Source organism: Marmota monax, unplaced genomic scaffold, assembly GCF_021218885.2.
Source record: "Marmota monax isolate L192 unplaced genomic scaffold, Marmota_monax_Labrador192_F-V1.1 WCK01_AAM20220418_F8-fsc00235, whole genome shotgun sequence".
Classification (NCBI taxonomy): Eukaryota; Metazoa; Chordata; class Mammalia; order Rodentia; family Sciuridae; genus Marmota; species Marmota monax.
This window is the reverse complement of record NW_026693185.1, coordinates 2,308,130-2,378,527: the sequence shown is the minus strand read 5'-3', so window position 1 is coordinate 2,378,527 and position 70,398 is coordinate 2,308,130. Positions and strand designations below refer to the sequence as shown.

Below are 70,398 nucleotides of genomic sequence, written 5' to 3'. Positions count from 1 at the left end.
TTACCAGAATGTGGCGGAAAGAATGCAGACCCGTGGAAAAGGTAACTGTGCTAGCCAGCCATTGAGGGTTGCTGGTGTTAGCACAGGCTGCTGCCCACCTCCTAACAGTGCCCTCCTCCTCTACCAGCCTGGCTGGTTGGCCACAGCCTCCAGTGAACCACTGCATGACGTCGTGGCCACTGGCTCATGCTTGGCAGTGCCTTCCAAGACAACCAAAGCAGTGGAGCGTTGTCTGAATAGGTGTTGCCATCTCTGTTGTGGGTGAAGGGGAAGTGGATTGAAGCCCTTTGTCCATTGGAAAGCTTTTCTAAACGAATCCCCATTTAGAGTCACCATTTTGGTGAGTCATTGTTCATGATGATGATATGTCCTTAAGGGAATTCGGGCAACCAAAAAAAACATGAGAATCATGGACTTGGGATTTTAAAGATTCTTCTGAAATTTGACCTGCTTTGCTGTTGTACCTTAGGATGTACTCAGCACACACGCCTATCCGAGAACCTGCCCCACATGTACCTCGGGGATCTCAGTGGTGTTATAGTAACCCTCCGAGAGATGAAAGGAAGCTGGCCAGTGTCCCTGGGTCTTGGGAATTCAAGTGCTTGGCTGATGACCGTGCTGAGGTTATGTAGCAGATAGTGTGAAGACGTTCTCTTAATTTAAAATGTCCGCCCTTCTCTTGAGCTTTTTGTATCCACCGTGTGTTTCAGTCCCTCCAGAAAGAGTTGAGAAGATAATGGATCAGATTGAAAAGTACATCATGACGCGCCTCTATAAACACGTGTTCTGCCCAGAAACCACAGACGATGAGAAGAAGGACCTCGCCATTCAGAAGAGGATCAGGTACTCATCTTGCTTTCTTCTGTTTGGAAGAACACGTTGTCCCAAAGTAAGGCACCTGCGCTTCAGCCCTTAGGAGACTGGGAAAGCCACACTGCCTGCCTGTGCCTGAGCACAGGACAGCTGTGGCCCCAGAGGAAGGGCCTGGGGTAGTCTTGCTCGTATGTCAGACTCCAGCAGTTTCAGATTTGTGTTTGAAATTGATTCACATCACCAAGATTTCCAGGGAACAGGACTGGTTTTGTGTTTCTGTGCATTCTTGTCTGGCAGGGGCCGTGAATACCCCCTCAGGGTGGCGGTGTCACCTTCCTTCGCACCTCTGTGCCCACTGTTCAGCCGTTCCTGCAGTCACTCCTTTCCCAATCTCAGGACCAGTGGAGTGAGCCACAGTGCTCTGCAGTCCACTGGCGGTGGCACGCTTGGGGACAGGCCTCCTAGGTGTGGGAATGGTTCCAGGGCTGGGCCCTAATGTGTATGGAGGAGAGGGCCCTGGGAATCCCAAACAAGGGCCACATAAGGGACTGGTAGCTCTTTACCCAGAGGTAAGCAGTCGGTGCTGGGCCAGGGGAAGGTGGAGTCCATGGTGGGAGCCAGATGTAGCGAGTGGCTGCTAGACTGAGGTGCGGGCGAGCATTAGCCACACAAGTAGAGAGGTCCACAGCAGTCTTGGTAGGGACTTGGGGAGTGTAAAGGACATTGAGGATGCAGAGCAGCAGTTGTTCTCAGATCTACATGTAGAGTGCTTTCCAGTCTCAGTAGTAAACACTCCTTTCACCCAGTGTAATGGTCTCGTGCTCTTCCTGTGACAGGCGTGGAAGAGACACCTCGTTTTAGCATTCTCTTTACTCGGTTAGGTCAATTGAGCTCCTGATGCATGCAGAGGTGTTGCTCTTGGGCCCAGGATGGCCTGATTGCTCAGCCATGCCCCTTTCCTGTAGCTGAAGGGAGGGCAAGACAAAAGACCATCTCCCATTCTTGGAACTCTCTTGACTGTCTCTCTCTTTGTAGAGCCCTGCACTGGGTTACACCTCAGATGCTTTGTGTCCCTGTCAATGAAGAAATTCCAGAAGTGTCTGACATGGTGGTGAAAGCGATCACAGGTCAGTGAAACAGGCTGTTGGTGGGTGCTCCCTGGTGGCTTGACATTGCTGTCAGTCCAGTTTTCAGTGAGCAAAAGTCAGGAAAGTGTTTGCAAGAGTGTTTTCTGAATTTTATGCATTCAGAATAGCAGATAAACTCCTCTTCCCCTTCATTTTTAGAAATCAGAGTCTTATTGTTTGAGCATTGAACTAGGGGCAAATAGAGCTAAAATGAATTTCTTAAGACTGAGTTGCATTTGTGTATTCAAAATAATTTTGAATGCAAGCAGGGAATTGGTGAGGCACAGTAATCCTTGAGCTGGAGAACATTAAGAAGGTGCCTCTGATTGGTCATTAACCTGAGGGAGAGGTATGCTTGGAATGATTCCCTGGTTTGATCAGGAAGAAAAACAAAGTGCCCCAGATGGATGTGGCCCTATCATTCTGTGCAGGTGCAGGCATCTGATGCCGTGTCTGTCCATTATTCAGAGGAGTAACCACTCCTGCTAGGAGGTGGTGCAGGATGGCACAAGTTCAGCATAGTCGTTAAGAGGCCTTGGCCAGCCTCCCCTCCACCAGGGAGGGAGTCAGAAGGCTCCTCCCCTGGCTGCTGCTGCTGCTGCTGCTGCTGCTGAAGTCCTGCTGGGGAGCAGAGGGGGTCCCTAGGTGCTGCAGTGCCAGAGGCAGGCCACCAGCAGGCTGCTCCAGGAGAGCCACCGGGAGAGATGGTGGTTTCACGAGGGCTGTGAAGAGGGAGTTCCCACATACTAGGTTCCCATGGGAACCTGCTTGTCTCCGTGCCTCTGTGCATGGGTCTCTCCAGATGTTCTCTGCCTCCTCAGGCTCTGCACCCTTCAGCTCCTGTAGCTAGGTCGGCTACTCTCATTTTTGTGCAGGTTCTGAGGACTAAGTGTATCTGGTCTAGCTAAATACTGTTGTCTTCATTGTGCCAGGCTTCCTCACTAGGCTTTCACAGGTCCCAGTACTGAAAGCTTGGTCCTTGTCCCCGATGCCCATCAACAATAAGGTCAAGGTTTTGAAAGGGATAAGTTCCATTGCTCTGCCAGCAAAGGAGAAAGGCACTGGACTTAGGTCTCAGAGGCTGCCATTCTAGCTCTGGGGACAGATACTGTCAGAGGATGTGGCCAATGTTTACTTCATCCTTAAGAGGGCTGTTGTCCCACCTCCAGGTCTGCAGTCTCTTTGTTAAAATGGGCAGTAACTTGAAAGGCTGAGAGCTCGGCTGGGCATAGGAGGAGTGCTATTCCCTGGTGTTGTGGAGGGAGGGGGAAGGGGAGGGGGAGTGGAGTGGACCTCTGCTACTGCGCAGTCATCCAGCCCTACCCTCTGCTCAGGGACCCCGTAGGAGATCAGAGGTGGGCTTGGACTTGGTGTTTGGTTTTTCCAGAGACTAAAAACCACAGGGCAGACCTTGTGAAACCAAAAATCACAAGTGGAAAACTGTTGTTTGCTTAAAAATAGAACTAAAAAAGAGTATTGCAGGATGTCCAGAGTTGAACAGCCTTTGTAAGGCCATACTTTCTCAAGGCAGCTGAGATAGGGTTCAAGAGATCTTTTGATAGTAGGAATTCAAAAACAAACCTTCAAAAAGCCTTCTTGGTCTTTCTCTCCCATCTTGGTCCCCATGTCTTGTCACTTTCTAATCTAAAATTGTCTGCCTGAGTACAAGAGTCACCAGAGTGGACACTAGCTGTAAACAGTAAAATTAGGAGTATTGGCTGGATTTCCCAGGTCACCCCGTGTGCTCAGAGTTGGCCCTGTGAGTCTTGTTTGTTAACACACTAGTTGATGTCTGTCTCTAGAGGAAGGTAGATGGGGAAGGGTTCTCCTGGTCCCAGCCTTGGCACTGGGGCTCCTGGAAAGGGCTTCTCTTGGCACTGTGGGCTCCTGAAAAGGGCTTCCCTACTGTGATGAAAGGCTTTGAGACCCTTCAGAGGACAGTATGCTAGAGGAGCTGGTCATAGGGCCAGAAGCAGCTCACATGTGCAGATGTGCAGCAAAGTCAAGCATTCAGAAACAGCCTCGGGAGGATGGGCCCTGAAGCTGCAGGGAGAGATGGCCAGTGTACCCCTGTGTTTTTTCTCTGATAGCTAGAGGAAAGAAAGTTTAAAACCACTAATGTGAAAAACCAAAAACCAAAAAAGTTTTGAAATCTTAATTCTACAAATTTGATCTTAAAACTCCTTGAGAGATGCTCCAACAATAGTTTTATCTTTTAATCAAATTCAAGGAGAAAAATCTTATTCATTGAAAAACTTTTCCCAAGGGAACCACTGGATCTTGAAGCCTGGCCACGGCTGACCAGGTCTGAACCACCCGTTTCCCGGTGCAGTGGTCCTGAGGCCCGACTTGGCAGCTGTGGTGTCCTGGGCCGTGGACTTGCACCTAAGTAGGGAATGTCCACGGGGGCCTTGGCTGGTGCCCAGGGTTCATGTGAGGCTTCCAGTGTAAGGAGGCAGGGGCAATGAATGCAGCTGTCCAGGGGATGGTGGGGCAGGCAGGAGATGCAGCCAGTCCCTCCGCACGGTGTGGTTCGTACACTTCTGGGCAGGGGACCCATTTTCAGGGCAGAGAGGTAACAGCTGTGAGGTCTGCTGCAGAGCTGCAGAAATGGGGAGAATCATCCAGGCCAGTCAAACACTCTTCAGGAGTCCCTTTTCTTTCTCTCACTCTTCTCCCTCCCTCGCTCCCACCCTTTCTTCCTTACCTCCTGCAGTGGGGTCTCGCTGGGTTGCCCAGGATGGTCTGGAATTCTGGGCTCAAGTGAACATTCTGCCTCAGTCTCCCGAGTAGCTGGACTACAGGCGTACCACCTTTCCCAGCTTCAGGATTTCTTAAAAGAAGAATGTGTCCCCCCAGGGAGGAGAGGGAGGATCCCATCATCAGCTTCTCTTAGCTCCAAGAGTTTGGGTACAAGGAGATGTCAGTGCCTTTGGTCAGTGTCTAAAGTCCCTGTTCTAATTAAGCGGCTGCTCTTACGACCTCTGCCTGACCTGGAGCCATCTGCCTAGAACACTAGTTCTCAGCTGGGCACCTCTGCCTGACCTGGAGCTGTCTGCCTAGAGCACTGGTTCTCAGCTGGGTACCACTGCCCCCAGGGAACATTTGGCATCATCTGGGAGAGAAAAAAAAGTCATTTTTTTCCTGGTGCTGTGGATCAAGCCCAGGGCCTCAAGCATGCTAAGCAGGCACTCTACCCCGTCCCCATCTGGAGACTATTTGAATGCCTGCCACATCTACAGAGGAGCTGGTGGCTCTGGAGGATGAGGTCAGGGGTGCTCTGAACATCCTTGGGACAGTCCCCTACAGCTAGGTAGGTGCTAGAGTGAGAAAACATGACCCAGAGGTCTCTCCTGTGCTGCTGTCAGAACTCCACGAAAGATCAACCTGGATGTTGGGGTGGGCTAAGGTAGGCATACTCAGCCCTACTGGTTGCCAGTAAAAGCCCTGGACAGAGACCCAGTGCAGTCATTCAACAGCTTGAGTGTCAGTCACAGTAAGCAGTAAGGGTGGGAAATCATGACTCCAGGTAAAACAAAGGCAGCTGTGAGTTTCTTGCTTTTCGCTTTTTCCTCCCATTTCATCCAGTGAAGGGCCGTGTGAATCAGGGGGCTGCAAGCTGGAGTTGGGTTCCAGAAGGACTCAATTGGGGGCAGAGGAGCAGCACCTGGGAATCGTCCTTGTCCCATCCCCCTCCTGCTTCCCTCCTGCTTCCCTCCTGCTTCCCTTCCGCTTCCCTCCCCTTCCCTCCCCTCCCCTCCCCTCCCTCTGCCTGCCAGTTCTGCCCAACAGTGGCAGCCAGACACTTCACTTGTTACTCACTTTGGAAAGGAAAGACTAATGAGCAAGAGGTTGAAAGTTTGATAAAGACAAGACTGGGATGGAGCTCAGGGGAAGGGTGTGCAAGGCCCTGGGTTTGATCTCTTTGAAAAGGTTTAAAATAGAGTCTCAAAATCAACAGTAAAAGGTAGAAGGCTAAATAAGATAAATGAAAACAGTAACGATGGAGCTGGGCACAGGGTGTTCCCTGCAGTTTCAGCAGCTCTGGAGGCCGAGCAGGGGTTGCAGGTTTGAGGCCAGCCTGTAGGATTAGTAGGACCCTGTCTCAAAAAATTTTAGGAGAAAAAAGTAGTAAAACTGGTAAAGAAAAAAGGAGGTGCAGCGACTTACTCCAAAGTAGGGGTTGGGGGAGATTGGGACATAGCAGTGATAATTATAAGCCAGAATTGAAAAAGCCTGACCACACACGTGCGTTATGTAATTCACACATCCCAAAATGTGAGTGTGGCCAGTAAACACATTAGGCAGTTAAAACAAGGCCCCTACACTGTCTGGCACATCTGACCCCACACCTTGTCTTCCCAGCTGGGGTCCTGGGAGGCCCCCAGAGAGCAGGGCCCAGCGCACACCGCCGTCTGTCACTGCAAGTATGTGTGGTCAGGTTGAGCTACCTCCCCGCCTTTCCTTCCCCGAGGCCCAGCTGAATCAGATGTGTGCACATTGACGTACATTCTCTTCCTTGTGTTATTTGGGCCATATTGACAGTTATACTTAGACCATCCTTCAGCCGGGCGCATGGCCCATGCCTGTGATTCCAGTGACTTGGGAGGCTGAGTCAGGAGGATCACAAGTTTGAGGCCAGCTTTGGTAATTTAGCAAGACCCTGTCTTAAAATAAAGAGGGCTGGGGATGTGGCTCAGTGGTAGAGCACCCACTCCTGGGTTCATTCCCTGGTAACAAAAAAATGTAAAGATAAAGAAAAAAAACATCCTTTATAATCTCTTCTCCTGCATGTGTGTGAGAGTCAGACCGACACTGAGGATCAAACCCAGGGGCTCTCTTCCACTGAGCCACATCCCCACCCTTTGGTTTTCTGATTTGTTTTTTTATTAGACCATTACAGTTACGTATGATATTTGGGCTCCTTTTGACAACATTGTACATGCACAGAATTTGGTTTCAATCCCGCTCCCCTCCCTTTTCTTCCTCTCCTCTCTCCCCCTGTTTTTGATCTTCCTTTCACACCTTCATTTACCCATTTTTTATTGGTACTTTACATGTACACATAAAAGTGGTATTTCCTTTGGAGCTTTTATGTGTGTATATAACACAATTCTGTTAGATTCTGTTAGAGACAGGGTGTCACTACGTTGCTCAGGTTCTTAATAGGTTGCCAAGGCTGGCCTGAACCTTGGGACCCTCCTGCCTCCTGAGTCCCTGGATTGCAGGCGTGAGCCGCCCTGCCCAGCTGTCCTGCTCTTGTGCACTTCTAAGAGCCCATTAGTGTGGGGCATGTGGCTCACCCCAGTGATCATTGAAATTCAGGAGGCTGAGGTGGGAGGATTGCAAGTTCAAGGCCAGCCTAAGCAATTTAGGGAGATGCTTGTCCCAAAACAACAACAACAAAAAAAAAGAATTGGGGGATATGGCTCAGTGGGGTCAGTCCCTAGAACTGCAAAAAGAACCCCCTCGTTGGATTTGGTGGTAGTCACAGGCAGTGAAGTAGTTTTCTGAGAGAAATGAAGAATTATTTTGAGGTAAATTTATACCCCTGCTTTATCCCTTCTGCCCGCAAGTGGGTTGTCAGTGTCCTGCAGCTTCTGTGGACACCTTAGCTGATGGAGATCCCAGCCACGGGGACTAGCTTCTATGGGCCTAAGCGGGCTGCATTCTGAGAGCCACATGAGGGGCTTGGTGTGGTAGCCATGTTGCTTGCTTGATTAATTGATTGATTGATTTTGAGGATGGACACAATATCTTTGTTTTATTTATTTATTTATTTTTATATGTGGTGCTGAGGATGGAACCCAGTGGCTCACGAAGCATGTGAGGCGAGCACCAGCCATTGAGCCCCAGCTCCAGCCCCATGCCATGTTGCTTTTTACTTTATTTTTAACATGTTAACTGTACACGTTGGTGGGGTTTGATGTATGGCCACACATGCAATGATCCCATCAGGGTCATTTCCTAAGTGCTTGTGAGCTGTGGCTGCCCCTCTGCTGTGGAACCCTGGGTGGAGTCCCCACTGTCCAGCTGTGTTGTCCCTGTGACCAGCTTCCTCCTTCCCCCTAGGAGTCACTACTGTGCTTTCAGGTCAGCTTTAGCACAAAGTGGGCACCTTGAGACCTTGAGATGGAGTCTGAGATGCACAGAGAAACAGGCAGTGGGGAGGCTTCTTTAAACCATCTTCCTCTCAGTCTCCCACTGTGACTAGAAGCCAGCGGTGGACGAGGGCACGTTGTGTAGCTTCTCTCTCTTTTTTATTTGTGTATGTATCATATGTGTATTTTAGTTGTAGGTGGACACAGTGCCTTTATTTATCTTTATGTGGTGCTGAGGATGGAACCCAGTGCCTCTCCTGTGCCAGGCAAGCGCTCCGCCCTGAGCCCCAGCCCCAGCTCCCGTGTGCAGTCTCTCAGACCTCTGTTCCTCGCCCTGGGTGCTCTGAGCTCCAGGCGAAGCCTGTGGAAGCACTTGTGCTGCCTGGTGGGGCGCCTGCTCTGTGGGCGAACCCCAGTCACATTCATGTGCTGAGGGTGCAACCCAGTGCCTTACATGTGCCAGACAAGCGCTCCACCACTGAGCCCCACCCAGCCCTATCCGGTTGCGCTCTTGGGCTCTGGGTTTTTCATGCTAGGTGACCACTGGGGTGGGAGTCAGTGAGAACACCTGTGTAACCTGACAGATAAGGACAGTTACCCTCTTGCTTCTTGGGTGTGACTATTTTCCCACGCATAGCACTGTCTCTCTGCCCTGTAGACATCATTGAAATGGATTCGAAGCGTGTGCCTCGGGATAAGTTGGCCTGCATCACCAGGTGCAGCAAGCACATCTTCAACGCCATCAAGGTCACCAAGAGGGAGCCCGCTTCTGCAGATGACTTCTTGCCCACGCTCATCTACATCGTGCTGAAGGGCAACCCCCCACGCCTGCAGTCCAACATCCAGTACATCACCCGCTTCTGCAACCCCAGTCGGCTGATGACCGGGGAGGATGGCTACTATTTCACCAACCTGGTGAGGGCTGCGCTCAGTGTTGTGCAGGAGACCAGGAAGGGGGTGCTCCAAGGCCATGCGGGTCACTCACAGGCCTACGGCTGGTCCTTGCTCACAAGGGAGGAGTAGGCATGGCTAGGGTGCTCACTTTGTGCCACAGAGCCCTTGTGACCCAGAGTGAGTGACTCTACTGCAAACAGAGGGCACAGCCCCACCTCTATAGGCATCACCAGGGTCCTGCGTGGGCTGGGAGTCACTGCACTGGGCTGTTTCCACCCTGAGAGAGTCCAGTCTTCAACAGTAATCCGATTGATTGATTGATTGATTTTGAAGGAAAGGGGAGAAAGGAAAGAGACTTTGTGTGTGTGTGAGAGTGTGTGTGGTGCTGAAGATTGAACCCAGGGCCTTGTGCATGCAAGGCAGGCAGGCCACCAATTGAGCTGAATCCCCAGCCCTGTATCCCCCCCCCCTTTTTTTTTTTTTTTTTGGTACCATGAATTGAATTCAGGGTCACACCACCACTGAACCACATGCCCAACCCTATTTTTAGAGACAGGGTCTCACTGAGTTGTTTAGCGCCTTGGCATTGCTGAGACTGGCTTTGAACTCATGATCCTCCTGCCTCAGCCTCCCAAGCCACTGGAATTACAGGTGCGTACCACTGCACCTGGCTCCTATAATCCATTTTTAAAACGCTTGAAACAGTAGAATGAAATTCACCAAATTATACTGTGTACATACATGAATTCTACCCTTATGTGTATCTATAAAGTACTAATTTTAAACAAAAACTGTAAATATTAAACAGAAGGAAAACCAGTAGAGAGGAGGAACAGGGAGGGAAAGGGGAAGCACCGGGGACTGAGTGGAGCGAATTCTGTCCCATGCATGTGTGACTGTGTCGGGTGACCCTGTTCCTGTGTGTGCCTGTAGCACACCAGAGCAAGCCCCAGGAAGCGATGGGGGTCACTTGGCCTGCTCTGCTTCCCCCGGCATCCTGATGCCGCCTTTATCTGGAGTTGGTTTTGTCCCTTGGCTCCTGCCACCCACTTCCCCTTGTCCCTGTGTGGCCTTGGTGTTTCCCCCTTGAGTTCCTCCCTGGCATCTGTCCTCCACTGTCCGCTGTGCTGTCTTGCCTGGTCACAGAGTTCTGCCCGTCTTGGGCTCACACGATTTGCTGAGAGCTGAGACTCTCTCTCTTCAGTGGCCTTTTCTTTCCTGCCCTGTGTCCATTCACACTCCAGGAGTGTCAGGATCTCCTTGGGTTCCCTCCCCGGGCAGTAGGGGAGTGGCCACACAGAAGACAGTTGTGAGGGTGGCACATACTCCTTAGAGGGGTGACTTGCTCTACTTGTTCTGAGCAGTAGTGTAGGTGGGTGGGTTTCTCAGAAGATGTTCTGAGAGTCATCTGTTTCTCTCTGTTTTGTCGTACATACCTTTCTTGTGAAAATAGCTTTTTCCCTACTTCTTTTTATTGGCGCATTATAATTGTATTGAAAATAGCTTTTTAAAAAATATGCATCTAGTATATGTCCCTTGTAGAAAATTTTAGTCAGTATGAGAAAGCGGCAGGCCTCTCCTAACTGGGCCTTCTGTGCTGGCCGTGGCTGCCCAGTTGCTCCCCCCTGCAGAGCCAGGAATGTTAGAGCGCCAGCAACTCCCCCAGGGTCACACACCACTGCTCTTCAGGGACAGAGGTGACAGCTGACCACTGATGTTAATACCTCTCCAAGGACCAGAGGTCTATGTGTATCAGGACTTCCAGGATCCATAGGCACCCGCTGGCCCTGCCTGGCCAGAGCTCTGCAGGGAGTGGCTGGTGGGTCCCTGCGAGCTGCACACAGGCCTGGACCTCCTGGGAGAATGAAGGAAATATGGTTGGTGGTTTTTGAAGCTGACGTATATGGAGGTTCACTAGTCTGTGTGTTTACTTTTGCTTCCATTTTAACTTCTCTGTGACAAGGTTTTAAAAATCTGAATACTTACAGCTTGTCTAATCTGACTGTAATACCGTCCTCCTCTTCCTGCAGTGCTGTGCTGTGGCTTTCATTGAGAAATTAGATGCCCAGTCTTTGAATCTGAGTCAGGAGGATTTTGATCGCTACATGTCCGGCCAGACCTCTCCCAGGAAGCAAGAGCCCGAGGGCTGGTCTCCTGATGCCTGCTTAGGTGTGAAGCAGATGTATAAGAACTTGGATCTCCTGTCTCAGTTGAATGAAAGACAGGAAAGAATCATGAATGAAGCCAAGAAACTTGAAAAAGACTTAATAGATTGGACAGATGGAATTGCAAAAGAAGTTCAAGACATTGTGGAGAAATATCCACTGGAAATTAAGCCCCAAAGTCAACCATTAGCAGCTATTGACTCTGAAAATGTTGAAAATGACAAACTCCCCCCACCATTGCAGCCTCAGGTTTATGCCGGATGAGGACCTGACGTGGGAGTGTTGCTCTAGGCCTGCAGCCTTCAAGCGGGGGTCTGGAGTTCGACTCCATTGCTTATAGATGCCAGAGTATTTTTAAGGTACAGTTCGTGGGGGTGGTTTGTTTGTTTTGTTTTGTTTTTCCAGGTAGGAGAAGCTTAGTTAATAATAAAGTACTATTTATTTGAGTTATTGAAACAGATTCATTTAAGGTTTATGTGGAAACTTTGCCTACACCTTCTTTTCCTCCATGATTTTCTGTGGGCCTCCTCCTCAGTTCGCTGTGGTCTGGTTTTGGGGAGTAATTGCCTTCTAAAGGGTGAAACAAGCAAATGCTGTCAAGTTGTGTTTAAGAGAGTCCTCTGTTACCACTGTCCCACGGTTTGAAGGAGTTTGTAATTGTAAAGACAGAAGAAATGTTGATAAGTAAATATGTAAAATTGTAAATATGTATAAAAAAAAGAACGGGTGTCTGCTGCATGTGGCATTTCGTGTGTTTTTTTAATTTAGTTTAAAATGAGCTCTGTGGGATATTTGTCTTTAGCACCATCTTATTTGGTTTGCCCACCCAGAGGAACCCCGGAGCCTTTCTGTGTGCCCCTTGTACTGTGGACTTCATCTTGGACAGTGAGGTCAGTGTAGCCGAGGCTGTGACACCAGTGAGGTGACACCAGTTGTCCTAAGTCACGGCCACTTGCTGGTTGTCTAGGTTGTTGGACATGAGCTGGCCCTGCTGGCACCTGCCCCTGTTCAGCCAGCAAGTCTGGCTGGCCCTGGTCGGGGTGTGCCGGGGGAGGTGGGTGTGACGAGAGCTGGGGGGAGCCCTCAGCAGGGCTGCGCGTGGTGATGGTGCCCCTCTGCCTCCTTTGGAAGGGGCTCTCTGCAGTGCTGACAGGCCCTGGCCGGAGAATGTGGCCTAGGGCTGCCTGTGCTTTGGGGGTGTTCAGCAGCGCTCCAGCCCTCCGTGCCACTAGCAGCAGCAGTCCCTCAGGGCTGTGGAAAACTGCCCACTGATCCCATTGAGAACCACAGGCCTCTCGTGAGCAGGGGAAGCCACCTGGTGGTCCTCGCCGTGGGGCGCTGGCTGCCTGCAGTGTGCAGCCTTCATCCCTGACCAGTGATGTCTGTAGGTGTCAGGGTGCTTGTGAGATGGTGAATGGCCCTAGGGCACCATCCTGAACAGCGTCCCCCACAAGCAGTCAGGTAAGGCCCCTGCTCTCCCAGTACCTCTGAGAGCTCACTGCAGGTCTGCAGGCTGGTGATTCAGGAATAAAACAGGGTGAATGTGAACTCTTCACCCTTTAACTGTACACATAGAACCTGTCCCACTCGACACAGCTCCTGTCCTCAAGTGTACCGAAGACATGAAGCAATCGAGCCTCCCAGTCACCAGCTCTCAGGCACGGTAACAAGTCCATCTGTGCTGGTGAGAATCTCCCTGAGTAACGTGGCCCACAGGTTTTGGTGGAACGCTTTCCCATTTTTCCTTTTTGTTTCGTATGTACTTTCTAGGTGCTAATAGAGGTATACAGAGTCTTAATTCTCCAGGAAATACAGTTGACGGGGTTGTACATGATGATCTTTAAATAAAATATGCAAATCAGCCTCCCACACAAGCTGATCTACTTGGGTTTCTCACAGCTCATTAAAGTAGCGTGGAGAGTCCCCATGGTCCAGCTCTGCAGGTGGGACTCTGCCGCGGGCAGGAGGCGTGGGTTGTCTGGAGTGGCACCACAGCGCCAGGGTTTCCGCTCTCCACAGGGAAATGTGGTGTGTCATGTCCTGTAGCTGTCGTGACTGGAAGAGCCTTCTATAAAGAAGTTCTTCTCCATGGGTGTTCACGGTCCGTCCCTCTTCCATATAGGTCGACTTTGGCTCGGTATTAGGAAGACATACATTATTACTGACGTTTTCAGGTGATGAAGATGTCCTTTTTGAGCTATAGTCAACCTTTATCATCCTTAAAAATGGTACATTAGAGAAGTTTTCCAGCTAAAACTCAGAATGAGACAGGAATATCTGCTATTTCAGTTGACATTGTGGAAGTTCTGAGGCAGGATAAAAGAAATGCAAAAGAAAGGAGACAAAGGGCAGAGAGACACGTGAACCCGAAAGCCTCGAGCCAATGCACCCCCTTCCTCCAGGCCTCTCACTCCCACACTTCTGGGAAATCTGTAAATGTGGAGTCCCTGGAAGTTCACCCACTTGTGAAAGTCACCTTGTGCACCGTTGGTCAGCCTGTGCCGTGAACAGATGAAGCAATGGCGGGACACTGGCTTAAGAACCCTGTTGTCCAGGGACTTTGAAGCGTTGCCTGCTGATCAGGTCTCAAAGACCACGTGAGCCCGAAGAACCTGAGGACACATCAGGCCCCAGGACCCTGGGCGATTACCAGACCAGGGCACCGCACTCTGCCGCCAGGCCCCTTGTCCCTCAGCGCACATCGCCTGCCCTCCTCAGGTGGTCTCTGCCTCTGCTGAGTGTCCGTAAGCCCACTTCTGTGCACTTTGACCAGGACCTCACTTGCCCCAAGCTGAGTTCCCTCTCCAGCCCTCCTCGGACCCCTGCTGCTGACAGCTCTACCCAAGGTCAAGTCTTCAAACAGAAATGAAGGGAAGGTGGTGGAGGGATGAGAAGTCGGCAGGTGGGGAGGACCTGTGCTGCAGAGCTGAGAGGCTTGCCTTTGGTTTTGGGATTTTTGTACCATTTTACAACCTCCCATGAATTGATTGGCATGAAGGTGGCCAAGGAATTCCAAGTTGTTGCAGAAAACGATATTCTTCCTGCATCAAAGTGTTCTCTACATGATAAATTTAAAGGGAAAAACTATTAGAACTCTTTAGATAGAGGGCTCTCCAAATTAAAAGGATTTAGTCAGCCATTACGTAACAAGAACTTTGAGGCTGCTTTTGCTGAAAACACGGGACTCTTCCCTTGGGTCTGCAAAATGTGGAAAGAAATTTACATTTCTCCCTCTGTTCGCTTCTGTCTCCTCTGTGCTGAGCCAGTCAGCTTGGATTCCAGGAGCAGCCGGTCTGGCCAGAAACATCTTGTAATGAGTAGAAACTGCCCGGCTCCTCCCACCTGCCACAGCCACCTTCTCATCCCCAGACAGTGGTCAGCCAGACTGCAGTAGTCTGGCTCCTGTCAGTACCCCAAGGACAAGACTGAGGACGTGGTTCTTCCTAATGTGGCCATAATGACCGAAGTTTCTTTTCTGCTTTCACTGTTATTTTTCCCATTTGGTAAAGGACAAGTTCCAGATGTGACTAGGACCCTGGCATTGGGGCTCCAACCTAGGACGAGTACAATTAGATACTAGCTAGAAAGGACCAGGTCTACTGACACATTCTTGCAATTAGCAGCTACAAGCTAGGTAGCATCTAAGTGTCTGCCAAACCTACAGTCAGGAGCTGTTGGTGATGACAGTTTGGAAGGGAAAGCATGAGCTGTTTACTCTGAACTTGTGCTGGCCACTGATGAGGGTCCCAGGGCAGCTAGAAGCAGGAAGGGCCATGGGTTCGTACAGTCACTGAAGAGAAGTGCTTGTTTCTGGATTGGGGAAGTAAACAGGAAGGTTTTTGAGTCGAGATGTGCAGTCACAATGTGGATAGCTTCTCTCCTCCCTCAATTCTCTAGCCTCTAGTTGAATTCAGGATAGCTCAGACTCCTTCTGTGTCACTTTCTGATGGAGAGACGCAGGGTCAGGAGCAGTGGCACCACCTGTGATGCATTCTTGTCAAGAACAATCAATTGCCATCTAACCAAGTTCTCCTCCCTGACGTCCAGTCCATGATGTCAACCGGAAATACAGCAGGTCCTTGTTTCCAACAAGACACCTGCGTCAGGCCCTGGTAGACCAGGCTACGGATCATGGAGTCATTTATACTCAGGTTCCCCATCATCAGCCTGGAACTGAGTTCTCATCTGCCTCCTGAGGAATCAGGATGCAGGGGCCCATGGCTCACAGCCAGTGTCCTTCCTGCCCTTAATCATCACCGCTCTTGACCTTTAGGAAGACTGCCCTGAAATAACCCTGAAATAAATTTTCTATTACTCTGTCTCCCTAGACCTGCAGCTTACAAGAAAGTAAATTCAAAACGACTAATCTTTTTTTTTTTATATCAGAATTCTCTTTTTTTAATACCTCTATTTTATTTACTTTGTGTGGTGCTGAGAATGGAACCCAGTGCCTCACACGTGCAAGGCAAGTGCTCTACCGATGAGCCCCAGCCCTGACTCATCTTGTTAGTGGTTATTTTGCTTTTTACAGCCCTTCTCTGTCTGTAGAACCCACCTCTTCTGCTCAGCAGCCTGTCGGAACTCTGATTCTATCTCGTGGAGTATTGCATACGATTCTAAGGTCACAAAGCCACTGAAATGTTGGGGGCTTTTTTTTTTTTAACCAGGGATTGAACTCAGGGGCACTTGACCACTAAGCCACATCCCCAGCCCTGTTTTGTATTTATCTAGAGACAGGGTCGTACTGAGTTACTTAGCACCTTGCCTTTGCTGAGGCTGATTTCAAACTCATGATCCTCTAAAGCCACTGGGATTACAAATGTGGACCACCATGCCCAGCTTAAAATCTTAAAGTTTGTTGCAATTTTGACAACATATAGGGAAGAGAAAAAAAAAGAAACAGAAAAGAATAAAAAATATGGGACATTTTCTGTGATAATTGAGACAGGAGAATTGCAAGTTCAAAGCCAGCCTCAAAATGAGACCCTGTCTCAAAAAAAGAAAGAAAGAAAAAAAAAAGGACTGGGGATGTGGCTCAGTGGCTAAGGACTGCAGGGTTCAATCCCTGGAACAACAACAACAACAACAAAAAAAAAACTTTTAGCCAGCCTAGATGTCCATCAGTGGATTAATGTATTTAAAAAAAAATGGGGCTGGGGCTGGGGCTTAGTGGTAGAGCGCCTCCCTAGTATGTGTGAGGCACTGGGTTGGATTCTCAGCACCACATATAAATAAATAAAAATAAAGTTCTATCAATAACTAAAAAAAATAAAATTTAAAAAAAATGTGGTATAGGGCTGGGGTTGTGGCTCAGTGGCAGAGTGCTTGCCTGGCATGTGTGTGGTCCTGGGTTCCGTCCCCAGCACCAAAGTTTTTTTAAAATGTATTCAATTTTGCGATAGGAGATGGTTCTCATTCAGCAGTGGTTCCACTTAGGATTTTCAACTTTACAATGGTGGGAAAGTGATATATGTTCTGTAGAAATGTCAAGTTTTGAACTTTGATCTTTCCCTGGGCTCTCTCCATGCTGGGCAGTGGCCCCCAGAACTGTTCCCAGCTGGCCACCCATCCCAGGGCACAGAGTCAGGCGGGTGCTGTGCTGCCAGGCTGGGGTGCTCAGGAGGTCGGGTGTCTTCTGTGCGTCCTTGACCTACGATGTTTTCCTCTTACAGTGGGTTGGCTCATCAGGAGGTTACCCAGCATAAGTCAAGAAGAGTCTCTATCAGCACAAACAGGTGGAAACAAAATGTAAAACACAATGCCACTGGGGCAGGGGCTTGGCTCAGGCAGAGCGCTTCTCAGCCCGCGTGGGGCACTGATCCCCAGCAGCACATAAAGACAAATAAGTAAAATAAAGGTACTGTGTCCATCTACAACTAAGAATTGAAAAAATACAATCCATTTACAAATGCTAGACATTAAATATTAGGGTATAAATACTACTGGACATTTATGCTGACAGCTGCACCAGCTGCCAATGATGAAGCCAAGGAAGAGCTGGACAAGCGGAGGGGCCACTGGGTTCATGTATTGGATGATTCTCCCTGAACTGACCTTTAGATTTAATAAAATTCCAGCAAGATTTCCTTTGGTAGTTCTTGATGAGCATATTCTAAAATTCATGGGGGAAGGCAGAGGAACCAGAGAAACTAGAATTGCCTAAGCAATTTGGAAAAAAAAGGGGGGGGGCAGGGGACATAGATCAGTGCTGAGCATGTGTGTGGCCTTGGGTTCAACCCCTGGCACTGCAGAAATACCAAATGGAAGGAGGAAGGGGTGGGGGAGAAAGGGAGGAGGACTCCTCAACTTGAGGTCCTTCACTTGGGGGGCGGCTGGGGCTCAGTGGTAGAGCACTCGCCTGGCAGGGGTGAGGCTCAGGTCTCACTCTCCAACCCTGCAGGGAAAACAAAAGCAGGATTCAGTTAAAGCAATTGAGAGGGCCCTGCAGTAGCATAGGGGATGGATGGACACACCTTAGGACCGGTACAAAAGCAGCACAATGGAAGGGTAGACGCTCAGCAAACGGTGCTGCAGAAATTAGACATCAGTAGGCCCAAGAAAGAGACTCCTCCTAGGAGCACTTTGACTTCTATGATTCCTGCAGAGAGACAGTCTTGGGACTCTAGGACCAGGTCAAAGGGTCTTAGACTTGACGCCAGAAGCATGATACATAAAGGGGAAGAAAACAATGAAAAATCACTTAATCAAAATCAAAGACGTTGTTCTTTGAAAGACCCTGTTGATGGAGTGAATGACGGGAGAGAGAGAGAGAGAGAATATCCGCAAAGCACATATCCAACCAAGGGCTAATATCCACGCTGTATGAAGAGCTCTGTCAACTCCCCCGTTAGAAAGAATCAAAATGCTACTGTCATGTATAACAAAAAATAGAAATAGTTTTTAAAAATAAGTAAATAAATGTGTTGAATTTATATTTTAAAAAATTAGAAAATGAGCAAAAGATTTGAACATGGAAGAGCATACGTGAGAGCACTAGTGGGGAAAGTACAGTCTTCTCACAAATGGTGCTGGGAAGACTGGACAGCCTATGGTGTTGGACCCTCATCTCACACTGTGTGACACTAACTCAAAATGGGTCAAAGATCTGAAACAAAACTGTGAGACCCAGAAGAAAACATGGAAAAGTGTGCTTGATGTTGGGTGTGACTGCTGTTTTTTGGGATATGACACCAAAAACACAGGCAAAAAAATAGAAGTCAAAATTTAAAACTTTTGCAGGACATGGTGGTGCATGCCTGTCATTCCAGCAACTTGGGAGTCTAAGGCAGAGGCTGGCAAGTCAGAGGCCAGCCTCAGCAACTTAGTGAGGCCCTATCTCAAATCAATTAGTAAAAAGGGGACTGGGGCTGTAGCTCAGTAACAGAGCGCTTGTCTCTGTGGGGCACTGGGTTCGATCCTTAGCATCATATAAAAAATACACAGGCATTCTGTCCATCCACAACTACAAGAAAATTTTCTAAATTCAAGGGGCTGGAGGTGTGTGGCTCAGTGGTAGAGCACTTTCCTAGCATGTGGGAGGCCCTGGTTTGATTCCCAGCAAAACACACACACACACACACACACACACACACACACGGTAAATGGATTTCTCTGTGGGAGGTTCCCATGGCTCAGCCACGGCTTCCTGGCTGGGCCCAGGCTGAAGCCTCCCCTGGTTGCCTGCTGCTACCTACAGGTCATAGGCTGGGGCACCTGTGGGGATGTGATACTCATGTGGCACCCTTGGGATGGCAGGCAGGTGGCACAAAGCACTGCAGAGAATAAACCAGTGAGACCCCACCTCTGAGGAGGAGGCCCAGTGCCTGTCTTCACCTGCAGGCGTCCTGGGAGGGGGAGGCCATCTGCTCTGCCCAGTCCTGGGCTTCTCTGCAGAGGGCACCTGTAGCTGGAGGAGCAGAAGGAGACACTTCTCCCTGAGAGTCAGGGGCCATGTCTCTGCTGTGCTTAATTGAAAAACCAGACCTTCACCCAGATCCAAAAACTCAAAATGGCAAAAGACCTCAAAAATATTAGAAATGGTGACTCCAAATCCAAGTCTTGCTGCAGTGGTTTCCAGGAGACTAGATGAAGCCACAAAGTGATCCCCTTCCAACCACTCTCCTCCGAGGCCCCAAGATGTCTAGTGGGCAAAGCTGAAAGCCTGGGCATTGGTCCCCTGAAGACCCCTGCCAGACTTAACGGCCACAGAGCAACCCAGACCTGGCAACACTGCAGAGTCACCAGCCACGGTCAGTAGGAACAGTGTCAACGTCCTACCTGTGGGAAAGGGACTCAACCCAGGAGGATCAGCCAGAACCCTCAGGGACTTCTAACGGACCAAAGGGAAACGCAGTGAAGGGAAGACCACAAGCTCAAGCCAAGACAGTGCTCAACTGCAAGCCCTGTTCTCACAGGAAAGGGGTGGCCAGTGTAGCCTCTGCAGCCCATAAGCCAGGACCAAAGGCTGTGATCTAGCTGCTGGTGAATGGACGACAGAAAAGCAAGACAGGGCTGGGAGTGTGGCTGGGTGGTAGGGCACAGGAGAGGCCTGTCCCACCCCAGCACTGCAAAAGAAAACCAGGATGAGGCCCAGCAGGACAAGGCCCAGCAGGTCGAGGCTCAGCAGGACAAAGCCCACCGAGACGAGGCCCACCGGGATGAGGCCCATGGGAACAGAGCCCACCAGGTGAACAGCCACACGCTGCGCTGCGTCTGAAGCTCCCCAGCTCCTTGGCTAAGGCAGAGGAGAGAGCAGGTTGGTCACCATGGGGAAGAGTCCCAGGGATCTTCCCAGGGGTCTTCCTCTCCTCTCGCCTTCTCTACTCTCTGTTGGACACAGGTATCTGTCTCATCAACATGACGGTGCAGAGAGCCCAAGCCAAGTGCCAGAGGGTCTGTGGCGGTTCACAGGGTACTTGGATGTCCTCATCAAGGACCCACCTTTACCAGCAATAGTGTCACAGGAAGAAACATCCCCCTGGGCCCTCACCTAGGAAGTTTCTCAGAGTAGCCACAGGAGGAGGCCAGACCATCCCTGGACGCCTCTCTTCTGACGGCAGTGTTGCTCTGGAAAGGAAGCACGTCCTTTGTCCCCAGAGGAGTTAAGTTCTTCCTCAAGTTCACCAGTCACAGGGGGCCTCAGGGGAGGGAGGGATGGGGAAATGCATGGAAGGAGGGGCCCAGCGGGCAGGAGCCTGTGGAGAGCTGCTTTCAGCCATGCTGCCCGCTGCCTGGCTCTGAAGTGGCCAGAACAGCCCTAAGCGCGGGTACAGTCCAGGGCAGGCGCAGGAGCTTCGGGAGACAGGGCGAGCTGGAGGGAGGTGTTCTGCCTACACAGTGGAAACATGGCGGACCGTGAGAACGCTCAGGGGTCGAAAATTTCTGAAGACAATGTGAATTTCTGAAACTATATCCTGTCTGCCTACTGCCAGAACTAAATTCCTGTCTTCAAAGATATTTGGCTTAAAAGACAAAACCCTTAACAGAGTTTAGGAGATTGCTGCAGTTTTCTAAATGAAAAAAAAAATGGACAAAACTGTGTAATATGAAGCAAACTCACAAGATAAAGACGAGTAAAAACCTCTGGCTCTCATAGTCCTTTTGAGGAAAAGATGTCATGAGATTTCATTTGGTCTCTGTTTATGGAGCCTCAGATTACCAACTTTAGGTCTAGAACTTTATTTTTTAAGGTTCTAATTGAACTATCTTAGGAATTTTTAGCATATTTTATGTTTTCAGTAGTCATAAAGTATTAGATCAAAAGTGTTTGTTGCACTATGCAATGAAAGTAATGAAGGGAAAGTCACACTCTGTTCAGTGATGGCATTGCTACTGTGCCGCAGTCTGGCTGGGCACAAATCACGAGCCACTGAAGCAGGAACAAACTTTATTTCTGAACTCCACCAGCACACTCCACACACGCTCCCCGGGAATTCTCTCGAACCCCATGTGGCTCGTCCAGGAACCAGCAACTGGAAATATCCCTCCTCCGGCACTTCCCCAACCAATTGGAACTCTCCGGGAATCCCCGCAAGAGCTCAACTGGAACTCAAGGGGAACTCCGGGAGAACTCGCTGGCATCACCTCTCAACCACTACTTCTGGCAAAAATGCCGTGCGTCATCCCGACTCGGCTGTGGCCCTCAACACTACTGTAAATGGCCTTGGGCGGGGCTGGGGTTGTGGCTTAGTGGTCAGGCCCATGCACAAGGCCTTCAGTGTGATCTCTAGCACTCTGGAGTAGTAATGATAGTGATCATCTTAGGTGATGGATTGTAAATTATAAAAGATGAATACAAAGTTGTGTCTAGTGCTTGAGCAATTAAATTCCATTTTTTACACACTAATGGACATTTAACATCTTATTTTCATTTAATGCGAACCTTGTTTGGGTTATGTACTGAAATTAACATATTTTGGTTCTGAAAAACACTGTTTTTACATCCTGATTTTCTTGGATTTATTTTTCCATCAGCAAAAACATTTCTCTTTTAAAAATTTTTTAATGTTATTATATTTTTCTACCTTTATTTTATTTATTTATTTATTTATATGCAATGCTGGGGATTGAACCCAGTGCCTCACAGATGCTAGGCAAGTGCTCTACCACTGAGCCACAGCCACAGCCCCCCATCAGCAAAATTTTTTTTAAACATTGACACCTTTTCCAGTTAAGCAACGTTTAAGTAAAGTCCAGATCCTTTTATTTAGGATGGATCTATTTAATCCTTGTCCCAGGAAGATTGTCGGCATGCACTTAAGATGTTAGTTGTCTTCTTGTGTGATCGTATATCACATGTACATATACTAGATGCTTAATCAGGGCTAATGCCATCTAAGAAATGTTCTCATAAAATAAACAAAAAGACAAATGACAAACTACATTTGTCAGATAAAGGATTTCTAACCTTTACATAGAAAAAACTTTCAAATAAATAACAACAAAAAAAAATCACATGTGAGGCACTGAGTTCCATCCTCAGCACCACATAAAAATAAATAAATAAAATAAAGGTATTGTGTCCAACTACAACTGAAAAGCATTTTAGGGCTGAGTGCAGTGGCGCACACCTTTAATCCCAGCAGCTCAGGAGGCTGAGGCAGGAGGATCAGGAGTTCAAAGCCAGCTTCAACAATAGCCAGGCGCTCGCTAAACAACTCAGTGAGGCCCTGTCTCTAAATAAAATAGGGCTGAGGGTATGGCTCAGTGTCGGGTATCCCTGAGTTCAATCCCTGGTACCCACCCCCCAAAATTTTAGGGCTGGGGTTGTGGCTCAGTGGTAGAGCCTTGCCTCATATGTGTGAGGCACTGGGTTCAATTCTTAGCACCACATATAAATAAATGAATAAAATAAATGTCCATCAACAACTCAAAACAAATTTTTTTTAAATATTTATTTTTTAGTTGTAACTGGACATGATATCTTTATTTTATTTATTTATTTATTTATTTATATGTGGTGCTGAGGATCAAACCCAGCGGCTCGCATGTGTAAGGCAAACGCTCTACTATTGAGCCACAACCCCAGCCCTAAAAGAATTTTTTAAAGTTCACCAAGGACATGGAAAACAATTCAGTCTTTAGACAACAATAGGAAAAATACTCAGTCTCATTAATACTCAAAGAAATGTAAAATAACTGAATAGCAAAGTACAGTTTTCCTCTTTGGCAAGGATGAGAGTATAGGTTCACACTGTTGTGACTGTGAGCGTACAGAGCAGTGCCCTTCATTGAAGGGAGCATGGACCGTGACAGTCACAGGGGTAGGTAGCATGTCAAGGGCCTGAGACCACTTTCCTCACGCTGGGGCGTGGCTCAGTGGCAGAGCCTTGTCGGCACACACGAGGCCCTGGGTTCAACCCCACCCTCACACAAATAATAACAATGGAGGAAACTGCCCTATAAAGGTTCAGCATGGTCCCAGGACTGTTTTAAAGTCCCTCAGCACCCACGGGAACAAAGAAAGGGAAGAAGCAGGGCAAAAGCCTGTAGCAGGAGTTACCATTGGGTTTGGGGGACTACAGGTGGCTTTAATTTTCCTTTTAAATATCTTCTAAAATTTCCTAAATTTATATAATATCATGGTTGTCTTATAATCAGAATATGGAAAAGAAATATTCTAAAGGTATGAAGACAAATTTACCCAAACCATGGCACAACACAGACTTTCAAAAGGGCATATTAGGGCCGGGTGCAGTGGCCCATGCCTGGGATCCAGCGGCTCAGGAGGCTGAGGCAGGAGGATCCAGAGTTCAAAGCAACCTCAGCAAAACCGAGGTGCTAAGCAGCAGCTCAGTGAGACCCTGTCTCTAAATAAAATACAAAATAGGGCTGGGGACGAGGCTCAGTGCTCAAGGGCCCCTGAGTTCAGTCCCTGGTGCCCCCCCCCCCACCAAAAAAAAGCACATATTAGAAGTTTAAGGGCTCTGCTGCCTCTGCATGGGTTTCCCGGGCAACCACCCAAACAGAATGCTCCGTACAGGGTAGAATCGTCCTCTGGGAAGGTTCTGAAGCCTGCCCTCTTTAAAGGAATGATGAGTTCTCTGCAGGGAAGGCTCTGGTGTGGACTTCCTCTGCGGAGTGCCCACTGGGTGGTGTCACCAGAGGAGTTGATCCCTCACTTAATGAAAAGTCGAGGAAGCTGAAAGGACAGCCTTTGGATCCTGGTGCCCGCCCGAGGCTGGTAAGCTTCTTACATAGAGGACACTCGCCCGAGAGGGCCAGTGGTCAGGCTGAGCCTGAACTTCTGACAGCACCTGCTATTGGGGGGGGGCAAGGGCCATGGGCAGGGGTTCTGGTCATCATCTCCAGATTTGAAAAGTCAGAGGACTGAGTGGATATGACAGCTATCGTAAGTGGGAAATTCTCTTATCAGTATGTAAATAATAGCACCTCATCCTGAAATCCCAGTCCTTGGGTGTCCAGTGAGCTGGTGGAGGGGACTGGACGAGGTGGTCTGCTCAAGGTTCCTCTGAAACCACACTGACTGTGGACGTTAGAGTGGAGCTCAGGATTGGCGTGAAGGCAATGTGGAGAGACAGGACACACAGACGACGCTGGACTCCCCTGTGGCGTGCTCACAACCCAGCAGCAGTGGAGGCTGTAAAGACAGGGAGAGGTGTAGCTTGAGATTCAGGTGACCCCAGAGACAAAGGAAGGGAGGCAGGAAGGGCGCTGGCACCTGCTGGGCGTGACCATTACGGAGCCCTTCAACGTGAGGCTAAGGAAGCATCTGAGCTCATCCCACTTCCGCACTCACTGATATAGAGATGGGGCCTCACTAAGTTGCTGAGGCTGGCCTTGAATTTATGGTCCTCCTGCCTCTGCCTCCTGAGCCACTAGGATTACAGGCATTCGCCACCAGGTCTGGCTTCCCCCTTTGTAGCAAACCTTGTCTAACAGGGATGATAGTAGGTGGCCTTCATGGAGTGCTTGATTCACACCAGGGACTGTGCTAAGACCTTCACAGGGTACAGACCCTGCCAGGTCCCTAGCTCTGTTTTACATGAATGCTCCTCATGGTCCCAGAGATCTGAGGCAGGAGAGAACGGCAGGTCCCAGGAGTGCAGCCCAGTGGTGACCCGCCTGCATGAGGCCCTGGGTCCAACTCCAGCACCCAAAGCCAAAGCAAAGCAAAGCAAAGCAAAAGTTGGCTGACGTTGGCCTAGTGTGTCAGAGGGGTGGTTGTTTCTCCTAAAGTTTCATTTTGAAAAGTGACAAGAGCACTGAAGGCAGCACCCACATGCCATCAGCATACACCCTAAGAACAGGGACATCCTCCTACGTAACTATGGAAATCCAACCTTCCTGCAATGAGCAGACCGTTCTGAGTTTTTCAGGATTTCCCAATATTGCCTTTCATTGCTTGTTGCCTCAGTGGTCTGGTCTCCACACTCACCTTGGATGTGGAGCTGCCTGTCTGTTTCCCACGATGCTGCTGCTTCTGGGTTGGTAGTACTGATGCATCGGCCTCGCAGAGCATCCTGCATCCCTGGTTCGTTGGACCACTTCCTTGTGATTAGGCTCAGGTTGCCAGTGGCCGGGGCAGGCACACCAGAGTGATGTGTCCTCAGCCTGACCCATCAGCCGTTTTATCATCACTACTTTAACTTTTGGTGCTGGGGTTGGAACCCCGAGCCTCCCTGTAGCCCTGAGCTGTACTCCACCCCAGTGGCCATTTCTGACACGCAAACCGCCCAGAGGGAGGGAGACAGGTGTCACTTGCTAGATTCCAAAGACAGGTCTCAGAACAGCCACACTGAGCCACCTATGGCTGTTTCAGGACACGGGCGGCAGTGGCCATGATGTTAAGTAAGGCCAGCAAGGCTGTCCCAGGCCTGCAGAAGCCCAGTGCCTTCACCTCCTTCTCTCTCAGTCAAAACCCGTGGATCTGATGACCAGGGGGTGGCTTTCCTCACGTAAAGGCCCGGTCCAGCTCTTGCCTCCCCTAAAGCTCTCCTGCTCTGGGTGCCAGCGTCTGTCCGGCACAGGGATACCACTGCGTGAGCTCGCTCAGGAGAGGAGTTTCAAACCCCGCGGCGTCGGATCCCCCAAGTGGAGGCTCTCTGAGCTGCAGCCCCTCTGAACAAAGCATGTGGGCATCGCCACGGCGCTTCTCATGACCACACACGCTGAGGGCCTGGCCTGGCCTGGCCTGGCCTTGCCCTCTCGGGAGTGTGGACCCGGTTCCTCGCCTTGCTCAGCGAGCCAGGTATCCCTTGTTCATCCACCACCTTAGGCTTCCAACCCACAATGAGGGGAAGAGCTATCTTTATACCTTCTGTTTCACACCTTCTGTTCACAGTGACCACGTGATCAGGTTGTTCTAACCGGAGCTCTGCCTTGCCCAGGTAGTGCTCCTGCAGCTTGCTGCCCTGCTGAGCCTCCATGGAGGCAGGCCCCATGAAGGGCAGACCTCAGCAGAGCCACGCTGGTCCTGCTCCCGGGGCGTAGTCAGACCTCCCGCTGGCTCATCCACAGTGCAGCTCAGCCCCGCCCCAGCCAGCGTGGACGCGGGCAGTTTAGTGGTCAAACACGCACAAGATAAAATCTACCAAAGGGTACGATTTGGCACCTCCAGGTCACTGTACAGCCAGCTCTGCTATCTATTTCCAGAACTTGGTCCTCACCCCAAACTGCCACTCATCTCCGGTGACTGCTGCTCCCCTTTCCTTTGGTGTGGGTGCCTCGTCTAGGCACCTTGGGAAGGGGGACCTGTACGGTATTTGGTGTCTTTTCAATTCAGCGTGTTCCCAGGATTCACCCATGGTGTGACATACACAGCCCCGTGTTCCCATGACGGAGACCTGTCCTAGCAAAGTGTCCTCACGAGATTCCATCCTTGTGCAGACGTCAGAGTTGGCCTGGGCTGCAGTGGCTGTGAGGGCTGCAGGCGACGAGGTTTTAGGGCCCTGGATGCAGTCCCTCCCGCCATGCAGATGGTGGCTGAAGGACATTCCATCGAGCACACATGCTGTGTCTCCCACTCTCCTGCTGGCAGCCAGTGGGTGGTTCTACCTGTTGGCACCATGAACAGCGCTGCTGTGAACGCTGGTGTAGACGTGAATGGACAAGTCTCTGCTTTAATTCTATTTTTTTGGGGGGGGCACCAGGGATTGCACTCAGGGGCACTCGACCACTGAGCCACACTCCCAGCCTATTTGTATTTTATTTAAAGACAGGGTCTCACAGAGTTGCTTAGCACCTCTCTGTTGCTGAGGCTGGCTTTGAGGTTGCGATCCTCCTGCCTCAGCCTCCCGAGCTGCTGGGATTACAGGGTTACAGCCACTGAGATCTGCCTTTTAAGTTTCCACATTTCCTAAGAGCAGTAGTCCATAAAGGGGTCCCCTCAATTACCAAGTTATCTAAGAACCCACTTAAACTAAATTGCACGTCTGTTGGCCAGAGCACACAGTGAGCGAGCGGGGCTTCCTCCAGGAGCGCAGCTGGCAGGCTCCTCCTGTGGCCTGAAGGCCACCCACAGGACAGCTGGAAACTGCGTTCTGTGCTGAACATGGCCTTCCATGCTGGTGTGTTCTCTGGAGCCCTCAGGGGATGGGCTGAAAGGCCCGGCTGCTGGTTTTGAGTGTGGTGGTCCCCACTCAAGTCCCCACGCTAAGACTGGTGCCACAGTGCTGCGTGGTCAGGACTGGGCCTAGGGTCAGGGGTGCTGCCTGCAGCGTTCCCCTCTGCTCCACATTACACCACTGTCCGGTTGCCTTTCACGGTGCAGGGTGGACCCAGGCCCCCGGGTGTGCTTGACCAGTGCTCAGCCAGTGCTCTACTGCAGGCCGCACCCAGCCCCACCTCCCTGTGGTCAGCAGGGCGCAAGCCCTCTCAACCCTGTCCTTCAAGGTTGTAAGGGGATTTCGTTGCACAGGAAGATGGTGATAGGTGGGGTGGGCAGCGGCTTCTCTGCTGCACTCCTTCTGTTCAGGTAGTGGGAAAGGCCTCTCCCGGAGAAGGCGGGTCTCCTGACTTACTATGGGACAAGGTGGGTCAGCCCCAAGACAGAAGGTGGGGAGTCAGCTTGTCTGTGACTGCCATGGGGAGAGAAATTCTGGGCTTCACGTCCTGCCTAGGGGACAGAGTCAGGAACTGTGGCGGGAAACCAAGACCACGCGTGGCAATGAAGTGGGAGGCGCTGGTGGGAGCAGCACCCTCTTAATGAAGCTGCGCATTCCCTGGGGGGTCCGCGCCTTGGGGGTGGGGTGGGGTGGTCCGCACCTTCTCGGACTGGTTTTGCTGCTGCAGGAGCAGGTTCCACACAGCGAGGCCAGGTCTGCTGTGTACCACGGGGGAGCCGCGCGAGGCCCTGGCCGGAAGCCCAGCGGGTGCTGTCGCTATTCTGGGACCTTTCAGCTTCCAGAGCCTCGAACCAAAACAAGCCTCTCTCCTGTGAGAATCATGGTCTGGGATGTTCTGCCAGGGCAACTCGTAAGCACCACCATTGAGGACAAGCAACCCGGACGGAGGCAGCCTCCGCGGACCAGCTCTGCCTTCTATTCAGCAGCCGAGTCAGTCAGAGGGTCACTTTCTGGGTAGAAAATGGCCCCAATTACAGGAGGAATCTGTGCTTATGTAGGTCACACAGGGGGACCACTGGACCATGCAAGACCTGGACACAACACATCAGCGAGGATGGTGGGTCTAGCGCTCAGCATTCAGTGCTTATCTCTTTCCCTCCAGGGCCCGCTGCACTGTCCCTGGGAAAGGATTTATTTGGGGCATCGATGTTTCAGGTCCTTCCCAGAGACTGCCATTCTAGGCTGGATGGATATCTCCTTCCCAGGGACTGTCCTGCCCTGGGGAGGGACGTGCTGGGAAAGGACCAGTGTTACCAGTGTGTTGCCCCCTCCGTCCCCACCCCCTCCTCCCAGGCCGCCCTGTTTCCAAATCCCTCAAACAGAAAATGGGAGAAGGTGGGATCCATTCAGCAGCAGCAGCCGGCAGGTCCCTGAGCAGCTCAGCTGCAGGTCCCAGGAGGGAGGAGGCCACTCTTCAGGAGCATGGGACCATGTGCTCTCCTGGCTGCTGTTCCCTTGGGCACTTCTCTCACGATCTCGGGACACTTCCTGACATCACCCTTAATGAGAGAGTATTTCAGATCTTATTTATTTATTTATTTTGGTGAGAAAAGTTGCCTTTAATTTACAATGTAGTAAATGTTGGAGGTAAAAAGCTACAGACAGAGCTTAGAAAGGCCTATTACACAACTGTACAAATCTCTGTACAAAGCTCACCTCACTTCCCACCTTGGCTTCCTCCTTTGACCAGCCGGGTCTAATCTTGAAGCTCTGAACCACCAGATCTCTCAGATGGGAGGGCAAGTGCTGTGCTCGGGTGACAAGAAAAGTACCTGCCACACTGCAAGTTGAAGCTGTGGACCTGTGCCTCTGGCTCCACCACAGACAAAGGGGATTCAGCATGACCTCATCCCAACAGGAAGGACCAAACTGCAAAGCCCAACCCTGGACCTCAGACCATCCTGGGATTCATGGCATCCCTCTGCCACTTGCGACTTGCACAGACAGTAAACGTAATTCAGGCCACGGGGACCCCTGGGGCTGGTGAGGCTATGGGAGCTCTGGGTCCCACCTGGGGTATGTGACCTCACACAAGAAGGATCCTAAGAGGAAGGAAGAGGCGGTCAAAGGCCTGGGCAGAGCCAGGGCAGTCCGCCTTCTGTCCAGGGAAGGTTTTCCGAGTGCAGGCGGGTAGGGGTCTGTTAGCCCACCCTGTCTCAGTGCTACCTGGAAGGACTCCGAGGCATTCCCAAAGAGGACCCTGCACACCTGGAACGTTTTTCCCCCTAGTTCATTAGTGCCCGTCACCTGCCACCCCACTCCTACTGGATGCCACCCTCCACCGTGACCAGCACCTCGGCTCAGTGGGAGGGTGTGGGCTTCTCGCCAGCCACACCTCTGACACATCTTCTTGGGCTCACTTATAGCCCAAGGCCATAGACTGCCACTTGGTGTGGGGTTATGTTCGCTGTGATGGCACAGTGGGAGTCCAGTCCACCTCAGAGGCGGGCAAGGGCCCGGTATATCGTGGCAAGCCACCGTGAGTGCTATCCTGTGAATGCCCCCGGCTAGGAGCCTGTGTCACCAAGTGTGGGGGCAGTGTAGAATCCTCCACTGAAGCAGAGCTCTGCATGCGCCTGCTCCCCGACTCCTCCAGGTCCAGGGAGCCAGGGCCCTCTACCCAGTGCGCTTCCCCAAAACGGCTGTTCTGGAAATGGCCAACTGAGGGACCTGCCCCTGCGGGTGGGTGACCTCATCATCCTCACTGAAAGCCGCCTATGAGTTCTTCCTTTTCCTCTTTGGTCTCTGAATGTCCAGATTCCCTCCTTGACGGTGAAGGTGGAAGTCTGCTTGCTGTGGACAGGGTTGTACTCTGTCGGGTTATCAAATTTGGCTTCTCCCTCTGGACACCCAACAGGCCCAGGAGTCCATCATCCTCTCCAGTCCTCTTCATCTCCTTCACAGCTGATGGCAATGTCTGAGGCCTCACGCACAGTGTGTGCCCTCATGGAAGCCCCAGATGACACTGTGGAATTGGTGGGATTTTGTTGTGGCCTGTGAGGCTCCGCCAAATGTGACCTAAGAAAGCGCCAGGTGTAGTGTTACGATCTCTCAGGAAAACTAACTCCGGGTGTTTGTGATGGGCAGGGGTTTCTCCCAAATAAGGAATTCTTCTCAGTGTGAGTTTCTCAGCTAGTTCATCTGCTCTGAACACATCCAGAGGTAAACCAGAGGGGTTACCACCAGGTCAGGCAGTCGACTAGGGGAGGCTGGAGCTGGAGCTGGTGGCTGTGCCATCTTGCGTCTCTCCCCTCCCATCTGGAGGCCCTAACTCAGGTCTTAATATAATTCTGTGTCCTTCAGGTACCGGGGCAGGTAAGTGCCCAGTAACAGGACAGTGACTGTTTATCAATAAGAGCACAGCAGAGAGCAGAGTGCAGTGATCTTGTAGTCCAGGAGCTCGGAGGTCGTCACTGAAGAGCCACTAAGGCTTTTGCTGGAAACGCCAGGTGGGAGGAAGAGGCAGCCATGTGATGAGATTTCAGCGGTAGGATTGTAGGGTGCTGATGGAGCAGGCTGGGCTGAGCCGAAGGTGTGCTGCTGTTGTGTCAATCAAAGACTCCACGTGCACGCTAGCTGTGGTGGCCTGCGCCTGTGGTCCCAGCTGCACGGGAGGCTGAGTCGGGAGGTTCACTTCAGCCCAGGAGTTCAAGCCCAGCGTGAGCAAGAGGGAGTGAGAGTAGGAGAGGTCTCGTGTGTCGAGGCCAATGATAGGACCCAACCGTGGGACCCCGCTTGGTTTGCTAGGCACGGAGCCTCCTGTTCGGCCGGGTGTGGAAAAGCCCTAACAACTGACTCCTTGTCCCAGGGCTCTGAGTGTGGTGTCTTCTAGGTCACTCCAAACCCCAAACTGTGATGAATTTCTCCCACGTTACAGTCTGCACGGGCCTGGAGTTTTGCCGTTAATCAACCACCCCTGATCAATTACGTGATCTATGACTTTAATGAAGTTGCTTTTAATGTGGCCTGTTTCACAGATGGTCACATCACCAATTTAGCATATTAGAACAACGCTCAGTTGTATGAGCTCTAGGTCCCACATTACCAGACTTGGGACAAGGTCCATGAGAGTTCAAAGGTCTCTCAAGAGGTGTAGTATAGGTGGATGTTGTAGACTGTTCCATGTCACTGCAAATTATGAGGAGAAGAATCCATTAGCCAGGTCAGGTGTGGCACACCAGCCACGCTCGGTTAGCTGCATGAGTTGGACATTCTGCTGCCCACGGGGGCTCCTGAGGCTGTTGGAGTGCTGTTCATCGAGGCCTTTGAAGTCGACCCCAAATCCCCATGATCTGCTAGTATTACTCCTGGTCCTCACTGGGTATCTTGAACAAGTGTGTGGGCATCTCGTGTTTCCCAATTAGAGCAACAATTTTTCATTGTTTTCCAAGTATCTGATATAATTTCCAATTTGCTATTTTGAACTGGCTTAGGTGACTTGAAAGACTCCCATTCCGCATGTCCGTTCCTTCGCCCTAGACGTGCCTGTCATTCATTATTCACCTTACCCAGCAGGGGGAGACCTTTCCTCAGACATGATCCATACCCCTTGTGCATTCAGGTAGGAGACACCACCCCAGCACAAAGTTTACGGATCACATATTCTAGCTTGTTCGTGGACTTTAAATAATTCCTTTCACATCAGCATCTGCATAGTCCCTAAATTAATTCCTTTGCCTGTGAGCAGGCCTTGGCAGTGCTGCGTGCTGTGTCCTTGAACACAGTAACTTGACTTTCTTCTCCACCCTGACCATTTGGTGCATACCCGAATGGCCGTGGCCCCTCTGGCACTGGGGTCAAGAGATCCTGACCTTCCTGTCAATCCTTATACTCTATTTCTGCCTTGATCTTGTTTTATAAATATGAAAAGTCACTTAACGTTTTTTTTTTTTTTTTTTAAGCAATCTCAGTATTCCAGCAGACCTGCAAGTGCAGGGAGGTACTGCTGCCTTACCTAAGCAGGTGTTTGGTTACCTGATCTGTAGACTCTTGGGTAACTTTTCTTTTTGAAATTTGTTCTGAGCCTTGGGATTTTACATCGTAGAGACTCTGAGGAGAGTTAAGACAGCCTCTATTCCTGTGAAATCCTATCCAGGTTTGTGTAGCACTCTGTCAGTTGCCTGCCTTGTGGGGGGGGTGCGGTGGTGCTGCTGGTCCATGCTACTCGGGAGGCTGAGGCAGGAGGATTGCTCAAGTCCAGGAAGTGAGACTCTGAACCGGGCATGGTAGCACACGCCTGTAATCCCAGTGGCTCCGGAGGCTGAGGCAGGAGGATTGCTCAAGTCCAGGAAGTGAGACTCTGAACCGGGCATGGTGGCACACGCCTGTAATCCCAGTGGCTCCGGAGGCTGAGGCAGGAGGATTGCAAGTTCATTGCCAGCCTCGGCAACTCAGTGACATCCTGTCTCTAACAAAATATAAAAAAGGGCTGGGAGTGTGGCTTGGTGGTTAAGTGTCCCAGGTTCAATCCTGGTACAAAAAAAAAGTGAGATCCTGACTCACAAATAAGTAAATAAAATAAAACTAATAAAGATCACCACATGAGGGGCTGGGGCTGTAGCTCAGTGGTAGAGCACTTGCCTGGCATGTTTGAGGCACTGGGTTTGATTCTCAGCACTGCATATAAATAAATAAAATAAAGGTCCATCAACAACTAAAAAAATTTAAAAAATAAAAATAAAAAAAGATCACCACATGATGAAAGCCTAAAACTGATTTCCTGTTTTGATTTTCTTTCTTTTGTGAAATCCTGACTTAAAAAAAAAAAGAAAAGAAAAATCGGTGTCTGCAGTCCCCTCTCAGTGTGCAGAAAGTGTCCCTGGGGGTGTCTGGGTATTCGCAGCCTGTGCGACCATCGCCATACTCCAGCTGTGGAGAGTTTTCATTTCCCCTCACAGAAGCCTCTTGGCAGGAATGGCTAAGGAAACTGTGGAATATATACACAGTGGAATATTCCTCAGCATTAAGAGAGAATAAAACCATGGCATCTGCAGGACATGGATGGAGTTGGAGAATATCATGCTAAGTGAAGTCAGCCCATCCCAAAAAACCAAAGGCTGAGTGTTCTCTCTGATAGGAGGGTGCTGATCCATAATGGGGGGGCATGGGAGGATGGAGGGACTTTGATGGGGCAAGAGGGAGGCAGGGAAGAGGAGGGGGAAGGGGTAGGAAAGATGGCGAAATGAGGCGGACATCATTACCCTAGGCACACATGATTGCACAAATGGGTGACCTTACATCATGCACAACCAGAGAACTGAAGTCGTGCTCCATTTGTGTTCAGTGAGCCGAAATGCCTGCTGCTGTCCAGTACAGCTGGTTAGAACGACAAACCTCTTTTCTTCCTTCCGCTGGCCGCCTCCCCGTTGACACTTGCTTCTCCCTCTCTTTCTGAGCATGTTACACAAATGCCATCACATGATACCGATCTTTTGTTGACTGCCTTCTTTTCTCCTCCCCTCCCTTTTCCCTTCCTTGAGACAAGATCTTATGGCGTTGCCTGGGGGGTCTTGAACTGGGGGCTCAGTGATCCTCCCACCTCAGCCTCCGGAGTCCTTGGGACTCCTGGCCTGCCACGCCCACCATAAACCATAAAGCTTTCTTCCTTCCTTTCTTTCTCTCTTTCTTCTCCCCAGGTAATGAGGATGGAACCAGGGGCTCACACAGCTGGGCAGGTGCTCAACCACTGAGCCACAGCCCAGCCCTGACTCTGTAGTGCTTGAGTGAGGGAATGTAGAAGTGGGAATCCCAACATGGTAGTCGCGGGGCTTCGGCTGTCTCTTCTAATTTGCGGCTGGCCTCGCCTGCTTTTGGAATTGTGGCACTCAGCTGAGGCACAGTCTTTGCTCTCACCTCAGGGCCCGCTCCACAGCCGCCAGTCTCTTTCAAACCCACTTCCTGGCATTCGACCTCCAGCTCATGTCCATGTTCACCACTGGCCAGGGGTCCTCCCCCTTGTGGAGAGCGCTGGGCTGCGGGCACTATAGACTTAATCTGAGTGGGACAGGGTCTTGCTAGCTTAACCAGGCTGGCCTCAGACGTGGTCCTCCTGCCCTGGGCTGGAAAATTCTTGGCCATCACTTCTTCTGGATCCAAATCTTACCTGATCATTCCATCCTGAAGTAGAAAATGGTGAACTGAAGAACTGTTCAGGGCTGGGGACGCAGCTCAGTTGGAGAGTGCTTGCCTCACATGCACAAGGCCCTGGCTCAATCCTGAGCCTGGTGCAAAGTTAGGACGGTGCGCACTATTTTCAGCCCAAGTCTGGGTGACTGCCCGATTAAACTCTAAAGTGACTTACCACCTAACCTTTAAAAATTATTCTATATATATATTTTTTTTAATATGGAGCGCTTCACGAATTTGCATGTCATCCTTGCACAGGGGCCATGCTAATCTCCTCTGTATGGTTCCAGTTTTAGTAAATGTACTGCTGAAGCAAGCACACTCACAAAAAAATCAATCTATTTTTATTTAATACTCTTTTATTTTATTCTATTATTTTGTATGTATATATTTATTTACTTAGAGATGGGCTCTCCTTATGTTGCCCAAGCTGGTCTCAACCTTGTGGCTCAAGTGAGCCCCCCTCAGCCCCCTGGGACTACAGATGCCTGTAACTACACTCAGTTTTACTCCCTTCATTTGGTTTTGCAGGGCTGGGGACGGAATCCACTGCTTCACACATGCCAGACAGGCACTGTACCACTGACCTATATCCTGAGCCCTTTTTATTTTCTTTTGAGACAGGGTCTTGCTCCGTTTCCCAGGCTGCCCTGGAACCTGTGGGCCTCCGGCCTTGGCCTCCTCAGTGGGTAGCCCACAGTTGTGCACCAGCTGACCAGCTTCATTCTTTAAGTTCTTTCCCTCTCTTGGGGGTGGGTGCTGGAAGTCGCACCCAGGACCTTGTGCATGCTAGGCGCGTGCTGTATGGCTGAGCCACATCCTGTGTTGCCCCCTTTTTAAGTTTGCAAGACCCCATGCCCACCCTTGAGGTGACACTGCCAGCTTCCCCATCTCTCTATAGCTTCCCACATGCTGGCAGCAAGATTGCCCTTCCTCGTGTGGCTACAATAGACCTTTCTGTTAAGCCATCCAATAATCTGGGGGCTTCTGCTTGAATCTCCCCACAGTAGCAGCCAACAGAGGATGTGGGGTGGGCCCCTAGTTTCCCGCCACCCTGCAGTGTGCAAAGCCAGAAGCTGCTCCTTGGTCCCAAGCTCTCAGGACCCATTTTCATAAAGGTCTAGCAAAGTGCTGCCTGTAGTGACAAAAAGACGACTCAGCTCTGCCACTGAGTCATCCCTCTCACTGCTACTTCTTCCCTTTCATTGTCATCTCACCCCACTTTATTTTTTGTTACCAGGGATTGAACCCAGGGGCACTTAACCACTGAGCCACAGCCCAGCCCTTTTTATATTTTATTTAGAGACAGAGTCTTGCTGAGTTTCTTATGGCCTTGCTAAGTTGCTGAGGCTGGCTTTGAACTCACACTCCTCCTGCCTCAGCCTCCCAAGCCGCTGGGATGACAGGTGTGCTGCCAGGCTCTCAGCTCATTGTAATTATCTTCTTTGTTGTAATGAGTCTCATGGGTTTAGCTGATTCATCAAAAATTAGAGTGCAAACCAGACAGGGTACAGCTCAACTGAAGGAGGTTCTAACTTACTTTACCTTGCTAATGCTGAAAACACCAACTGAAATCTGAGCTGTCCTGACATTGTTTTGTGGTTTTCTTCTGATGCATTTCTGTAGCTCCTGAGGTTCAGATTCTTTCATTTCCAGATTTCATTGGAAAATTTTATTATTAGTATTCATTTTTGAAGTCTGTCTTAGTTCAAGCTGAGGGTATCTCGTTAATTTTCAGCCCTTTATCAGAATCACATTTCTTTCTAAATTATGCCTGAACTGTGTGTGTGTGTGTGTGTGTGTGTATATATATATGTATTTTTAGAGTGGGTAGAAGTCCTCCAGGAAATCCCACTTGTGACACCAACAAGGTTTAACAGCACTCACAGCCCCCCCCCCCAGCCAATGACAGGGAAAAATACAATATAGCAACTACATCAAAGTAAAGACACATCGCAGCCAAAAGCTATCTCAGCAAGAGATATGGAAAGGCCAGGTTGAGGCTCCTATCATCTCTCTCCTGTAAGAGGCAAGAAAACCCATTTCTGTCTTGGATCAGGAAGCATCATAATCCACATGAAAACACCTTAGAACAGGGAGCTGAAAATGGAGTTTATACTGTTTATTTAAAGAAAAAAATTACTGGTCACATAGGCACATCCCTGCTTGAGACTGGCCTCAACAGCAACATCCTGCGGGTCTTTCTGAGACCAGGTGTCCCTCATCAGTCTCACCTTTCTCCGTCAACACTGTTGGGAGGCAGACGCAAGCCGCTCCTGATTGCCCTGGGTTCCTGGTTACGAAGAGCACTGTTTATGAATTTGTGCCCCGTCTTGACCAGGGGCAGTGCCCTGCAGAAACTCAGCAAGACTTTTAGACTATCGCTGAGTCTATCAGAATTAGCCCTTTGCACACCCTAGGTCATTGTGATCAGTGCTTTACCGTATGTGTGTTTGGAGGGTCCTCGCCAACTGGAGAGAGCTGGTGTCATGTGCCAACCTCAGGCATGAAGAATGCAAGATTCAGAGGAGGGCCGTGACCCAGAGAATCCAGGGCAGTGGAGAAAGCTGTTTGCTGGGGTCTGAACTTTGAAACCACATGTGATAGTTTAGAGAAAACTTTTCTTTCATTGCTGTGATTGAACCTGGTGCATGCTAAACAAGCACTCTACCAGAGCCACATTCCCAGACCTACAGGACATTTTGAGAAATGGGACACACTCAGATTCTGTGGTAACGAGAGCCCAAATAGAACATTCTGTGGGGCTTTGGTTTTATGACCTGCTGTGTTGAAGAGGTGGATGCAGCAGGACCAGAGAGAGCTGTTTTCAGAGAAGGTTTTATAAAGCCTGATGCTCGTCTGTCAGTGAAATTTTTTTTGTTAGTATTGAAGAAGATACAGAAGAATATAACTTGAGAGACTATTTTGGAAACTATGGCAAGATTGAAATCATAGACATCATAGAAGACAGGCACAGTGGAAGAGAGAGGACTCGCTTTTGCATCTTTCAGTGTCCTGATCCAGCTGATAAAGTGTTGTTCAGAAATACGACACTGTAATGGGCAGAACTGTTCGGAGACAAAGCCCTTTCTAAACAAGAGATGGAGTCTCCTGGGCCACAAGAGCTCAGGAGGTGGACCCCACAGCTTGTGAGTGTCAGAGGTGCTTTCGGTCTTGGAGGAAATTTTGGTGGAAGAGAGTCTTGGGTGGTGGAGGTGGTAGATCAGAGTTATGGAGGAGGACATGGAGTGATGGTCCTGGTGAAGGCAGTAGAGGAGGCTTTAGTGGTGGTGGATCAGGATATGGAGACCAAGGCAATGGATACAGTGGTGGTGGTGGAGGTGTGAAGATCCCACTATGGTGGGAGGAGCTAGGATGATTTTGGACCACAGCAATCACATTATGTACCCATGAAGGTGGGCAATTTGGGGGAAGACTCTGGAAGTCCTTATGGTGGTTATGATCTGCTGGTGGAAGTGGAGGGTATGGTATAGAAGGTTTTAAAAACAAAAAGGGCGGGGCTGGGGATGTGGCTCAACCGGTAGCACACTTGCCTGGCATGCGTGCGGCCTGGGTTCGATCCTCAGCACCACATACAAAACAAAGATGTTGTGTCCGCTGATAACTAAAAAATAAATATTAAAATTCTCTCTCCCTCCCTCTCTCACTCTCTCTTTAAAAAAAATAAAAATAAAAACAAAAAGGGCTGCAGTTCTTAGCAGGGGAGTAGGAAAGCTGCAGGTTACTTTGAGACCATCACCCCAAATGCATCAGAGGAGCTGGAACCATGATCCATAGTCAGGAAAGTTACTGCAGCTCACACAGGAAACCCTTCTTTTTTTAAAAAAATATTTTAAAATTGTTGACAGACCTTTATTTTATTCATTTATTTGTATGTGGTGCTGAGAATCGAACCCAGTGCCTCACACAGGCAAGGCAAACGCTCTACCACTGAGCCACAACCCCAGCCCATGGAAACCCTTCTTGTCCAGGCCGACAGGTCACAGTTTGCAAAAAGCGCAGCTGTTAATGTAATGTAAAGTCAATTAGATGTACGTTCCCAGGGTCTTTTATCTGTTGTAGCTTTGTCTTTCTTTCTTTTCATTACTTCAGGTATATGCCCTGTAAATTGTGGTAGTGATACCAGGAATGAAAAATTAAGAAATTAAAAAAAGATATCTAGGAACTTAGTATGCCTTTAATTAGTATGTGCCACTGTCTTCTGCACACCCTACAACTTTCCAGCTAAATGGTGAATAATAATGTTGTTTTTTAAATTAAATATTTAGTAGATACGAAGTGCTATATATAAAACGTAAACGCAACAATTCAGTAAGTAATCATGTACCCATCACCTTTCTAGAACACCTCGCAGGCGCTGAAGGGCTCTGGAAGCTCCTCCCCCTCCCAACTCCCCCTCTTTGTAAAAAAAATAATTTTTGTAGTTGTAGGTGGACACAATACCTTTATTTTATGTTGATTTTTATTTGGTTTCTGGGGTCGAACCCAGGGTCTCATGCATGCTAGGCAAGCGCTCCACCACTGCACCACAGCCCTCAACTCTCCCTCCTAACACCTGACCTGAAGTTTGTGCATCTAACGCGCTTTGTGTTGATCCCGCCAGTTCCGTGTGCATCTCTAAGCAATGCGACTGGATCTGCACGTTTGGGAACATCCGGTACTGGAGTCGCTGCAGTGACCGTCCTGCGCTGTGCTATCCTCCAGGCAGTGTGCTGAGATCCACGCCCACCGTCGCACGACCTTGGTTCAGGGTTCCCCGCGCCGCTGTCAGTCACCCGCGAGCATATCCAAGTCCGTCTGCACTTGTTGCTTACCCGCAGTGTCCAGCGACTGCAGAGGCGCTGATGGAAACTCGGTGAGGCCCGCGGGGGCCCACGTCCGAGCGCCCCCTGGGGTGACGCGCCCCCACGGGAGGTCGTGCGCGCCTTAGTATGCGGTCGTTCCCGAGCACTGGACAGACTGATCGCCCAAGACCACATTCGTCCACCGTTTTCTTTCGCGGTGCTGGGACCGCGGTCCAGGGCTTCACGCACGTTAGGCAAACAACCGCGCTCTCACAGGGGCACTTCGCCCACAGGAGCACAGTCAGCATGAACACAAGAGTGCAGTCACTGCATTCGCGATCAAGATCGCGCCCGCCCCGTCCCCTGCACCAGAACCGTACAGCACACCCCGAAGGCGCACAGGAACGGAGTCGCTACGTGCGCACACCCACTTTTGCGTACTGCACGCCAACGCACTGCGCACGCGCACCACGCCCTCGCGCGGGTCCGCGAGCGTATGCCACGCAGGCTTCTAGGGGTGCTCCCTGCCGGGAGGCGGGGCCCCGAACCACGTTCCGAGGAAGCTTGTCCTGGCCGCGCCGCCGTCTACGCCTGCGTCGGGGGCACGCAGCGCTGGCAGTGGCGTGGGTGTTTTTCACCCGGAAACCGCGGTGGCTGGAACCCGGGAGGAGCCGACTGCGGCGGCGGGAGCTGGCTGGGCTCTTGTCCTCGCGGCGCGGTGCGGCGGGGAGAATGGTGCCGGGAGACCGCGGGCCCGCCGCGCGCCGCCGCCTGTGAGCCCCGCGCGGCCGGGGCGTCCGCCCAGCCGCCGGCCCGCAGGAGGGTGAGCCGAGAGGGTCGGGAGGGAGGACGGAGAGGGCGGAGAGAGAGGCCGGGACGGTCGGAAGAGAGAGGGGAGGCCTGGAAGGCAGCGGGCCCGGGCAGGGAGACCGGGAGGGCCAGGAGCGAGGCGGGGGGCCGGGGGGAGGCAGGGAGGCTGGAGACGGTGAGCTCGGAGGGACCTGGAGGCCGGGCGGGCCGAGCCGAGCGGGGAGAGGGGGCGATGGGGCGCCGTAAGGAGGACCGAGCCCGGGCCGCTCGCCGGCTTTGACTCCGGTGGCCCCTGAGGCGCCGCCGTTTGCAGGCTGGACGCCCGTGGGAGGGGAGGGGCGCTCGGCGCGGCGTGTGCAGACGCCGGTCCTGGGCGGGCGGCTCCGGCTCTGTTCCCGCGGGTTGTCTGCACGGTTGGGCGCCGTGGAGCGTGCGGCCGGGCCTGCGGTGCTCCTCCAGCCGCCCTCTCGTCTGCGGAGCGGCTTTGGTCGGAGGAAATCTCCACTAGCAGGTTCCGCCCTCGCGGGTGACCCAGGGGGCTGCCTCGGAGCCCGGCCCGACTGCTGCACTCCGGCCCTGGGGAGGCTCCGCGGGGAGTGGGAAGATCATCTCCCGGGCGGGGGTGAGCTTCCGCCTGTCTGTGCCCGCGGTGCCCCTTTGGTCTGCGGGGGTCTGGGCGTCCGCACGCCGGTCGTCGGTGAGTGCAGCGTCAGTGTTTAGCAGGCAGGAGAGCTTTTTACTTCCTCGTCTGAGGATTCTGGGAAGAAACAGACCTGCTGCACACCGAGACCCACTTGGTGGCTTACGTCCCAGGAACTAGGACGTGGTGTGCTGACGTTGTAGTAAAGGGCCTACTAGGATTTCTGTCCAGGTAGACTGGAATCGGGGGACTAAGGTCACCAGATGCTCATTATTCTGCTTTTGGGCTCCAGCAGCAGGTGCTCCATGGAGGAGAGAGCTAGCGAAATGTAAATATAGTTTCTGTCTGCAAGGAAGCAATAAGCTATAAAATGTGGCGGGACCGAGTTGTCATAGGGCTATAACTGCTGTTAGGGATTTTGTTAGGTTCAGGAAAAGCTTAGTAAAAGTGACCTTTCAGGTGGACCTAGAAAGATCTGGAGGAATTGGGTCATTGAAAATTAGCTGGGAAAATGAAAAAGCGCGGTCAGTTTGTGACAGAGCACCCTAGTTTGTGGCAATAGGTGCCTCACAGTGTTGGCAGAGGCAGCTGGTTAGGGTTAAATGTTAGAGACAGAAGCAAATATTAACTACTCGGCTGGTTTCTGGTTGATTTCTTTTTTTTCCCTTTCTTTTGTAGTTACAGATGGTCAGAATGCTTTATTTTGTTTTTTATTTTTATGTGATGCTGAGGATTGAACTTAGTGCCTCATGCATGCTAGGCAAGCACTCTGCCATTGAACTACAGCCCCAGCCCCATTTCTGTTTGATTACTTGGTTATAAAGAGTTGTTTTCATTTGATAAGTCTTATTTTATTAGGCAGTCTATGGCAAAAAGCAGTGTTTAACTTATTTTAAGGACAGTAAAAGATGCTGATTGTCATTCCTGTCTGGTATTAACCACTGGGAAATTAAGTTTGGTGTCTGTGAGTGTTTCAGTGCCCATGAGTAATCTGCAGGAGCAGGGTTCTAATATGGTCTAAGCAGTTGTGGCCAAATGACAAATGTAAGTCCTTTAGCTGTCTCCTGAGTTTTTCTTTTCCATTTTTTTGTGGGGGAGGGGGCACTGGGAACCCAGAAGTACTTAACCACTGAGCCACAACCCAGCCCTTTTTATTTTTATTTTGAGACAGAGTCTCATCAGGTTGCTGAGGGTTTTGCTAAGTTGCTAAAACTGACTTTGAACTTGGGATCCAGCCTCCTGAGCTGCTGGGCTACAGATGTGTGCCACTGCCCCTGGTTCCTGAGTGTTTGTAGTGACATCTTGCCCACTTCACAGAGAGTCTGTTTCTCTTACTCGGTGCTGTTGAAGAACTTTTGAAGCCATTCAGACAGAATACCAGGTTGCTAACGTTGGAACATGATTGATCTCAGGGTCTCACTGGCTTCAGGCTCAGCTTTCTTTAAGCACACTCAGAAATGCTCCACTTTCCCTGTTTGATGCTGATTTCCACTCTTCCTCCTTCTCCACTCATGTTCTAGCTTTTCCTCATTACAAACATCTGAAAAAATGGTCCTGCTGGGGGACACGTATAACACACTACAAGAGTGGTGGCTCTGTGGAAGGTTTTTCAGTATTTATATGCTACAGAATTCCATTACCTTGTAAGAGGGCATTAAAAAGAGACTTTTTAGCAACCTGAATGTGTAGGGTTTATTTGGGTAAACTTGGAAATCCTTAAGTTGTCTTGGCCCAGATTAAAATAGTTTTACAAAGATCTGTAGCTCTCTCTGTGTAATTTTCTACCTGAGTGTAATCCTGGAGCCACATGGCAGTCTTTGAAGCATGGCTATTTGCCAGTTGGGCTTTTGTGCTTTTGGTTACAAGTATAATTTTCAAAATATTTCCTGATATTTACACTGAGTTTTAATGTTATAAGATTTTATATTGTGCCTGGAGCATTCATCTAATCTCAGCATCTCTCATGACTTATTTTCTTGAATATCTGTTAGTTAAGCCCCAAAACATTAATTTTTAGTATAGGAATACTTCTAATTTTGTTTAAGATGGTCAGTTAGTTAAAAAAAAAGACATAAATAAATTATTTTTTTAGTCTTGGAACTATGGTGAATTTACTTTTTTAAAAATAAGAGAAGCGCATGTCGGAAGTTGCCATGGTTTCATGTCATGTACTTAAAAATGGAATCATAAGTACATTAATTGTGAGTAAAAATCCAGCTAAAATCTGAAATTTGAAAATAAATGGTTGTAGACTGTGTCCTTTCATTTTGTCTTTATGAGAATACTGTTGTCTGAACTGCCATTTAGCCACAGAATTTCAGCTTTATGCCTTTGGTTATAATTTCTCTTTTGATCACTTTGAATTATCATAAGTTTACGAAGAGTTTACAAATCTTATCTGAGTGAGACGCAAGAAACCACTGGCAGAAGAGAGTGCTTTATGCTCTCATGAGGTATGCCTTGATGGAACATTTCAGACTTCAAAACAGTTTATTTAATTGCACTTTTATTGAAGTCCATGCTAAACTATACTGTGTGTGTCTATGATCTGTGAAATTGGTTTGTTTTTCAATTTGGCATTTGACTCTTATAAACCCTGGTGTTGTGATTGATGGTATGGCTTCTGGGGTCGGACAGCAAGTCAGAATCCATCTCTGCTATTTATTTGCAGTGTGACCTTGTACAAATTACTCAACCTCTTTTGATTGAGTTTCCTCTTTTATAAAATGAGGATAGTAATGTCTACCTAGCAATGTTGGGAAAATTAAAAAATTTGTATGTGAAATTCTTGGAAGGGTGCCTGGTATATTAGGAATGCTATTTTGTCTCTCCTTAGCCCTTCCTAATCTGTTTTCTGCTTCTGTCATTCCAGTGAAAGTTTTTTTTTTTTTTTACATTATTGTTGATGTCTTGACTGCAAAATTGTGTGGGTGCTTTTTATCTCTATCTCATTTGATGAGGTCGACTCTTCACTCAAACGGATCCCATTTGTTACGCAGCAGTAGAACTTAATGGTTAAAGCATGGGCTCTGGGGCCAAGTGGATTTAAACCAGGTTCACTGACTGTGGCATTGGGCAAGTGAACAAACTCTTCATGCCTTAATTGCCCCACCTCTAAAATGCAGATGATTTAAGAATCTCGTAGAGTATGTGCAAAACTCTAGAACAGTGCCTCTCTCCATAAAAGCAGGCAATACTGCTAACATTATCAAGCACCGTCTTAGTGCGGGGACTGTTTGAGGTGGGAGGAGTGCCCAGACAGCATCAAGGAAATGAGGGACACCAGCAGGATGCATCTGCAGTTCAGTCTGACTGAGGAAAACAGCATCAGTGGAGCAGAGAGCTGCTTTTGAGAGTCATTTAAGAGATGGAAGCAACTGGGCTTTAGTGAGAGAGTGTACTGGTGGACATCTTTCAGGAGGAAGAGGAAACTGTTAGGCAGCTTGTGATGTTTTGGTCTTGTTGGTTTGGTGAACTGTGGGTCATCTAAGTAGAGTTCCTGAAGCTGGATGTTGGATCTGGAAGTTAGGAGACCTAGCATGGGCATGAATGAGTGTGGGGCACAGGTATGTGTCACCCTTGAACAGAAGTCCCAACTTGAACATCAGCTTTTGAAGGAGAATGAGGAGGGAGGGCCCAGGGGAGTGCGATATTGTGTGTCAAGTGCTCCTCAGGGTGGCTAGAACTGCAAAGCAGGCTTTATACTTGGCACTTCAGAGGTTACTGGAGGCCTCAGGGTTCTCTTGGTCTTCTTTGCTTCCCACTTGTCCCTTGGAAGGTCTGTTCTGCCTGCACTCCCTGCTTCATTATGGGGAGGGAGGAAGGTAACTATTGCTGGCTCTTGGTGCTTGGGTGCTTGGGCTGGCCAGGATGCCAGGAAGTGCCCTTAGGTTGGTGCATCTTGGATGATCTGCTGTTACATCCATTACTGTTGTTTGTTAGACTCAGCATTTGCAACCCTTGGCCTTGAGGTCCTTTGGATATTTGAGAAATATAAATTTGTGTGTATGTGTGTGTAGTGCTGGGAATCAAATCCAGGTCCACTTTTGTGCCTTAGTTTTTTTATCAAAATGAGCCGTTCTTCCACATCAAAGTGACTTCCTGCTGTTCTCAGGTCAAGACCAGTGTGTTTCTTTTTTATTTTTTTAAAGAGAGAGAGAGAGAATTTTTTTAATATTTATTTTTTAGTTTTCGGCGGACACAGCATCTTTGTTTGTATGTGGTGCTGAGGATCGAACCCGGGCCGCACGCATGCCAGGCGAGCGTGCTACCGCTTGAGCCACATCCCCACCCCAGTGTGTTTCTTGATGGGCTTATACAGCAGGCTTGCCTCACCCACCTTCTCCCTGTGCCCCCTCCCCACCCCAACTCCCAGCTTCTCTCAGGCATGACTGTTAAAGGAGAACTTTAAGTAATTTCACATTCAACCTGAGGTAGGAAGTCTAGTTGAAGTTGAATGGTGGTTTTGTTTTTCAAGTGAAGTGAACTTTTTGGTCTGGGTCACAGGTAGAGGTTTAATGTGTCTTAAATGAAAACAAATTGGGTCAAATATAAAAGTAGGAGTATTGTCTGGAAACATAGAATCCCTCTCCAAGGATTTTAGTTTAAAACTAGAATAAAACTAGTTCAAACTTTGACAAGTAACCATGTGATACACTTGAAAGTGCTTGGGTTTGGGAGAGAGGGAGGGAGAAGAATGAAAGGCCTATAATGAACGAGCATTTGCTTCCTTTCTAATAAAGTGCTGCAAGCAGGTTGCAGAAGTTTTTCTCCACTGACCCTCCTGGGCTGCCTTTCTCGTTGACTACTCCTTTCCTCTAAGCAACTGCGTTTGTTTCCTTACTTAAAAAGTCAGTCCTTCACACCCACCCCCCTTCCATCTGAACCGTGGCATTTAGCTGTTGCCTCAGTTTCCCATGCTGTTCTTATCTTTTTATCATTGGATTCTTCCCTGCCAGAGAATACCAGAGACTACCAGGATCTTGCCAGGTGTGTTTTTTCCCTGAGTACTTTTTAATTTCACTTGATTATTTTTATTTATATTTATTTGTGTATTTTCCAGTACTGGGGATTGAACCCAGAGCTTTGCATTTCCATGTTGTACCCCCACTGATTACTTTTTTTGGGGGGTGATACCAGGATTGAACTCAGGGACACTCAACAACCCCTGAGCCACATTCCCAGCCCTATTTTGCATTTTATTTAGAAACAGGGTCTCACTGAATTGCTTAGCTGAGGCTGGCTTTGAACTTATGATCCTCCTGCCTCAGCCTCCCAAGCCGCCGGGATCACAGGTGTGCGCCATTTCACCTGGCCCACTGAGTACTTTTGAAGGAACAGAGAGGTGCAGGAATCTTTTCTTCTTGTATTCTCAGTAGTGGTTCACCTCATAGCCTTTGTCTGGTACCTCTGGAAACTTTGGCTGGGAACTCTTCTCCCTGCCTTACAGGACACCTCTCCGTCCTGGGCACCTTTTGGCGCATGGTCTCCCTTCTTTCCTTGTCCTCCTCTGTCCTTATCCTTTGCTCCAATGGAGAAGCCCAGGCCTGTCTGGAGAGCAGTGTGCCTCCTGGTCTGGGGAAGCTGCCTCTGAATGCGCCTTCTCACTTTGTGCTTGGGCTTCTCCTCAAAGTACAGGTCACTCTGAGCCCTCTAAATACAGTTGCTGCAAATTAAGGGTCACCTTTCTTGGCACCAGGACTGGTTGGAAGACAGTCTTGTTTTCTGTTTTCTAGGGTGTTTAAAGAAATCATTCCTTTAAGTTCTGTTTTTTTTTTTTTTTTTTTTTTGGTGGCACTTTTACACTGAGCTACCTTCCCAGCCTGTTTATTTATTTAGGGTACTGGGTATTGAACCCAGAGGTACTTTGCACTGAGCCACATCCCTAGCTCTTTTTATTTTTGAGATGGGGTCTCACTAAGTTGCTTAGAGCCTCACTGAGTTGCTGAGGCTGGCCTTGAACTTGTGATCCTCCTGCCTCAGCCTCCCAAGCTGCTGAGATTACAAGCATGAATCACCTAACCTGGCTATCCCAGCCCTTTTTATTTTTTATTTTGAGACAGGGTCTCACAGAGTTGCCCAGGCTCGCCTGGGATCCTCAATCCCTCATCCTCCCCAGTAGCTGGGATTATAGGTGGGTGCCAGTGCATCTGGCTTTAATAAAAGTTCTACTTTTTTTTTTCTTTCCTATTTATTATCTTCATTAATGAAGAAAATGAATGGAATTAAAATTTAATGTTTTTATTTTGACCACTCACTAGGTCAGCAGGATTAATGATGATCATATTTATAAATTTTATTGTTGAAATTATTAGAAATGAGGCTAGGGTTGTAGGTCAGTGGTATCATGTTTGCCTAGCATGTATAGATTTGATCACCAATAGCACAAAAATAAAAAACTACTAGGATGGAAATGCAGATTTATGATTAAAATTTTTTTAGGAAGAAGAAAGGTATATGCTGTCCCACCAGCGAGAGCTACCAGTGTTTACATTTGAGAATATGTTGTCTTTTTTCCATATGTGTGCTTGCTCAGGAACATTCTTCAAAAACCTGAAATAGCTTCACTTCTTGTAGAATCTCAACACATACAGGCTTTTTTTCCCCCCACAATTCTATTCCTTAAACAATACAGAATAACTACTATTTACATAGCACAGACATTGTCTTAGGCATTATTAATAATCTAGAGATGATTTAAAATTTATAGGCATATCACTAGGTTATATGCAAATAGTACACTATTTTATCTGAGGGACTTGAGCCTCTGCTGGTTTTGGTGGCCAGTGCTAGTGGGGTCCTGCAACCTTGCAAGGGACAAAGGAGAACTGTATGTTGCTTCAGGGCCTGTGTTTTTAAAGGCTGCCTTGTTTCCTCCTTCATATTTTATGTAACCAGTCGCCTGCTGTCGTTGAATATCCAGTTTCCACTTTTCACTCCTTTAAATGCTCTTACTAAGGTAAGCATCTGTTTTCAGGAGTGGGTATTTTGCAGGCTGAGTTCTTAGAAATTCAGGGGTAAAAGTGTGCCAGGTTTTAACTGTGAATATGTATGGCCCGGTGGTTTCCAGAGGTGGTTCACCGCCCCCCCCACACCCTTGCAGATGATTCATGCTCCTGTAACTTGTGGGTTCCTTGGGGCATCTTTAGGACAGTCCTAGTATTTTCACTGGCCTTAGTCCCTGTATGGCATGCAGTGTTGTCACTGAGCTAGTCTCAGTGCTCTTGGTACGCATTGGGGGACTTCAGTCCCAGGCTGGCTGTGCTTGTGAACTGCCTTTGTACTGCATTGTGAACCTTGAGTCTCTGGACTTTTCAGAGGCAGGTCTCAGCCTTGGTAATTTTTCTCCTTCCTGGTGAGTTCCAGGACTCTAATTGGAGTTGGAATTAATTTAGGGAAAGGGTCAGAAAGAGTACTTTTCCTTTTCTTTATTTTCCTCAAACAAAACTTAGTTTATTGTTTAATTAAAGGTAGCATTTACTACTGCAAAGATTACAGCAGCTTTCTTGTAACTATTTGCAGGGAAAATAAATTTATTTAACCTTTATTATTTTCTTGTCTGAAAACGCCTGTGAATAGTAGAAAGGAATTTTAAGTTTGTAAACTATTTGGAATATTAATAGTTTTTATTGGAAAATGCTTTTGCCTGTTTGATGACTACCGTTGGCCTATTATGGAAAATTTCCCCCCATTAAAATGGTTTCACAATGTTAGCTAACTTGTGTATATTTAGGTTGATGTAGCTCAATGTTTAAATTTTTAAAAAGTATTTTTAGTTGTAGATGGACAAAATATCTTTACTTATTTGTTTTACTTATTTTTATGTGGTGCTAAGGATTGAACCCAGGGCCTCACACATGCTAGGCAAGTGCTCCACCACTGAGCCACAGTCCCAGACCCTCAGTGTTTAACATTTGATGTGACATGGTTGTAATGACTGTAAGTTCTCTCTAGAAGTGATTTTTTTCCCCCTTTTTAATAGTGAGATAGGGTCTTGCTCAGGCTGGCCTCAGATCCTTGGGCCCAAGCCATCTGTCCCCTATTTCTGCCCCTTCGACTGGACTGCAGGCCTGTACCTTTGCAACTGGTGTGGAGGTGGTTTTTATTTTGTTTGTTTGTTTTCAAGGTGGTGGGGATGGAACCAGGCCTCCCACATCCTGGCAAGTGCACCGCTGAATCACACCTCCAGTTTTAATTCTGTTTTTTTCTTAATGTTTTGTAATTGTAGCTTCAGGTATTGAATGGATCCTTTTTCGGGTTTGGTTGTATTTTATTTTTAGTAAATTGAACCTTTAATTTACTGTTGATGTGTTTTTGCTTCTCAGTCCTGTTAATTTTAACCTAACTAATGTCATTTCTAGATTTTCTTGTAAGTTTATTTTAAGCCTTGACTTATTTGATTCATTTAATGAACTTGCTTTTTTGCGTCGGAGGATATTGGGGATTTAACCAGAGTCACATTCCCAGCCCTTTTTATTTTTTGAGACAGGGTGTTACTAAGTCACTCAGGGCCTTACTAAGTTACTGGGGCTGGCCTTGAACTTGTGATCCTACTGTCTCAGACTCCTGAGATTATAAGTATGTGCCACCATATCCAGCTGTGTATTCCCCCCCCCCATATATTTTTTAATTATAGATGGACACAATACCTTTATTTTATTTATTTAGTTTATGTGGTGCTGAGGATCCAGCCCAGTGCCTCATGCATACTAGGCAAGCACTCTACCACTGAATCACAACCCCAGTCCCCCCGGCTATATTTTTAAAATTATTTATTTATTTTAAAATCAGACTTTTTCCTTTCCTTTTTTTTTTTTCCTTTCCTTTTTTTTTTTTCCTTTTTTCTCTTTTTAAATTTTATTGTGGGGGGCCAGTATTGGACATGAAGCTGAGTGCTTTGTATGTGTTAGGCAAGAGCTCTTTCTCCACAGCCCTGATCACCTATTTTAAATTTATTTTATTTTTATTTAAAAAAATATATATATTTTTTGTGGTACTGGGGATTTAACCAAGGGGTGCTTTATCACTGAACTGAAACCCCAGTCCTTTTTCATTTTTTAAAGTTTTGAGACAGGGTGTCACTAAGGTGCTGAGGCGGGACTCAGACTTGTGATTGTCCCGTCTTAGCCCAGAGTTTCTGGGATTACAGGTGTGTACCACCACATCCGGAAAATTACCTATTTTTAAAATTTAATTAATTCTTTAACTGGTACATAAAAATGTAAAAGTCATGCACATTAATGAGGTAATATGATGATTCAGAACATGTATACTTTGTGTAATGTTTAAATCAGATAAATCTTTCTCTTCAAACATTCACAGTTTCTTTATGATAAAATGTTCAAAATCCTTCCTTTAGCCTTTTGAAATATGCAGTACGTTGTTGTCACATAGTTATTTACTTGCTTATGTCTGACTATAACTTAGTACCCATCGGTAGCCTTTCCCCTTCCCTCCCTTCTCACTTGTCTGTTTTATGTCTAGATATTGAGGAGCAGAGACAAGGCTGACGGCTTGGTTGGGAAGGTAGACTGACATGGGCAACAGCAGTCAGATGTCTCAGGCTTGTGCAAGACATTTTACAAGCATAGTCGGTGTTTAAAAGTCAAAATGGTCACTTTTCTCCAAGGGGTTGCTGGGAGGGGCCTGAAACAATTCCATAGAGGAGGTAACCATTGAGTCTTGGGAGAGGATGAAAGGGATGTCATTCATGAAAGTTGAGAGGACCAGTGGACTTAAAAGCTTCAAGCTACAGCTTTGTCCAGTATGTTCTGGGAATTGCAAGCAGGTGGAATACGGTATATTGAGAAGTAGACAAGACCTAGCTCACAGTGGACTGCCATTCTAAGACACATGGACTTGATCTTTTGGTCATTTGGAGCGCTCAAAGATTTCAGCAGGAACATGATTAGATTTGCATTTGGAAAAGTTACTCTTGACAGTAACATGAGACTGAATTATTTGACAAGTGACAGATCCAGTTTAAACTTTTAGAGTCACAAAAGGGATGAATTGCAGAACGAAATAAAAAGCAAGTTCAGAAAGGAATGTTAAAGAAATAGACTTGTTAGCATTCAGTAATTGCTAGAATACAGATGATGAGGCAGAAGTCTAGGGTGTTTTCTGAGGATTGGACTGAAATGGAGAACATAGGAAGAGTCAGGGTGGTTAGAAAGCAGATATGTTTGTTTGGACATGGAGATCCTGTGGGTATGAGGTACTCAGGGAACCGGGATGTGGAGATCCTGTGGGTACAGAGGTACTCAGGGAACTTGAATGTGGAGATCCTGTGGGTACAGAGGTACTCAGGGAACTTGGATGTGGAGATCCTGTGGGTACAGAGGTACTCAGGGAAATTGGATGTGGAGATCCTATGGGTACAACACTCAGGGAACTTGGATGTGGAGTTCCTGTGGGTACAGGGGTACTCAGGAACTTTGATGTGGAGTTTCTGTGGGTACAGAGGTACTCAGGTAACCTGGATATGGAGATCCTGTGGGTACAGAGGTACTCAGGGAACCTGGATGTGGAGGTCATGTAGACAGAGGTACTCAGGGAACTTGGAGTAGAGGTATCAGGGCTGTGAGGACTGATCAGGTGTTAGTCTGTGGGTGGCTCTGAAGTATGCTTTTTGGAAGAAAAACAACAGTATGTGCTGTTGGATTATATTGGTAGAAGAGGTGGGAGAAAGGAATACAGCTACAGGAGGGGACATGTAGGGCAATTTATATTATGAAATTTATATTATGTTTACTTAGCAAAGAAAATTTAAAAAATACAAATTGAGACTTCAGTTGACTGAGTTAGAAAAACTCAACTGAGTAAATCCAAAGAAAGCTCATGAAGGAAAATAATAATAAATATGTAGGGCTGGGGTTGTAGCTCAGTGGTAGAGTGTTTGACTAGTATGTGTGTTTGAGGCCCTAGGTTCAAGCCCTAGTACCACAGGAAAGAAAAGTATAGAAATTATTGAAACTAGAAAACAAAAAAGTGGTCCAGATACAATCTCTAAAAACAAATACTGTTTTTTTGAAAACATGAATGTAACAAAGTTCTGGAAAGGTTCATAGAAAAGAGAAGGTGAACATGAAAAACACGCACTGAAGAAAATATAACTACAAATACATTAAAAATTGAGCAAATCACAAATTGATACTGTGCCATAAAGTTTAACAACCAACATAAAGTGGTTAATTTGTTAGAATAATATATCGTCAAAATTGACTCCATAGAAGTATAAACAGATTTATAGCCATTAAAAAACATGATTAAGTTAACCCTACCAAAATACTAAACCAAACAAAAACTTGGCAAACTCAGATGATTTTTCTGGCCAACGTCTATCCAATTTCTTAAGATATAGAAGTGTGTAACTTATTCACAATGCTCTAGAAAGTGAGTAAATACAGAGTATGGTAGGGGCCTATAATTTTCTTATCTCACTTATGAATAGATATGAAAATTTAGAATAGAATTTAGCAAACATATCATTAGTGTAGTTTTAAAAAAATCATTACCAGGAGCTGGGATTGTAGCTCTGTGGTAGAGCATGTGCTTTTTACGCACAAGGCTCTGGATTTAACCTCCAGTGCCAGAGTAAAAGAGAGCCTCTACAAAAAAAAAAAAAAAAAGAGCACATTAAACTCGTGTAGAGTGCAAATATTAGTCAACATGAAAAAGAGCAAGCAGTTCATGTTAAGAGATTAAAGGAGGAAAATTGATTGCTTGGAAAATTGCAGATGAAGCATTCATAAAGTCTAGCACTTGGCTAGGGGTTGTAAGCACGTTGCTGGAGTACATGCTTAACATGCAAAAGGCTGTGGGTTCAATCCCTGGCACCAAAATTAAAATGACATTTACAATAAACATTTCTTTGCAAACTTGGAACAGAAGGTGAGAGATTTCCAGTAGAAGCATAACAAACACCTTATCTATCTATCTATCTATCTATCTATTTTTGTGGAGCTGGGGATCAAACCCAGGGCCTTGTGCATGCAGGGCACGCACTGTACCAACTGAGCTACATCCCCAACAGTGAAGTTTATAAACATTTTCTGTAAAGCCAGGAATGAGGCAAGAATTCCTATTATTGCCATTTCTATTCATCATTTCATTGAAGGTACTAATCCTAGTAATAAAAAAAGAACATAATTGATAAAAAGTTGGAAAGGAAGATCATACTTTTGTTTACAAGTGGTATGATCATCTATATAGAAAACTCAAGTGAAGGCACAAACAGGCTGGTTAGAATTTAAAATATTCAGCAGAGCCTGACATCAAGATCAGGATGTAAAAGTCTTTTTCATTTGTATAAACTCAATAACAATAGACATTGTAATTGCTAGAGGATACCTTCAGCAATAGCCAGATGAGTTAGTATGTCTTTGAATCTGACTAGATAAATAATGAACTTTCAAGAAAGTTTTTACAAGTGGTGCTGGCGTTTGAACTCAGGGCTTTGGGCATGCTGAGCTTGTGCTCTGCCATTGAGTTACATGCCCAGCCCTCTCACCCACCAGAGAAAGTTTTTGTTTGTTTGTTTTTTAAATCTTTGTTTATTTTTATGTGATGCTGGGGAACAAATATGTGCCACCAGAGAAAGTTTTAAAAAATTATTGAAAAAGAAAAGTAGGCCAGGTATGGTGGCGCATGCCAGTAATCCCAGTGGCTCGGGAGGCTAAGGCAGGAGGATCGCTATTTCATAGCTAGCCTCAGCAAAAAGTGAGGCACTAAGCAACTCAGTGAGAACCCTGTCTCTAAATAAAATACAAAATGGGGCTGGGGATGTGGCTCAGTGGTCAAGTACCCCTGAGTTCAATCCCTGGTACCAAAAAAAAAAGAAAAAAAAAACAAAAGAAAGAACAAAAGAAGTAGACCCAAATATTAGAGGGAAATACTACATTCATCGTTTAGGAAATGACAATATTATAAAGACTTCCCGAATTAGTGAATTTACTTTAATTTCCACTTAAATCTTAGCAGGAATTTCTGGGAACTTGTAGTTGGAACCTAAAATTCACGTGGGAGATTGAAGAGCAGAGAATAGCCACGACAACTGTTTCTTTCTTTCTTCCTTTTTTTTTTTTTTTTTTTGTGGGGGGGGGCGGTGCTGGAGATTTGGTGCTTTCCACTGAGCTATACTCTCAGCCCTTTTTATTTTAAATTTTGAGACAGGGTTTCAGTAAGTTGCTGAGTCTGGCCTTGAAATTGATCCTCCTGCCTCAGCTTCCAGAATTGCTGGGAATCAGGCATGCACCACCACACCTGGCTAGCCAAGACCATTTTGAATAATAACAATAAATGGTAGACTTCTTGTGGTTGATAGCAAAATTTAAAGCTGCATGGTACCAAGGTAGGGGGAGAGAGAGACAATGATGAAACAAACAATAGAAGCCTAGAAACAAACCTAGGTACACATGCAAGCTTGCTGTGTGAGAGAGGTGGTATTGTAAACCCACCAGGAAAGGGTGAGCAGTTCAGTAAATGGGCTGGGCAATTGGCCACCCGAATGGAGCAAGATTATAAGAAGAGAGCTGGTTCCAGGCTTTCCAAACTAATTCCAAATAGAGGAAAGACTAAAAGTAAACAGAACTATAAAATTTGTAGAAGAAAATGAAAAAGTCTTTATGATGATAGTATTGGGAAGGGATTCCCAAATAATTCATACATACACAATCATGAAAGGAAATAGGTGATAGATTTAAATACATTAAAGTCAAGAACTATCAATCGAGGAAATGCAAGTCAAATTGAATTGAGATACCACCTTGTGTACAGTAGGGTTGTTATAATAAATGAGTGTTGGCAACATTGTGGAGAAATTGGAACATTTTTACACTGCTAGTGAAATGCAAAATAGTGCAACTGCTTTGGAAAAGAGCCTGGCAGTTCCTCAGAAGATTAAATAGACCTTGCAGTGGCGCTTCTAGGTCTGTAGCCAAGAGAAATGAAAACCTATCCCCACAAAAACCTACACACATGTTCATAGGATTATTTACAGTAGCTGAAAAGTGGAAACCCAGACATTCACCATCTAATGAATGGATAAACAAAACATGTACAAGTTAGAGATCTTGTTCAGTGGAATATTTTTGGCAGTAAAGGAATACAGTATCGTTGTGTGCTATAACATGGATGAACCTTGAAAACATTAGTCTAAGTGAAGTCTAATTGCATTTATTTGAAATGAATGGGCAGATCTAGAGAGATGAGGAGCATCATTAGTGGTTGCTTCAGGGCTAAAGGAAATGTGGATTGCTGTAAAGGGTATGGAGTTTCTTTAGTGGGTGATAAAAATGTTTGAAAATTATGATCTCTCCATACTCTTGATGGTTGCCCAAATCTGTGAGTGTATTAAAAACCATTGAATTGTATACCTCAGATGGGTAATTTGTATAGTCTGTGAATTAGAGATATCTCTAATAAAGCTATTTTTAAAAAGTCAACAACTCTTTATATGACAAGGCATATCATAAATCATATTAAAGAAAATCCAGAGACTATAAAATTGTTAAAGATTCAAGAGGTGCCGGGGTTGTGGTTCAGTGGTATAGTGCTTGCCTGGCATGTATGAGGCAAATGTGGGTCAGTGGTCAGTACAATCCCTGGCACCACATAATAAATAAATAAATAAATAAATAAATAAATAAATAAAGGTATTGTCCATCTAAAACTAAAAAAAAAAAAAGCATGTAAAAAACATAAAAGTGGGGCTGGAGTTGTGGCTCAGTGGTAAAGCACTCGCCTGGCACATGTGAGGCATTGGGTTTGATCCTTAGCACTACATAAAGATAAGTAAATAAAGTATTGTGTCTCTCTACAACTTGCGGGGGAGGGGGCAGGGGCGGGGGGGGGGCAGTAGTAAATGACCAAACCATTTAGGCAGTTCACTTTTGAATGGACCCAAAAGGGTGATAAAAAAGTGAAGAGGTCGCTGGGCGTGGTGGAGCACGCCTGTAACCCCAGTGGCTTGGTAGGCTGAGGCAATAAAATCAAAGTTCAAAGCCAGCTTGGCAATGGCAAGGTGCTAAGCAACTCAATGAGTCCCTGTCTCTAAAAAAAACAAAAACAAAAATAAAAAAGGGCTGGGGATGTGGCTCAGTGCCCCTGGGTTCAATTCCTGGTTTCCCCCCACCCCGAATAAAAAGGAGGTGCTGGGTTTCTGGAGGTGAAGTTTAGAGTGATATATACCATTTTACATCCATCTAGTTGGCTCAACGTGGTACGACAGAGCATCAAGGCTCAGCACAGGTATTGGGAAATAGAGCAGGCCTTTTAGAGATGGTCTCACTGAGTTGCTTAGTGTCTTGCTTTTGTTGAGGCTGGCTTTGAATTTGAGGTCCTTCTGCCTCAGTCTCCCGAGCTCTGGGATTACAGGTATGCACCACTATGCCCAGCAAGCAAGGCCTTTAATTGCATGTTCTGGGTGGGGGAAGTGTAACCTGGGACAACCTGCTTATAGAGCATTCTGGATCATATCAGGTCAGGTTGAAGGGGGACCCTAACTCCATGAATGACTGGAACTAGAGCCATTCTAGTACTCATTGTAAGTCCCTTTGTGGGTGAAACAGTGGGAAGAACCTAGCTGGGATATTTCTTTCTGTCCAGCCATCTATTCTGTAGTTGAATTATCTCAGATATATATATATATATATATATATATATATATATATCTCAGGTAGCCATCTGGATATAAATCTATATCTACATTTATATCTAGATATGTATCAGTTACATTCAGAGGACCATATGGGCATAGATCAAAAGATAAATCTCAGAAACAGAATGTAAAGTGGAAATGTATGAGGGTTGACGCATACCTATAATTCTAGTGACTCCAGAGGCTGAGGCAGGAGGATCGCAAGTTCAAGGCCAGCCTCAGAAACGAGTTCTTTAGCAACTTAGTTGAGTCCAAAAGGGCTGGGAATGTGGGTCATTCCCAAAAAAAAAAAAAAATTCAAATAGTATTAGTAATTATATCTTTGCATATATACATGTAGTAAAAGTACAGAAAACATGCTTGGATAAGGTACTTGCCAGTTTAAGGACTGAATTTTCATCTGAGGAGAGGGGGATAAATGTTATTTTCCATCTCAGAGAGCTCCTGTGAAGACATGAGGCCCAGCCTGGCTGGTCTGAAGTGTGTATTTTGAGTTCTTAGAGTCTGTTCATTTACCTTTTTGTCTCTAAAATTTAAAAACTGGTACAGACTTTAAGGGGTTGCTTTTTGTGAATGTGGTACGCTCACACTTGTTGGTTGTGTGCCAGCTGTGTTTAGGAACCAGGGGTAGGGCTGAAGACAGGCAGAAGATCTCTGCTTCAGTAGATCTCACAATGGGGGGACAGCATGGACAAGTGATGAAATTTCAGGTGGACACTGAGCCTTGTGGAGGGAGCAAAGCAGGGAGCTGGGGCAGGTCAGTGTGGTCAGGGAGCCGTGGGGCAGAGGCCTGCTGTCCTGAAGAACATGCATGTGAGCTCTCAGGAAAAGCTTCTCAGGCAGGTGTAAAGGGTCACAAAATAGGTCATGCTTAAAAACCTCAAGCAAAATAAAATACTTAGGAATAAACAAAAGAAGTGTAAGCTTACACTACTAAAATGGAAAACATTGTTGAAATAAAGAAAACCTGAATAAATGGAAAGGGCATCCCAGCCATGCTCGTGGACTAGAAGACAACACTGTTGATGATATTACTCCTAGCCCACGCTCAGATGGAGTGCAGTCCCCATCAGAGTCCAGTGTGGGGGGAGCTGATGGTGGTCAAGTTGGAAAGGTCCACAGGGCAAGATTGGGCGCGGTCACAGACTTCATCCTGGGTTGGTGGACTGTTTAAGCAGGGGAGTGATGAAATCCAGTATTTAGTATTTATTGAGTACCCACTGTGTGCCAGGTACAGGTGCACACGAGTGATGGGGTAGTCAGTAGAATGGTGTCGAATACACAGAATTTAGATTTTTAGTGGTGAGAAATGAAAACATTTTTAATTTATTTCTGTCCAGTGACATACTTAAACATCTTTTTAAGTAATATGGAAGTAGTGGTATTCATTATAGATATTTAGATGGTTCAGTCTGAAAGAAAGACAGAGCATATCTTTCAAAATCTAACCACTTTGAGGCAATAGCAGTCAGCGTTTACTGCTTTTTCCTTTTAGTCTTTTAATTAATTAATTAATTAATTAATTAATTTTGGTGCTGGGAATTGGATCCAGACCCTTGCACGTGCCAAGCATTTGCTCTTCTTCCACTGAGTCACAGTACCAGCCCCTTGAATTAATTTATTGGTCAGTCATTTCTCAGGTTCAACTACAAGTGTCTCCCCTAACACCCAGCACTACTAAAGGAAACAAAAGTGAGAATCAGTCTACATGTCTGATGATCCATTTCTTTCAGGTGGAGCTGGTCACAATAATGTTGAGCGCCAGCCCCCTGGAGAGCCTGAAGCTGCATGTCAGCAGTCGGCCCCCCCTGGTGGTCTTCATGATCAGCGTGAGTGCCATGGCAATAGCGTTCCTGACCCTGGGCTATTTCTTCAAGATCAAGGAGATCAAGTCACCTGAAATGGCAGAGGTCAGTATATTCTAACTTCTCTTGGGCTTAAGGGTGAAGTGTCTTTTGGCTCTCTGCATGCCTTTGTTTAGTTGTGATTTTTTGTTCCTGGTGAGAAACATGGGTTTTTATTCAGAATTTTCTGTCTTCCACCCCTCAACTCACTTTGTTAGGAAATATTATTGTTTGATTTAAATAATGCTGCTGGTTAATATTTCAGCAATAAAACAGATGTGGTTTGGAGAGTATATTTTTAAAATGATTTGTTTCAAGAAGCTAGAGAATTCACTTCTTTGATATTTATAATTAAGTTGCTTACTGCTATTTGCAAAAATTGAAAATTTGGTACTTCAAAGTCACACATCGTCATTGAATTTTATCAGCTGTTCTGATGGCCTTTTTATTGGCCAAGAAGGGATTCTAAAGAAATTTGAAAGTAGGATCTTATTTCCAAATATATATCTCTTTTTTAATCATGGAAATCTTCAGTTATTTATAAACTTGCCATTTAGATTGTACATTTTCAACAATTTAAGTAAGTTATTGGGGCACTGATCTTTAGGCATATAATAGTTGGGACACAGGTAGTGCAGAGTTTGAAAGTTGTGTATTTTATATATTAGAAAACAACAAATTTAATAGTTCTTGTTTAATAGAAGTGAATCAGGTTTTTAAATTAATGAGTAGAGACGATGCTGGGTTAATGGTAAGTGTTTTGGGTGGTAGAACAGAGTCTGTCTTCCCTGGAGCGTCTCCTCTTGCATCTTTCTTCCTGCTTGCCTGCTGGTGGATGTGGGTGAGATTGGGGTGGTAGTGTTGCTCTGCTGAGTGTGCGTTTGTGTGCCTTGTGCTGGAGAGGAGAGGGTTCTCAAATTGGGACTGTGGCTTTCTCTTGTTCTCTTTGGCATTCTAGATTGGAGGTGATCTTGGCAGTGGGGACAGTCTTCACACACAAACTGTCTTACATAGGTCAAGTAACAAGTTTAAGCTATTTTTATTATGGAACCCTTTCAAAGAGTTTCTTATCAGGGCACATATTGGCTGACTTAATTCTTCCTCTCTCTTGCCTCTGCCTGAATCCTTAAAAGTTGCTGTAATCACATTAAAGCTGAAAATGGACATTCTAGTCATAATCAGATCTCTGCTACATCCTGGCATTTTTTTTTTTTTTTTTTTAAGAGGGAGAGAGAGAGAGAGAGAATTTTTTTAATATTTATTTTTTAGTTTTCGGTGGACACAACATCTTTGTTTGTATGTGGTGCTGGGGATCGAACCCGGGCCGCACGCATGCCAGGTGAGCGCGCTACCGCCCGAGCCACATCCCCAGCCCATCCTGGCATTTCTTACTTGCAGAGCTCAAACTCCTGTGGAATATGCAACCAAGGCCAATGGTTAAGATTTATTCTGGGGGCTGGGGTTGTGGCTCAGCGGTAGAGCGTTTGCCTAGCACATGTGAGGTGCTGGGTATACTCCTCAGCACCACATAAACATAAATAAGCAAAATAAAGGTATTGTGTCCAACTATAACTAAAAAAAAAATTAAAAAAAAAAAAAAAAGATTTATTCTGGGCAATGAGCCCTTGATAGTCAAAGTGGCTCCTGGCGTTGGCTTTGGCTGGCCTTTCAGTATGGGATTTGGAAAGGCAGGAATGCATGGGAAAATTTTGGGCTGCAAATCAGAACTTAATTCTTCCTTCAACAGTGGAATTGAGAGCCCCTAATATGCTCTGGGCCTTGATTTTTTTCATGTCTGTGATTTGCTGGGATAAGATTAGAATGTTCACTTCTCAATCCTGATGTTTCTACTGAGTTTGTAGGCATTAGGAAAAATGAAATATGATATATCCGTTTATCTTAGTAAATGTCAACATACAGTTGTAATGATGCTATAAGATAGATTTCCTGACTTCCTGGGAATTACTCAAATGCTTTTAAAATTAATACTGTTTGCTTCTAATTCCAGTGGCTTGGGAGGCTGAGGCAGGAGGATCTCAAAATCAACGCCAGCTTTAGCAACTTAGTGAGGCCCTTTCTCCAAAAAAAATAATAAAGCAGGGCTGGGGATGTGGTTAAATGCCTCTGGATTCAGTCCCCATTTACCCTCTTACCCCTGCAAAAAAATCTCTGGGTTTCTGTTAAATTTAAAATAGATTCTTGTTGGGTTCTTTATAGATACTGGCATCTGTTTCTCTATGACATAATCAGCTGTGTTTTAAAAACTGTATTATGATTTAAGTCATTGATGCATGACAGCAGGATGTGACATTAGGAGAGAAGTCTGGAGCTGGGGATGCAGCTCAGTGGTCGAGCACTTGCCTGGTCTGCACAAGGCCCTGGGTTCTATTCGTAGCAGTGCAAAAAAGAGAAAGAACAGGAAGAGGAGGACAGCACTGCAAACACACTTGTGCCCTTCCTAAAGTGGGAGCAAGCACCAGATGAGCATCCGGCTTTACTGCTGTTTTGTGTTCTAGGAAGAGAAAGCAGTGTATGTAGAATTAACCTGTTGAGGAATTGTTTTAAAAAATTATCATTGTAACTCTGAAATGAATTTGGATTAGTGCTTTTATTATTTAGTACTTTTTTTCAAGTTTGATTCTGAAGCTAGATCTTCTTTTAAAAAGTATAATAAGCTGGGTTTAAAAAAAAAACACATTTTGCTCAAGTGTTTGTTTAATCTCATAGGGTATTTGCTGTCTTATGGCACAGTAGTTTTTCTTTTTGGTGTGCATGTGGCAGTGAGTAGGCAGACTGCACTGTCCTGCCAGTGCATGGTGGTGGTACAGCGATTGACTCCACATCATGGGCTCCTCTTGTGAGGTTGCACCACACTGAGGGTTATGACTGTGTCCCTGCGGTAGGAGACTCTGGGACTGCTCATGTTTCTTTCTCTCTATCTCACTTTACTGAAGGATTGGAATACTTTTCTGCTGCGGTTTAATGATTTGGACTTGTGCGTATCAGAAAACGAAACACTAAAGCATCTATCAAATGACACCTCAACTCCGGAGAGCACAATGACCAGTGGGCAGTCCAAAGTGTCCACTCAGTCCCCCCAGACCCTGGAGGACTCAGGCCCAGTTAACATCTCAGTTGCAATCACCCTAACCCTGGACCCACTCAAACCCTTCGGAGGCTACTCTCGCAACGTCACCCATCTGTACTCGACCATTTTAGGACATCAGATTGGACTTTCAGGTGTGTACATGATAGTCAGCCACATATGGGTCTATTCATCATACTGTTTGTTTTTGCATGTGTGTCTCCTTTTGTTGAGCTTAAGTTCTGAGGTCAGGAAGGAAGCTTGTGTACCACATGTTTTACTGAGCATACAGTAATCCCTTTCTAAAAGCTTGTAACTAAAATCAGAAACTGATGGGCTGGGAGTGTAGCTCAGTGGTAGAGCACTTAACTCGCACCTGTGATGTCTTGGGTTTGAGCTTCAGCACCATACACACCAAAAAAAAAAAAGAAAAACTGTAAAGTCTGTTTGTGGTCTTACAATTCCCTCTTGGACAGCAGTCTGATTTTACTTGGATTTGTTTTGCAGGGGGGTTGGTGGAGATTTGCAACAATTTGAAAAAAACTTATAGATGAGCTGTGTAGCCTAGAAATATTGAAGAAAATATAAAAATTGTAGATATGTTAGTAAATTTTTTAAAAATATATTTTTTTTAGTTATAGGTGGACACAATACCTTTATTTTATTTTTTGTGTTGCTGGGGATCAAACCCAGTGCCTCACCCATGCTAGGCAAGCGTTCTACCACTGAGCCACAACCCTGGCCCTGTTGGTAATTTTTTAAAAATAATTTACTACCTTAAAATATGTCTTTTATAAAAAGTTCAAATTTATCAAAATGCATTTTGTAAACAGAATTGTATGTGTTGACATTTGCAGACAAGAGAAATGTGAGCAAACCTAAAATATGGCATTAAATTGTAACTGTATAAAACTAACTGTAGTGCCCACTGCAATGATTTCATAGTCCTTTCTTACTGCTGTTGTGATCTCAAGTGTTATAAGTATCCAACTTAGGATACTGGGTGGCGATCATCATTGCTGAGTGAGCAGTTCCTCCCTTCACTAGTAGTTCAGCATGTTGTAGTAAACGTGATCTTGCTGTACTAGTGTGTCAGTCCACATGTATACTATAGATACAGCACACAACCTGTGCTAATCAACTGCATTGTCTGTATGGCTTCCAGTCAGACTGAGTTCTTGGGGACTCAAAAGTTATATTCAGATTTTCTACTGGGTGGAGGGTAACCCTTATGTTTTTCAAGACTCAATTGTATGTACAAACACATAATTTTTATTGAGTCTATCCTGTGGAATTTTCAGTACTTACCATGAGGACATTGTCTTTAGTGTCTTTAGTCTGCTTTCCTCCCTGCTCAGTGCTAAGGACTGAACCCAGAGCCTCATGCATGCTAGGCAGGTGCTCTACCATACCTGAGCATTGTTTGAGTGCCCATTGATAGTCCTGTGCTAGCTGCTGGGAGAACTAGAAACAGTCTAAGATCTGACCTGCTCCCGTTGGAATTTTGGGATTACAGAAGAGACAAAAATAACATGAGTTGACGTATCTATCAGGCACTTAAAAATAGTTTCTGGCACAAAAGAAATGATATATAAGCACTTGTTAGATAATATGAAAACTAAACACCTATAAAAAAAAAATGGATACTGTCCTTTGACTAATGTTACACCTGTGAGGTACTGATGGTTCTGGAGGACAAAAAGGCATTGGAAGTGGAAAAATCAGAAAAGGCTTCATGTGAGATTCTTAGTGCTTGGAAGATTAACCTTTGACTCTTTGTTTACTGAAAGCTTTTTTGTAAAGTCCTTAAATGAATTTGTAGTGCCTGCCTGTCTCCTGTTGTCTGATAGAGAGCTAATCCCATGGTAATGAAGACTTCTGGGTTTTCCATGTAGCAAGCATGCATATCATCTTCTCACACGATATAGAACTTCTTGGTTTTAGTTTAAGCTCTATCACTAAGCAGTCCCAATATCTTTCTTAAATCTGATAGACCTCTGTGTGTAAAAAGGGAACATTAACCCTTCTTTGGCCACATTCGAGGGATATTGGTGACTTACAAATGAGGTCAGCAGACAGAAGCAACTTGAGAGTGCTGTGTGCTGCAGGGTCTAGAACAGCAACGCAAATTCCCCTAGTCAAGCTTTCCAGTGCAGATGCTGCCTTGGCTTTGGTTGGCATCTCAGGCCCTGGGTGAAAAGGGGCATCTCTTTGTATGCCACTTGGTGGCTCTGCTAGTTGAACAGGTCTCATGCTTGGGATCAGGACTGTTCCCACAAAGGCAGGTGGCAGGTAATTCCTGGGTGGATTTATATTCATGACTCACTTGAATCCCAGAGAAGAATGTATGAATTCTTGCCATTATTTAAAAAAAAAAATGGGTTTGTCTTTCACAGGCAGGGAAGCCCACGAGGAGATAAACATCACCTTCACGCTGCCTGCAGCTTGGAGCTCAGATGACTGTGCTCTTCATGGTCACTGTGAGCAGGTGGTGTTCACAGCCTGCATGACCCTCACAGCCACCCCTGGGGTGTTCCCTGTGACCGTGTAAGTATCTCTACTCCTGTCTGATAAGCCATTCCAGACATCTGAGGGTGCAAATTGGACCTTACTTTCTATTAAACACATTTTTATTTCTGAAACTTGCTGCAGTTTTCTGAGCATCAGTGTTGCTTTATGTTTAAGGTGTTCTTTCTTGGGCTTTTGTGCCTCTCTCTATATAAAGGAGATAATGATCTGTAAAGAAATATGTGAGATACACAAGATAAATCCTATATTTACAAGAGTTCTGTGCTGAACGCTGAGGAATTGTACTGGGATATATCTATTTTAGACATTTGGAGGTTTGCAGGATGAGGTCAGAAAATGAATAATGCCTAATGTAAAAGTTTGTATGTAAAGCTTTGAGTTGTAACTAAGAATTTTGGTAATTTGAGAGTAGGTGTAAAAGTAGCATCAGTGGCCACATCAGATGTGAGTTGAATTTTGGAGGCAAGACTCCATTGCTCAACACCCAGATGTCAAGTGCCTGTAGTTTTCCTGTTACATGTTTATTTAAAAAATAAGACTGAAACTACACACATAATATTTTCATCCCAAAGAAGCATGTGTATTTCCCACACGTATCATGTTGAGGATGCCTGGTGCAGCGGGAGTGGCCAGGGGAGAGTCTTGGGTCGCTGATGGTCTTTCCCTCTGCTTGCAGGCAGCCACCGCATTGCGTTCCTGACACTTACAGCAACGCCACACTCTGGTACAAGATCTTCACAACAGCCAGGGATGCCAACACAAAATATGCTCAAGATTACAATCCCTTCTGGTGTTACAAGGGGGCCATCGGAAAAGTCTACCATGCTTTGAATCCCAAGCTTACAGTTATTGTTCCAGATGTAAGTGAAATGTGTGTGTGTCCTAGAATGGGGAGTGTAGGCCCTGGTTACTTCCAAGGGTGAGCTTAGTCCCTGTGACTCTAGATTTCCAGCTGAGGTTGTCCTGGGTAGAATAAAGGAGATTTGGAAAAACAGGCCACCTTTTTGGCTAAGAAAAATTTGATTATTTTCTTTCTTTTTTTTTTTTTTTAAAGAGAGAGAGAGAATTTTTTAATATTTATTTTTTAGTTCTCGGCGGACACAACATCTTTGTATGTGGTGCTGAGGATCGAACCCGGGCCGCACGCATGCCAAGCGAGCGCGCTACCGCTTGAGCCACATCCCCAGCCCCTGATTATTTTCTTTATTTATTGTTTTGCCCAGCAACTGCTATCTCCTAACCTGTAGGGCTTGCAAGAGATGTTTGCATGGTCTCACTGATGCCCGCAACCATTCACAGAATATGTGGTTAGTATCAACAGGAGCAATAGATAGTTCTGTTTGGAATTCAGAAAGGTAGACCTTGGAGGAGGCGTGAGTCTTGGGCGAGGTGTTGCAGTCTGAATAGGTCTGACTTGAGGAAAGGAGGAGAAAGCCCTTCTGTCTGGTTGAGAAGGTGCTCTGCCAGCTTCCTCCTGGTGAAGGCTGCACTGCTGTTCTCAGGCGTTAGGTGGAGTTCTCTCTTTAGGCCTGGCCCTTTCCCTTTTCTGTGGCTCTTGTTCATATGTGTGGCACTGGGGTTTGAACCCCAGCTCCTTTTTATTTTTTATTTTGAGACAGGGACAGGGTCTCACTATTTGTCCAGGCTCGCCTTGAACTTGCCATCCTCCTGCCTTGGCCTCCCAAGTCACTGGGATTATAGGTATGGACACCACACCTGGCCTCTATGGCTCATTTTTATCAAGTGTGGGAGTTGGTAGGCCAAGGACCTCCAGAACTGAGCAGGAGAGATGCGGCTGGTGGGCAGGTGCCAGGTTCCACAAGGCCCTCCCTGCCTAGCTGAGGCATTCACCCTTTCTCCTGGGGCAGATGGTCACTACCTTTGTTGGGCAGCAAGGCCCTTGTAAAGCAGTGCATTAAAAAGATGGGTCTGCCACCTGGGACATGTAAATGGGAAGGAAAAGGAATGGAAGCATGTCTGGGTTTCTCCCACAAGCAGCAGGGCCTGGTGATAGATTGCATATGGGGGGGGTTGCAGAGGAAAGAACCCAACAAACCTCAACATGGTCAGCAAGGACCTTACGAAAATGGTAAAATGCAGAAGGAAGGAAGCTGGCTCTGGGGAGGGTGAAGTGCTGAGGCCCTTCTGGTGGACTCAGGCTGGAGCCTTCAACCTGAAGGCAGTCTGGGGAAGAGAAGAGAGGGGGCTAAAGACAGGTGTTGGGCCTCCACAGGGAGGAGGCCTGGGAAGGTGGGGTGTGGGCAGTGTGGGCTAGAGGCCAGGCAGAGGAAGGAGTGGGTGACACACTGCTGAAAGACACTGCGCCTCCACTGAATGGGCGTCAGCTGTGGGGTTGTGATGACAAGCGAGGCCTATGTTTCAGCTTGAGAGTGAGGCTGATGCCAGTCTGGAGCTGGGAATCCCAGCTTCAGAAACTCAGTGTTAAAGTCATTCAGAACTCAGTGCAGATGTTTCTGTTTTTTTCTCGTTTATTTAGGATGACCGTTCACTAATAAATTTGCATCTCATGCACACCAGTTACTTCCTGTTTGTGATGGTGATAACCATGTTTTGCTATGCTGTTATCAAAGGCAGACCCAGCAAATTGCGTCAGAGCAATCCTGAATTTTGTTCCGAGAAGGTAGGTAAGCTGGGGATGGAGTCTGGCCCAACACTTTGCTGGAGGGTATTCTGTATATGGATATTCCCAGTTAGTTCTTTACCCCACTTATTGTGAGCAGCACTATTTCTCCAAAGAAGTCTGTCCCTGACTTTTCATTACAAGTAGTCTTTACCTGACCCTGAATTGTGATATTGGGTTTTCAGCCATAGACCCAGGCTCCTTAGCGGTTCAGAGGTGCCGACCTTGGCACGTGCTCTGAAGCCCCCTTGGAGAACCACTGATCAAGTGGGCTGCTTTCTGCACCTCTCAGCACAGTGGTTCCACAAGTCAACTGCTGCTTGCAGAAGACTTTAGACTTCTAGTAATTCCTGCCTAGGTGAGATTGTTTTCTAAGGGGCTGAATAAATCCCCACCTGATCAGTGCATGCAGTCAGTGTGCCTGGTCTCTGGGAGGTTGCTGGAGCCCTCATGGGCCTCACTGTTGGACTGGATTGCCTGTCTTTCTCTCTTCTAGGTGGCTTTGGCTGAAGCCTGATCCCGCAGCTTCCAGTTTTCTGAGAGAGACTGAGAACCATAATGATTGCCTGCTGAACCCAGCCAGGGCCTGGCCACTCTGTGAATACATGATCTTGCAGCGTTGGGTTATTCCAGCCAAAGACATTTCAAGTGCCTGTAACTGATTTGTACATATTTATAAAAATCTATTTGGAAATTGGTCCACGATGCACGTGCTTGGCAGTGGGTGCAGCTGGAACTCTTCAGCCTCACCTGGGGGGCCTGTGGACTTGGGATAGATATGCATAACACTAGAGAGCTCCTGTGTCCTGATGCAGGGGAACAAGTCCTGGTGTTTTTAACCAAGGTCACAGGCATCTCACTGCTGGTGGGGTTGAGGTTTGCTTTGGTTCTTGTTTCAGCCCAATGTGTACAGAATGTTTGAAACAGTCTGCACCTTTGATATGATACTGCATTTCCAAAGCCACCAATCCATTTTGTGGATTTTGTGTGTCTGTGGCTTAATAATTATAGTAACAACAAAGATACCTTTTACTTCATTTTGCTTGCAAGGAAGCATACCTATCTTCTGTTTTTGTTTTTGTTATTTTTTTTAAAGAAAAAATAAAATAGTCACATTTTAATACTACTCTAGTTAGGACAGACTTGTACTTTTATCTTGAGTAAAAAGTGAAATATTTAAAAATCACCTATATGGTAAAGATCTAAGTTTCATTTTCCATGTGGATGGTGAGGAACCTGGTTTTCCAGTTGGCACAGAATGTTCTACTGTCTTTTTTCCCTTTGTTGCTCCTTCCCTCTGCATAAAAGTTAAAGCAGCTTCCTCACTCAGATAGCTTACAAATTTAAGTAAGAGGTCCTAGAGTAGAGTGACAGCTCGCTGCTCTGCTTCTGGCCTGCAGACAGTGGTACAGGAAGAGAGAATGAAACGTAGTGGTCAGGAAAGGGTTTCTTGTTTGTTTTTGGAAATGAGATTCATTTTTGGTTTCCATTTATTTTTATATAACCAACACATCTTCAGGAGGAGAAAGGCAACTACTATATCTTGAAAACCCCGCCTGTGAAATTTGAAGGGGTGCAGTTTTGATTTGCTTTTTGTCAAGGAGGACCAGAAATGTTTGATTACCTATTTCCTCTGTCCCTTTTGCCCTCTGGTCCTCCAACATTTAAACAGAAACAGAAGTGTGCATTATTTTCTCCAGTCCCTGTTGGTATGTTGTTGCTGTGTTTCTCAACAAATCTGCCTTAATAACTCATTGTCGTTGATGACTTCTGTGTCCTCCCAGGCACTGTCATAGCAGAAGGGCAGTTAAAACCGTGGACAGGACCACCATTTCTTCTTTCCCTTCACTTTAGGTCTGAGGTCTGTTCTAAGTTAGAATTAGTTCCTGCAGCCTGAAGTTCATTGACCCAGAACATTTTATACCAGGCCTTTTTGAATGGAAAACAGTTGTGGGCTTTTATCGAGATTGTTAAAAAATAATCATTGTAGCTATTTGATATGTTAGTATTTCTTCTTTTTTTTTTTTTTTTTTCCTTTTAGTACATTTCAAGCACAGTAACAGTTTTTGTCTATACAGTTTTTATTTTTATTTTTTGGTATGATGTGAGTTGCTTACATGATGGATGACTAATTTGTTAATTTAGTTTTTTCTTGAGAGACTTTGAGAGTGTAATGAGACAAGATTGAGAAAGAGCCATTTGGCCAGGCCTTTAGAAATGTCAGTATCATTAGAACCATCCTATTTTAGATTAAACTGCTACTGAATTAATAGAATCCCAATGAAGTGGAGTTGTAGGGATAGACTCATAACTGGCAGAGTAATGTAGAAGAAAAAAGACAAGTGAAAAAGGTCAGTTTCACTGCTTTGTTCCATCTAGCTAGTTGCCAGTGTTAATTGCCCTTGCTTTAATTACAGGGAGTGCTGGAATCTGTAACCAGGGGAGGGACACGTTAGGCATGGGGAGAGAAAGTTCCAGAAGTACTTGGGCAGTATGTCTTGTCCTGAGGCCAGACATACACTTTAAAATCCAGCATTCACCACAGCAGGTAATTCTCGAAGATTTAAAGCAACACAGGCAGGTGTGTGAAGGAAGGCTGGGGAAGAGGAGAGGCCCTGGGCCAAGAGCCTTTCACAGACCCTCAGGAAGTTAGGGGCCTGTTACTGTTGGGGTGCATGCATTCAAGGCTCAGTCCTCAGCTTCCTCTTGCTGGTGGACTCAGTATTAGAAGGGGTCATAGATGGGGCCCTTTGCCATTCAGGGGCAGCAGCACTGGCTTGTCCTTGGGCATCTTGGACTGGAGGTCCATTCAGAGGTCAGCAACTTACTGTTAAAATGGTTGTTCAGATCATATTGATCTCTTTCCTTTCCCTTTTGTCCTGTCACTGTATGACTCGAATCAGTTTTGATTCTATTTGTAAGTTTTCTCATCGTTAGGAACCTGCCATTTCTGCTGCGTGTTCTCTGGCGGTGGGTCAGGATTCAGCATACTGGTTTTCAGCCCTTCTGCAGGCACTGGGGTCATGAGGGCCAGCGGATCCACTTCACTTATCTTGCTGCATGATGGTCAGAAGCTGATCTGTTATGGCATTCAACTCCCTGGTTAATTTTCTGTGTTTGAAGTATGTGCATATGTGCTTTACAGAATAAAACATCTGAATTTATTTCCAGTGTCTCCTTTTCCTCCAGTTTGATGGGCATTTTCTGAGGGAAGAACATGTGCAATAAGCATTTGAGAGTTTTTTGCACCTGTTTGTTTGAAGCATCACCTGTTATTAGGATGAGCAGTAGGCATTGTTCCTACTAAGGTGGCCTCACGAAGCCTGGGTCTTTTTCCTAAGAGCACAAAACCTCTTGTCTTTTACAAGGTCGGTAAGAGCTGACAGGCCTGACCCAGATCCTCCCCAAGACTTAAGCAGTGCACAGTGGGGAGCATTGAAGAAATAAGGGAGTTAAGGACGCCCTTCCCTTCCCGGGTGCACTAGGCCCAGTTAACAGCAGACTGCAGTCCCCTCTGCTGTCTCTGGGCTCCTCAAGCTCTGTTCTTCCTCTGCCACCACAGACATGACATCCTCTGTAGCTTCTGAGGCAAAAGGAAGGTTGTGTTCACTAGTGCAGATTCTTCTCCTCTCCAGTGGGCAGAGGTTCCAGTCCTTCTCTCACCCTGCAGCTAGATGCCAGGTTTATGAGGTCAGTCTTAGGGCCAGGCTTAGCATTGAGAAAGGTGATACCTCAATGGACTCTTTGTCTCCACCTCCTTCACCACTTCCTACCTTCTTTCTGTAACAGGTGGGACACTGTTCTTGGAATGTCTTGTGCTACTCACTTCTCTTTGCTTGTACTCTTATCTTGTGTATGAGGTTTGCCTCCCATCATTACACAGAACACATCTCCTTTCAGTATTTTACAGGCTATATAAAATCTGATTCATACTAGGTTCTCAAGTTAGAGATTTTACTTTAAAATCATTTCATTTTCCTTCTGGGCTCACTGTGCTTTAAGTTCCTGTAGACTCACAGATGAGCAAGGATTACCAGGAAAGTAGAATGAATACACAGACCAGAGGAGCTCTGCAG

The 70,398-nt window shown here is 46.8% G+C and overlaps 2 protein-coding genes and 1 non-coding gene across 4 annotated transcripts in view; 2 read left to right on the top strand and 1 right to left on the bottom strand.

Moving 5' to 3' along the window:
- LOC124100491 (rab5 GDP/GTP exchange factor) overlaps positions 1-11,838 on the top strand; it is an 18,656-nt gene extending 6,818 nt beyond the window's left edge. Inside the window, exons 2-6 of the mRNA XM_046456025.2 lie at positions 1-41; positions 711-843; positions 1,849-1,940; positions 8,700-8,956; positions 10,966-11,838. The exon at positions 1-41 is cut by the window's left edge and continues 41 nt beyond it. Of these exons, the coding sequence (XP_046311981.1) occupies positions 1-41; positions 711-843; positions 1,849-1,940; positions 8,700-8,956; positions 10,966-11,364 (922 nt within the window). The 3' untranslated portion in view covers positions 11,365-11,838. The remainder of the gene's footprint in view (positions 42-710; positions 844-1,848; positions 1,941-8,699; positions 8,957-10,965) is intronic.
- A 22,685-nt stretch (positions 11,839-34,523) lies between these two features.
- LOC124100493 (U6 spliceosomal RNA) lies at positions 34,524-34,630 on the bottom strand. The gene has a single exon (XR_006854323.1). It is a non-coding gene; the product is annotated as a U6 spliceosomal RNA (small nuclear RNA).
- Positions 34,631-39,723: 5,093 nt separating this feature from the next.
- Tmem248 (transmembrane protein 248) lies at positions 39,724-69,486 on the top strand. 2 transcript variants are annotated; one of them, XM_046456024.2, is made up of 7 exons: positions 39,724-39,938; positions 57,957-58,133; positions 61,022-61,307; positions 63,549-63,699; positions 64,358-64,541; positions 66,179-66,326; positions 66,819-69,486. In XM_046456024.2, the coding sequence occupies exons 2-7, from the start codon at positions 57,975-57,977 to the stop codon at positions 66,830-66,832; spliced, it is 942 nt and encodes a 313-aa protein (XP_046311980.1). In that variant the 5' UTR covers positions 39,724-39,938; positions 57,957-57,974; the 3' UTR covers positions 66,833-69,486. The 2 variants fall into 2 exon arrangements, with proteins under 2 accessions (XP_046311980.1, XP_046311979.1); XM_046456023.2 differs by having other exon boundaries at positions 39,728-39,938; positions 66,179-66,322.
- The last annotated feature ends 912 nt before the right edge of the window (positions 69,487-70,398 follow it).

Excerpts from the sequence above, each read along its gene's own strand:
- Tmem248 (XM_046456023.2), top strand. The coding sequence starts at position 57,975 with ATGTTGAGCGCCAGCCCCCTGGAGAGCCTGAAGCTGCATGTCAGCAGT. Across the intron at positions 63,700-64,357 it reads GGGGTGTTCCCTGTGACCGT|GCAGCCACCGCATTGCGTTC; the intron begins GTAAGTATCTCT and ends CTCTGCTTGCAG. Across the intron at positions 64,542-66,178 it reads TTACAGTTATTGTTCCAGAT|GATGACCGTTCACTAATAAA; the intron begins GTAAGTGAAATG and ends TCGTTTATTTAG.